This window comes from Dendrobates tinctorius, unplaced genomic scaffold (assembly GCF_039654945.1).
Source record: "Dendrobates tinctorius isolate UK_male_01 unplaced genomic scaffold, ASM3965494v1 ptg000083l, whole genome shotgun sequence".
Taxonomy (NCBI): domain Eukaryota; kingdom Metazoa; phylum Chordata; class Amphibia; order Anura; family Dendrobatidae; genus Dendrobates; species Dendrobates tinctorius.
In genome coordinates, this window is record NW_027361751.1 from 29,928,519 (window position 1) to 30,000,607 (window position 72,089).

Sequence of the window (72,089 nt, forward strand, 5' to 3'; positions counted from 1 at the left end):
AACTTTTTTTAAAAACTTTTTCACTTTGTGCCAGGATGAGACATCACCTTTCCACTGACTGATCAGTGATCTAATTCTCTTCAATGTTTCTGCATTGCAGGACATTAGATCAGCATCTCACAGACAGGGAGGAGGTGTGTCAGTTCCTTTGTGGGAGAGAGGGCCCCCGCCGAGTGTCGGGGTCGGAACCAAGGGGACCGTCACCTGGGTTCCGGGGGAAACCGTTTCCGGGGGACAGAGTTCAGGGACGGACTGGTAAGACTGACAGATGGGCTGGGGGAGGAGCCGGTATAAAAGGGTCGGGGAATGAGAGTCACAGTGAGTCAGCAGAACGGGACAGAAGGAGCAGGAGACCATGGGAGCAACTGAGAGCCAGAGCGACTCACCGGAGCCAGGAAGGAGGCCAGAGACAGGAGAGACACTCCCCCTGGACATCAGTGGGATGGCGCCGAGACGACCGTCCGAGAACCGCTGCCCCGCATCGACCAGCGGCCGCGGCCGCCTTACTCCAGCCCACGGCTGCGGCCTGCCTGCGGTCACCAGCAGCTGCGCCGCCTTACTCTAGCCCGCGGCTGCGGCCTGCCCGCGGTCACCAGCGGCCGATGCCACCTTACTCCAGCCCGTGGCTGCGGCCTGCCCACGGTCACCAGCAGCCGCTGCCGCCTCACTCCCACCCGTGGCTGCGGCCTGCCCGTGGTCACTCGCGGCCGTTGCCGCCTCACGTCAGCCCGCGGCCGGGGCCTGTTCCCCGCCGCCGGCAGCCGCCCCGCTTCTACCCGTGGCTGCGGCTAGTTCAGTGCCGTCGGCGGCCACCACTGTCCCGCCCCAGTCTGCGGAAAGGACCGGGCTGGTGCTCGCCGCGGGTCCTCTGTTGCAGTTGCTGGCTGCGCAGGTGGCCTGCCAGCCGCCACCCCTCATCACCGCTGTTTGTCCCGATCCGGGGGCTGCGGTCCATCTGTCTAAGGACTCTTCCAGGGCCTGTCATGCCCCTGCCTCACCGGAGTGTCGGAACGTTCGAAGTCTGCGACAGATCTTCAGCGGCTGGGCCCAGCGGCTGCTACGCCGAAGAACCAACGTCCAGGATGCCGAGGGATGTCGAGCCGGTTAAGTGACACTATATAGTTAAGGACCCGTAGTCGGCCATACCGCGGCCCTATAATGACCGGCTTTGCCGGACGTAGCCATGTTCTTATATTTCCGTGTTTGCTTGTATTGAGTCCTGTTATCTTGTTTGGTTGCTTAGACTATCCCTGCGGATAGTTACCTATAAACTAATAAAAGTTGTTACCAAAAGCACAAGACCGTCTCGCGTCTCATCACTGCATCCTGCGTACCTGCTACTACCACACCTTCTTTGAGCAGGAGCTTACAGGCAGGGCTGGTTTTAGACAAATTGGGGTCCTAGACAAAATTCAAAGTGGGGCTCCCATGTCCATATAAAACACATACATGTTACACCGATATCAGTGTCACGAGTGTTTTCAATCAGTGTGCCGTCCATGTGCCATCCGTGTTTTTCCGGTGTGGATAATGGAAATGAAATTGCAAAGCTTCTCATATACTTTCTATGTTAAACACGGACGGCACATGTACGGCCAAGGCAGCCACTAGGAATTTCGGGGCCCCATACTGGAAAAAATTTTCGGGGCCCCCTTGAGACTCCACCCAGGCTGCACCCCATCCCTGCTTCCACCCCCTGAACTGTTCACGGCCCCACCGCACTCTCTTGGAAAAACTCCACTTCTCACCAATCACACATTAACAATTCCCATCACCAGATCACACATATAACCAGCAGCCTTTGATTTGGCTTAAAGATTTTTTTAAGCCACCACCACGACACGGTGGACTCTTTTGGCCGGGCCCTACTCTACTCTAACTTATTAAACATTTGTTAAAATATGCAATACAATTTAGGTATATTTTTAAACTTTTAAAATGACCAATAATATCACACACAAGGGACAAATATCACCGTACTATGACCAGACACCATATTACCACCACATATGACCTATAATACCACATATAAAGAACAAATACCGCCACACCATGACCAGACCACATATTAAAACCACAGTGACCGAATAATATCACATACAAGGGACAAATACTGCCACACCATGACAAGACCACATATTACCACCACATGGTGACTAAGGATGAGCGGGCATATTCGTGGGTACTCGTTACTTGGCGAGTAATGCGGTACTCACGGTACTCAGAAAATATCGAGTATTTCACTACATGCCTCGCTATTCGGTTCTCCCGAGCAGCAGTTGCCAATCACAGTAATGCCGCATCCTTCTTGGTTGTGGGCGGCAATACTATGATTGGCTGGCCGCCCAGCGTCCTATGAGTCATCATAGCCTGGCACGAAGCCCTGCTGCCGCCGCCATTTTCTACACACTGCAAGCAGAACACAGCTAGTGTAGGGAGAGTGTGAGCAGCTGCTAGGGAGAGTTGTGTTTTTTGGTTCAAATCTGCCAGAAATCCTCTGGGAAAGCCAAAAGCTCTTTTCAGAGCTGAAAGTATAAGGTCAGGGTGGGACTGAGTAGTGACCGTTTTCCCATCCTTTTTTTTAGGTCACATTTACCCCTGCAGGGCAAGTTTTTTGGCAGTTGCGGTGCTGTGTTCACAGCGAATAGGACGCACGCACGGTACTGCACAGCTGACACACAGCCAGCACTGCTGTCTTGTGTGGTGTCTGGGCTGCGTATTCTTGCCTTACACCTCAGGGTAGTTTTTTTGTGCTGTTGCGGTGTTGTGTTCACATAATCACAGCGAATAGCACGCACGGTACTGCACAACTGACACGTAGCCAGCACCGCTGTCTTGTGTGGTGTCTGAGCTGCGTATTCTTGCTTTACACCTCAGGGCAGTTTTTTTGTGCTGTTGTGGTGCTGTGTTCATATAATCACAGCGAATAGTACGCACGCACGGTACTGCACAGCTGACACACAGCCAGCACCACTGTCTTGTGTGGTGTCTGGGCTGCGTATTCTTGCCTTAAACCTCAGGGCAGTTTTTTGTGCTGTTGCGGTGCTGTGTTCACATAATCACAGTGAATAGTACGCATGCACGGTACTGCACAACTGACACTTAGCCAGCACTGCTGTCTTGTGTGGTGTCTGGGCTGCGTATTCTTGCCTTAAACCTCTGGGCAATTTTTTAGTGGCAGCACCGCTGTCTTATGTGGTTTCTGGGGTGCGTAATCTCACCTTAAACCTCAGGGTAATTTTTTCTGCTGCTGCAGTGCTGTTTGTAAAACACAAAGCATACTAGGCTGTAGTGCTACCTTCCACAAAGCACTAACTGCTCCTTGTTCCCCAATATCTGCATCTGAACATCTGCAACTATGGCAGAAAAATCCAAATTTCCTATAAAGGCTGTGGTGAAGGGACAGCGACGTGGACGTGGGGTCGTTGTTACCCAACAAGGCATAGAGTCTGGGAGATTGAAGAAGGTTGATGCATCTAGGTTCCTGGTGAAATTTCCCGGTCTGGAACATAAACGGGCCTGGAAGCCAGAAGAACAAGAGGAGATACTGTCTTGGATGGCTAATAAGGCCTTAACGAAATGTTCTCGCAGCACCCAATCATCCATGACAAAACAGTCTACTGTCCATACAGATAACGTTGGGTCATGGGTCATCCTATTCTCAACCTATTCCTAGTTCATCACTCGATCAGGAAACATTTGACCCCAACCTTGGTCACTCCGACTATCTGTTTGATCCATTTCCTTGCATTGCCTCTGGCCTCTCACAGTGCGACATTGAAGAGGAACGTGAGGGGGTATCGTCTGTTGAAGATGGCCAAATATTTGAAACCCCACGTCCAGAAGAAAGCCACTTTCATCCACGTGATATACCGGGTGAAGAGGTGGAGGCTGATGGTAATGAAACACAGTTACCATCTGGCCAGTCGCCAATATCAACACAGAAGGAGAATGACATGGACGACGAGGTGGTTGATGAAGAGACCACCGATCCGACCTGGGCCGTTGGCACGCATAGCCAGCACAGCAGCACAGAGGATGCAGGTGGATACGTAGCACCAAAAAAGTGCAGCAGAGTGCGAACTGTGTCAACTGTTGCCAAGAGCAATCCCTCTGTGCCCAAAGTCAAGGCAAGAGTGCGTTCAGCCGCTGTCTGGAAATTTTTTTCCAATAGTCCTTCTGAACCAAATGTTGTCATCTGTAGCATCTGCCATAGGAAGCTGAGCAGAGGCCAGCGCAAAGGCAACCAAAGCACCACCAGTATGCAGAAACACATGGCAGCCAAGCACCCTAGTCGGTGGGCTGAACAACAGGGTACCAAATCAGTGTCTGCGACTGCGGGTCAAACCACTGCCATGTCGCCTGTGATACGTCCTTTCCAATCTGCTGGGCAGGAAGCAGGTTATCAACTTATCATCATACCTCTTGCTCACAAGCTGTGGTTGCACAGACACAGGCCACAGCAAGCTCATCCACTTGTTTGTCCCAGGAAAGCGTCCAATTGTCCGTGCCCCAGATGTATGAAAGGACGCCTAAATACCAAGCCACACACCCACAAGCACAAATGCTGAACGCACACATTGCCAAGTTGCTAGCCGTTGAGATGTTGCTGTTTAGGCTTGTGGGGACACAATATTTCCGTGATCTTTTGGCTGTGGCTTCCCCACGATATTCGGTTCCCAGCCGGCACTATTTTTCCCGGTGTGCCGTCCCCGCGTTACACCAGCACATCTTAAAAAGTCTAAAGCGGGCTCTCACCAATGCCGTAACCGGGAAGGTCCATCTTACAACGGACACGTGGACAAGTACTTGTGGCCAGGGACGATACATCTCTGTCACGGCACACTGGCTCAACTTGGTGGAGGGTGGGACAAAGTCTCAAACTGGACCATCAACACAGATCCTACCCACGCCACGAATAGCGGGTCCAACCTCAATCAGGGTTTCTGCCTCATCATATACATCCTATGCTGAATTACCCTCCACATCACTCCCAAGTTGGGAGTGCATCGGCAAAGCGGGAAAACGCTCTGCTGAAGCTGATCTGCTTAGGTGAAACACCACACACTGCAGCAGAGCTGTGGTAAGGAATAAAACAACAGACCGATCAGTGGCTCTCCCCACTGCAACTCCAACCTGGTCTGGTTGTCTGCGACAATGGGCGTAACCTGGTGGTGGCTTTAAAGCTCGGGAAGCTGGTACACATGCCATGCATGGCTCACGTGCTTAACCTAGTGGTGCAGAAATTTATAAAAATATACCCTGACTTGCCATACCTACTTGAGAAGGTGCGCCATATTTGCGCCCATTTGCGCCACTCCTCAACCGCTGTTGCCGGTCTTGCAGCGCTTCAAAAGCAATTGAATTTGTCAAACCAGAGACTCATTTGCGACATGCCAACATGGTGAAACTCAACATATCATATGTTGGCAAGGTTAAGTGAGCAGCAGAGGGCACTTTCTGAATACCAGCTTAAACATGCCCATCATACTGAGACTCAACCAAGACACATAACAACTGTTGAGTGGGTGTGAATCGCTGATATTTGTGAGGTGCTTGATAACTTTGAGTACTGCACCAAGCTTGTGAGTGGTGATCAGGTTATTATCAGCGTAACCATCCCTATGCTATGTCTGCTGAAAAAATCGCTGCAGAATCAAAAAATGGATCTTTGCGTGTCCAGCAGCTGGGTATGGAGCAAGATTTCACAATGGGTGATCCTACCCAGCCCAGCCAATATCATCAGGTAACATTGGGGGATGAAGATGATGATGAAAATGAGGAGGGAGAGGACTTCTTTTTCATTGGTACCGAGGGGACACCTCATGCTACAGAGGGGAATCCCAACCCCAGCTTCATGTCTGTCCAGCATGGGTGGGCTGAAGAGGAGGAGGTGGAGGAGGTGAGTCAGTGTGAGGAGAGGATGGGTATTGTTCCTCCTTCAGGGGTCACAGAACATTTGCCTCTTTGCGGCTTGGTACACATGGCAGACTTTATATCTGACTGTGCCAAGACCCTCACGTAATCCACATTTTCAATAGCAACCTATACTTGGTTGGCCACCTTTCTAGACCCACGGTACAAGGACAAATTTCCTTCGCTACTGTTGCAGTCACCAAGGGGTTTCACAATGGAATCCTTCAAGAAGGCCATTGTCGATCATTCAACACCACTGCTAGTAGAGATACCAGCTCTTTGCAACAGCATGCATTAATGGGGAGAGATACACTAAGCAGGTCCAAAAGAGGTGGTGGTAAAATGTCCACAAACTGGGCTATCTTCAATAAACTGGCTCATCACCAAGAACTAGCTGGAACAGTAGCAATGTCAAGGAGGGAGAAGTTGAACAATATGGTCAACGACTATCTAAGTGACCATACCTGCGTCCTTCCTGACGCTTCTGTACCGTTTACTTACTGGGTATCCAAGCTGCATAGCTGACCTGACCTCTCCTTCTATGCCTTGGAGGTGCTGGCCTGCCCTGCTGCTAGTGTGATGTCAGAGTGTGTTTTCAGTGCCACTGGGGTAATCATCACAGATACATGCACATGGTTGACAACAGAGAATGCAAACAGGCTGACTCTGATAAAATTTAACAAGGACTGGATTTTGCAACAGTATTTAAGCCTTCCAGATGACAGTATCCCAACCTAAAGTCACCCAACACATGTTAAGCCGACGCTTCAGACAGATCCTCTGGGACAGATGGTGTGGTGCAGCAGCGATGTTATAGCCCTCCACAGGCAGGGCTGTAGTCCCAGGGCAGAGTAGGTGATGTGACACTTAGATGGTGTAGTGTCAGGCGCAAGGAATGTAGCAGTGCTGGGCGGGTGGATGCAGGAATGAATGGAGGACACCACGGCATGTAGTTCCAAAGCTTTACTCAGAGTCTGTTGTGGCACAAGAGCCCGCCTCCTTGCCGTGTCCTCCGGGTCAGGAGCTCAGCCAACTTCCAGGCAAGATGAAGTACTCCTTTTCAACACTCCGCCAACATATGTGCCTTTTCTGAATGTCTCCCTTTGTGCCTAAAGTGAAGTACTCTCAGTACTGAGATACACTGGAGTTCCTCCTTTCCGATGTTCTTATGAACTCTACTTGTACGGCAGACAGCTGTAGCCTGCTTCGGGGACTCCTTGCTACCAAGTCCCGGCTCACTATCGTTGCTGTTGTGCCCCCAAGTCTTGTGTGGGAATAGCGCATTTACAGCTACCTATTCCTCCGGTGTCTGCTGCAGGACCATTAGTATCCGTACAACCTCGGGGACCGGACCCCGGCCTTGCGCTGTGAACTTGAGAAGGGTTCTGCTCCAACCCTAATCCTTAGTCCTCCTCTCTTTACGTTCCATGCTAATCCTTCTTTCTAATGGAGAATCAGGCTTCCTTAAATGTCTCTTTCCTGTGCCAGCAGACCCAGGTCACTGAGGCCTGCTGCAGCACTTCCATCAATCCATCCCTCTCCCAGGGATCTCTCAACTCAACTCCCAATCCTATCTTCTTCCCTCTCTCTTCAGTGCAGTCTAAGCTCCACCCACCTCCCAGTACGTTTCATGTTCCAAGCAGGGAGCTACCAAGGTGCTTTGCTAAACTCCAAGCAGGGAGCCACCAAAGGTGCTTTGCTACACTACTTTGTGGTGTGGGGTGCATGTGTTGGAGTGTGGTCAGGTGTCTCCACCTTACCTGGATAGTGGGGTACCACACCTCAGGAGGAGGTGCAGTACCTCTGTGGCGACTGAACCCTCAGGGACGCCACACTAGTAGTCCTAGCTTCATCATAATTGTTTGGCCCTTCAGACCTGTCTTGCTTCCTTCATCAAATATGATACAGCCCCTTGGGCTAATTTTTGGAGACTCTATGGCTATGCCTGGACACTGGGCACGGCCACCTCTATGCTAGTAGTCCTGGCTTTATCATAATTGTTTGGCCCTTCAGACCTGCCTTGCTTCCTTAATCAACCATGATACAGCCCCTTGGGCTAATTTTGGGAGACACTATTGCTATGCCTGGACACTGGGCACGGCCACCTCTATGCTAGTAGTCTGGCTTTATTAGAATTGTTTGGCCCTTTATGCCTGCCTTGCTTCCTTCATCAACCATGATACAGCCCTTAGGGCTAATGTTTTGAAGACACTATATCTATGCCTACACATTGGGCAGTGGCACAACAAGGACAGTAGTCCAAGATTTATAATTGTGAATCCCTTGTGGTGATGATGATGATGATGGGTGGCTTCTTCCTGCGTTAACCATAACACAGCCCCTAGGGCAGATTGCTCTCCTTACACCACTTACACACTTAGCTGTCAGAAGATCGCCTCCATCATCAGTCGTTCTTACAGCACTTCTGATATATCACTGGCACTGCGTAAGTGGCGTGCGAGTCCCGATCTTCCGGCAAAAAACCACAGGACTTCAAATAGTGTTTGTACATTCTAGTGAAGCAGTGGTGTAAAAACAATCATGCAGCCCCTGACCAGGTGCCCCCATGTTATATAAATTTGTTTACAGCATACATTTTTTTAACAGTTACACATTTTTTAGCCTTTTCCTCAGCCCCCAGACTGCTTTGTAAGGTTCAGCAGACAATTACTCGCATTTTCCATTGACTTTCATTGGACTCGCTATTCGTACCGAATACCCGAGTATTAGCGTATAATCGGTACGAGTATAGCGAGTCCGAATACTTCAGTACTCGCTCATCCCTAATGGTGACTAATAATACCACATACAAGAAACAAATACCACCACACCATGGCCGGACAACATATTACCACCACTTTGTGACTGAATAATACAATACTGATCAGTAAAAAAAGCCCCCACAATACTAATATCACCAAATGTGCCATTATACACAGGAGATCTGTACTTAGTATGCAGTGTCAGTGTAAAGGTAATACAGTGATCACTGGTGACATTGTACACTGGACCGGTGTATATGTAGGAGGAGGGTCCCCCGCCGAGTGTCCGGGCCGGAACCAAGGGGACCGTCATCTAGGTTCCTAGGAGGTCTGCTTCCGGGGAGCACACTTAGGGGATGGACCGCTGAGACTTCCAGGACGGTTGGGGGAGGAGCCTCTATAAAAGGGGCGGGGAGCGCCAGTCAGAGTGAGTCAGCAGAACGGGAGAGAAGGGGCAGGAGACCGTGGGAGCCAGAACTATGAGCAGCAACCATAGAGGAGGACAGCGACAGGAGGGAGACTCTCGGTGGACCCCAGGGAGACGGCGCTGAGCCGACCGACAGAAGACTACCACTTCACTCCAGCCCGCGGCCGTTGCCGCCTCGCTCCAGCCTGCGGCTGCGGCCTGCCCGCAGCCACCCGCGGCTGTTGCCGCCTCACTCCAGCTCGTGGCTGCGGCCTGCCCGCTGCTGCCCGCAGCCGTTGCCGCTCCACTCCCGACCGCGGATGTGGCTTGTCCACTGCCGCCCGCAGCTGCCACCGCCCCGCTCCAGTCCATGGCAGGGGCCGGGCCGTCACCTGAAGCGGGTCCCCTAGTGCAGCCACTGACTGCACCGGTGGCCTACCAACCGCCACTCAGCACCACCGCTGCCCGCCCATGTCCGGCGGCTGCGGCCTCCACTCTCCCACTCCCAGGCGGTATCCCGCTACCACTGCTGGGGGACACTCTGCCAAAGAACCCTTTGAGGGCCTGTTGTGCCCCTGCTTCGCCTGGGTGTTGGAACGCCCGAAGACTACGCCAGATCCTCAGCAGCTGGACCCAGCGGCTGCGACGCCGAAGCACCGTCGAACAGGACGCTGAGGGATGTCAGGACGGATAAGTGACACATCATAACTAAGGACCCGTAGTCGGCCATATCGCGACCCTATAGTGACCGGCCTTTGCCGGAATAGTCATGTTCTCATAATCAGTGTTTGCTTGTATTTGGTCCCTGCGAGGACAATTTCTGCTATCTTGTTTGGTTGCTTAGGATAGCCCTACCAGCATCTATCTATAAAAGTTACTACCTAAAGTTCAATCCGTCTCGCGTCTCGTCACTGCATCACGCGTACCTGCCATTACCACATTTGGCGTAGTCGGCAGGATGCAGTCTCCGAGCGTGGACAACGGCACCCCAGACCAGAGCGGGGCTGTAGACTCAGCAAATAACCAGGGCCCCCGGTCCAGCATTTCTTTGGGGACTATGCTAAGCAACCTGCCTAGGTTCTCCGGCTCCAACACCATGCTGTGGAGCTGGATAGAGCGAATGCAGAGACTCTTCCGAATGCATCCGATGACCCCTGACCTGGAAGCTGAGGTAGCTCTCATGGCATTAGATGGGGAGGCCCGGGATTCGGTAATGATGAGGCCCCCAGGACACCGCAACACCTTTGCTAAGGTCTTGCGGATTCTGGAAGAGACCCATGGGGATCCAACAAATGTGGAAAAGTTGAGGACCCGGTTGTTCAATTGGATGCAGGGAGAGGTGTTATGATTGAGTCACCGTAGGAGGCAAAAATAGAAATGCTAGCTAAGTCCAGAAAACCAGAGAAGTTGGCAACTATCAGATTGCAGACCCCTGAACCTATCAACACAACTAGCAGTAGCCGTGGGGGGTTCCTACGATGACCTAGACCCCTCGATCACAGCCGGAGAGATACATAGGCCTAAAGAAGGAAAGGGGAAATCTAACTGCCCCAGAGCAGACCCCAAAGCAAAAGGCAGCCCCCCACATATAATGACGGTGAAGCAAGATGAAAACACTTACACAGACAGAAAGACAGGCTGAGCAAAGACGGGGCCCAAAAACTACCTAGATAGGAACGGATAGGAAGGCTGCTGTCTGCAATCAGCCAAAACCCTATCAGAGACAAAAGCCAACAAGCTGATATAAAAATGGCCCTGAAGCAACTAAGCTTCAAAAACTAAATCAGCACTCAGGTACTTTCAGAAGACAGAGCTAACGGAACACTGCACACTCCAGCTGGGAGTGGCAGAATCCAAAAAGCAAGAAAAACAAAAACAAATCTTAAATGCAAAAAGGCAAAACAGAAAACTTAGCTTTAGGAGAGCAGGAATCAGACTGGTGTCCAAGAGTCCACAGAGAAATCACCCGCAGGGCAGAAAGGGCGTAGGCTGCCTTAAATCCAGTCAGTGACTCCACTCAGCCAATCGTCTTCATTAGTCCCAGGTGCCTGATAATCAGGCTCACTACCTTCCTTCACTAGAATAGGGAGTTCACCAGGCCTCAGTGACAGAGGGGAAAATGAACTCACAACAGTACCCCCTCCTTGAGGAGGGGTCACCGAACCCTCAACAACGCTACCAGGGCGATCAGGGTGAGCCTGATGAAAGGCACGCACCAATCTTTTGGCATGAATATCAGAGGCAGAGACCCAGGAATTATCCTCCTGACCATAACCCTTCCACCTAACCAAATACTGGAGTCTCCGTCTAGCCAGACGGGAATCCAGAATTTTCTCTACCTCATATTCCAAGTTACCTTCAACCAATACAGGGTCCGGAGGTGCCACCTCAGGCACAACTGGCTCAACAAACCTCTTCAACAAGGACTTATGGAACACATTATGGATCTTAAATGTGACAGGAAGAGCCAAACGAAAAGAGACCGGATTAATAATCTCCAAAATCTTGTAAGGTCCAATAAATCTAGGCTTAAACTTAGGAGAAGCCACCTTCATAGCAATATTTTTTGATGATAACCACACCATATCACCAATCTTAAACTGGGGACCAATGGTCCTATGTCGATTGGAAAACCGCTGGGCCTTTTCCTGGGAGAGAGATAACTTATCCACCACTTGGTCCCAGATCTGGTGCATTCTCTCCACCACAGTGTCAACACCTGGGCAGGCAGAGGGCTCCACTTGCCCTGAAGAAAATCGAGGATGAAACCCAAAGTTAGAAAAAAAAGGTGACATCAAAGTGGCAGAACTAGCTCTATTATTTAAAGCAAATTCGGCCAAGGGCAAAAATGAAACCCAATCATCCTGATCAGCGGAAATAAAACATCTCAAATACGACTCCAAGGTCTGGTTTGTTCTCTCTGTCTGCCCATTGGTCTGAGGGTGAAAAGCAGAGGAGAAGGACAACTGAATTCCCAACTTGGAACAGAACGTCCTCCAAAATTTAGACACAAATTGAACTCCTCTGTCAGATACAATGTTCTCAGGAATCCCGTGCAAGCGAACCACCTGTTGCAAAAACAGGGGCACCAACTCAGAGGAAGATGGCAACTTAGGGAGTGGTACAAGATGAACCATCTTAGAGAACCTATCACAAATCACCCAAATAACAGTCATTCTTTGAGAGACCGGCATATCAGAGATGAAATCCATTGAAATATGGGTCCATGGCCTCCTGGGGACCGGCAAAGGCATCAACAACCCACTAGAGCGAGAACAAGATTTAGACCGGGAGCAAGTCCCACAGGACTGCACAAAATTCCTGACATCATGAGACAAGGTGGGCCACCAAAAAGAGCGACTCACCAGATCTCTAGTACCAAAAATACCCGGATGACCAGCCAATGCAGAGCAATGAACTTCAGACATCACTCTCTTCTTCCACTGGTCAGGAACATACAACTTTCCACTGGGGCAACGCTCAGGTTTGTCCTCCTGGAACTCTTGCAGAGCAAGTCTCAAATTGGGCGAGATGGCAGAAAGAACTACCCCTTCGCCTAAGATGGTAGCAGGCTTGGTCACCACAGGAGAATCAGCAAAGAAACTCCTAGAGAGGGCGTCTGCCTTGACATTCTTAGTTCCAGGAAGGAAAGAGACCACAAAATCAAAACGTGTAAAAAACAAGGCCCACCTAGCCTGTCTAGGGTTCAAGCGTTTAGCCGACTCTAGGTAAATCAAATTTTTGTGGTCAGTGAGGACCACAACTTGATGTTTGGCTCCCTCCAACCAATGTCTCCACTCCTCAAATGCCCATTTCATGGCCAATAGTTCCCGATTCCCCACATCATAGTTACGTTCAGATGGAGAGAACTTTCGGGAAAAGCACAGGGATTCATTTTAGATGTTACCGGATCCTTTTGGGAAACACTGCTCCTGCACCAATCTCAGAAGCATCCACCTCTACCTGAAACGGGAGTGAGACATCAGGTTGCCGCAGAACCGGGGCGGAGGTAAATCTACGCTTCAGCTCCTGAAAGGAAGCAACTGCCTCCGGAGACCAATTCAACACATCCGCACCCTTCCTGGTCAGGTCAGTCAATGGTTTGGCAATACTAGAAAATTTTGCTATAAATTTCCGATAAAAATTAGCAAAACCCAAAAACTTCTGGAGGGCCTTCAAAGAAGTGGGCTGAACCCAATCATAAATGGCCTGTACCTTGGCCGGGTCCATTTCAATAGTTGACGGAGACAAAATAAATCCCAAAAAAGAAATCCTCTGTACTCCAAAAAGGCATTTTGATCCTTTGACATACAGAGAATTCTCTCTCAAGATCCGGAACACAGTCCGAATATGTTCCACATGAGCATCCCAATCCTTGGAGAAGATCAAAATATCGTCCAGATAGATAATCAAAAATTTATCGACAAAGTCTCGGAAAATATCGTTCATGAAGCACTGGAAGACAGAAGGGGCATTAGTGAGCCCAAAAGGCATCACCAGGTACTCAAAATGTCCCTCCGGAGTATTAAACGCCGTCTTCCATTCATCCCCCTGCTTAATGCGGATAAGATTATACGCCCCCCTGAGGTCAAGCTTGGTAAACCAGCAAGCACCTCTGACTCTAGAGAATAGATCCGAAATCAGGGGTAACGGATAACTAGAGGCGGAAGACCTGTGAAGACTCAGACGTCAAGGTTAGATTTCAGAAAGGCAGATTTTAAGGGATTCAGAAAGAGAATTGGAGGGATCCAATGGCTGGATATCCTTAAAGACAAAAATGTCCAGGAAGGATGGGAAATCTTGAAAAATGAAATTCTCAAAGCACAGTTGTTAACAATTCCGAAAAGAGGGAAGAATAGGAAGCATTTAAGGAAACCAGGATGGATGAACACAGAACTTAAGCACATGCTAAAAAGGAAGCAAAAAATGTTTATAAAATGGAAAGAAGGAGGCATATCTAAAGAAGAATATAATGCTGTCTGCAGAACCTGCAAGGCACAAATCAGATTAGCTAAAGCTGAAAATGAATTGAGGCTTGCAAGAGATGTCAAAAGCAATAATAAAGGATTTTGGGGATATGTCAAAAGTAAAAGAAAAGTCAAAGATGCTATAGGATTTTTACAGGATGAAAATGATGAAATGGTAAGACAGGATGTTGAGAAGGCTGAACTTTTAAATTCCTATTTTGCATCTGTTTTCTCTCAGAAAGGAAATGTAACATCAACTGCTATTCACTGTCCTATTAAGGGAATAGAAGAATCCAGGATATCTATAAACAGAAAGATAGTGAGGAAACACTTAGCTAACCTAAATGTATTCAAGTCTCCAGGTCCAGATGAATTACACCCCAGAGTACTGAAGGAGATAGCAGAAGATATTTTTGAACCCCTCTCCATAATCTTTGAAAATTCTTGGAGAACAGGAGAAGTGCCAGAAGACTGGAGAAGAGCAAATGTTGTTCCTATCTTCAAAAAGGGGAAGAAGGTGGACCCAGGCAACTATAGGCCGGTGAGTCTGACTTCTATACCAGGAAAGATCTTTGAACAAATTATTAAACAACATGTATGTCAATACCTGGATAAGAATGAAGTGATTAAACAGAGTCAGCATGGGTTTGTAACTAATAAGTCATGTCAGACTAATTTAATTTCCTTCTATGATGGTATTACTGATTGGGTGGATCAAGGAAATGCTGTAGATATAGTATATCTTGACTTCAGCAAAGCATTTGACAAAGTCTCTCATACAATCCTTATTGAAAAAATGACTAAGTATGGAATGGACAAGGCAACTGTTAGGTGGATTCATAACTGGCTTAGTGATCGGACCCAAAGAGTGGTCGTAAATGGCTGCACATCCAGTTGGAAGAATGTCTCAAGTGGGGTACCACAGGGCTCTGTCCTGGGCCCTGTATTGTTCAACATCTTTATCAACGATTTAGATGAAGGAATTGAGGGTAAACTGATTAAATTTGCTGATGACACAAAGCTAGGAGGGATAGCTAATACTAGAGAAGAGAGAGAGAGGATTCAAAAAGATTTAAATAAACTGGAGAAGTGGGCAGCAACTAACAGAATGGTTTTTAACAGGGAGAAATGCAAAGTACTACATCTGGGCAATAAAAATGAAAAAAGCATATATAGAATGGGAGGAATAGGGCTAAGTGACAGCACATGTGAAAAAGACTTGGGTATACTAATAGATCGCAGACTGAATATGAGTCAACAGTGTGATGCAGCAGCAAAAAAGGCAAATGCAATTCTAGGATGTATTAACAGAAGCATACAGTCTAGATCACGTGAAGTAATTATTTCCCTCTACTCCTCTTTGGTCAGACCTCATCTGGAATATTGTGTCCAATTTTGGGCACCACATTTTAAAAAAGACATCAACAAACTGGAGCAAGTTCAGAAAAGAGCGACCAGAATGGTGACCGGTCTGCAAACCCTGTCTTATGAGGAAAGGTTGCAGGATTTGGGAATGTTTAGTTTGCAAAAGAGAAGACTGAGAGGAGACTTAATAGCTGTCTACAAATATCTAAAGGGCTGTCACATTGTAGAAGGATCAACTTTATTCTCATTTGCAAAAGGAAAGACTAGAAGCAATGGGATGAAGCTGAATGGGAGGAGACACAGATTAGATATTAGAAAAAACTTTTTGACAGTTAGAGTGATCAATGAGTGGAACAGGCTGCCACGAGAAGTGGTGAGTTCTCCTTCAATGGAAGTCTTCAAACAGAGGCTGGACAGACATCTAACTGGGATGATTTAGCGAATCCTGCTTTGAGCAGGGGGTTGGACCAGATGGCCCAGGAGGTCCCTTCCAACTCTACGATTCTATGATTCTATGATATTTAATAGTAATTTTATTGAGGGCACGATAATCAATACAAGGCCTTAAAGAACCATCCTTCTTGGCCACAAAAAAAAACCGGCACCTAAGGGTGAAGAGGATGGTCTAATATGACCCTTCTCCAACGCCTCCTTAATATAGGACCGCATAGCCTCGTGCTCGGGTACAGATAAATTGAAGAGCCGACCCTTAGGAAATTTACACCCCGGGCTTAGTTCAATTGCACAGTCATAACTCCTATGAGGAGGCAAGGACGCAGACTCATTCTCACTAAATACATCATAGAAGTCCGCCAAATAGTCAGGAACCTCATGCGACTGAGGAGAGGTGGAAAAAACCGGAGCCTCACTAAAGGTACACCGGCAACCCCAACTCACCACAGACACAGACTTCCAATCCAAAACTGGATTATGAATCTGCAACCAGGGAAACCCCAGAACAACGGCATCATGCAGACCATGCAACACCAAAAATCTGCAATTTTCTTGGTGGTCTGGGGCGACCCGCATGACCAACTGGGTCCAAAACTGAGGTTTATTTTTAGCCATAGGGGTAGCATCAATCCCCCTCAAAGGGATAGGCGTCTGCAGAGGTGTCAACGGAAATCCACAACGTTTAGCAAAATCCAAGTCCATTAGGTTTAGCGCTGCTCCCGAATCCACAAAAGCCTTGGCGGAAAATGTGGACAGGGAACAGATCAGAGTAATCGCCAAAAGAAACTTAGGCTGAACCCCACCAACAGAAAACGTGTGTGCAAAGCGTTTCTCACGTTTAGGACAAACAGAAATAATATGTGAGGCATCTCCACAGAAAAAACACAGCTTATTGCGCCTTCTGAATTCCTGACGTTGCGCCTTAGACAAAACTCTATCACATTGCATAGGTTCAGACGTCTGTTCAACCGGTGGCAACACCTCTCGTGTAATCCTTCGTTCACGTAAACGCCGATCAACCTGAATGGCTAAAGACATAGACTCATCCAGACCAGAGGGAACAGGAAATCCCACCATAGTATCTTTTACGGCTTCTGACAAACCCTTCCGAAAGAGAGCAGCCAAGGCACTATCATTCCAGGTAGTAAGGACCGCCCACTTTCGGAACTTTTGACAGTACAACTCTGCAGATTCTCGACCCTGGTTCAATGCTAACAGGGTCTTTTCAGCCTGATCAATAGCATTAGGTTCGTCGTACAGCAACCCCAAGGCTTGAAAAAATGCGTTCACATTAGTCAGAATAGGGTCATCTGGTTTCAAAGAAAACGCCCAATCCTGGGGATCGCCGCGCAGCAAAGAGATGACAATTTTATCCTGCTGCGCGGGGCTCCCTGACGAGTTAGGCTTCAAAGCAAAAAATAATTTACAATTATTTTTGAAACTCAAAAATTTAGATCGATCCCCAAAAAATACATCAGGTGTGGGGATCTTTGGTTCAACAGCATGTGAACGAGCAAGATAGGCGCGGAAATTCCTCGCACTTCAGCAGCGAGCTGCTCCACACGATCAGACACTTGCTTTATCTCCATTGAGAGAAGAAAAAAAATTCCCCCTACGGCTTCAGAGATATAGAGGAAAGAATATACACACTCCTTTTTTTTTTTTTTTTTTTAAACACAATTCTTTCCTGCTATTGAGTACCCCAGGATCTGCGGTTTGGGCGGGTGATTCTGTTATGATTGAGTCACCGTAGGAGGCAAAAATAGAAATGCTAGCTAAGTCCAGAAAACCAGAGAAGTTGGCAACTATCAGATTGCAGACCCCTGAACCTGTCAACACAACTAGCAGTAGCCGTGGGGGGTTCCTACGATGACCTAGACCCCTCGATCACAGCCGGAGAGATACATAGGCCTAAAGAAGGAAAGGGGAAATCTAACTGCCCCAGAGCAGACCCCAAAGCAAAAGGCAGCCCCCCACATATAATGACGGTGAAGCAAGATGAAAACACTTACACAGACAGAAAGACAGGCTGAGCAAAGACGGGGCCCAAAAACTACCTAGATAGGAACGGATAGGAAGGCTGCTGTCTGCAATCTGCCAAAACCCTATCAGAGACAAAAGCCAACAAGCTGATATAAATATGGCCCTGAAGCAACTAAGCTTCAAAAACTAAATCAGCACTCAGGTACTTTCAGAAGACAGAGCTAACGGAACACTGCACACTCCAGCAGGGAGTGGCAGAATCCAAAAAGCAAGAAAAACAAAAACAAATCTTAAATGCAAAAAGGCAAAACAGAAAACTTAGCTTTAGGAGAGCAGGAATCAGACTGGTGTCCAAGAGTCCACAGAGAAATCACCCGCAGGGCAGAAAGGGCGTAGGCTGCCTTAAATCCAGTCAGTGACTCCACTCAGCCAATCGTCTTCATTAGTCCCAGGTGCCTGATAATCAGGCTCACTACCTTCCTTCACTAGAATAGGGAGTTCACCAGGCCTCAGTGACGGAGGGGAAAATGAACTCACAACAGAGAGGGGGAGACCATCACCCAGTATATGAATGTCCTCCAGGAGTTATACACTGCCATCGAGCGGAAGGACGGCATAGGGGTAGGACCCATTGACATTACCCTACGCGACCTGTTAATGACTGGACTCCGAGACCCGTTAATAAAGCAGGCATTACGGGAGCAGGTCCGAGTGAACCCACGTACGGCTTTCTCGGAGGTGGGGAGTCAGGCACGTGCTCGAGAGCAGGAGCAGGGAATGATGGTCCCCGTGGGGAAGGTCCGGAGTGTGGAGGCCTCCGTGAATGCTGTCAGAGAGCCCCAATGGATAGAAGAGATGAAACAAGAGCTGAAGAACATCAGGGGTGAGTTGGCCGAAGTGAAAAGGACTGAAGTCACGACTGGGCAGCCTAGTTTCAATCCCGGGCCCTGGGGCCCTCGCAGCCCTGGTGCTATGAGTGCGGGGAGCTGAGCCACTTCGCATGAGAGTGTCCGCGGCGAGGGAGATGCCCACCCCGGTGGCCATTAAACTAGAGGACTCCGGGCTGGGGGGACGCCGCTTGAAGCCAGAAGCCACGACATGTGGTGGTGGAAGTCCCGAAGATCTGGTCGCAAAATGTCCAGTGGAATGGGCAGAGGTCGAGGGCCGTGCCGTACGGTGCCTAGTGGACATGGGGTCGCAAGTAACGACCATGCCTGCAACTTACTTTCGGCAGCATTTTCCCAAGGCAGCGAGACCCCAGTGGGGGTCCATGATAAGACTGGTAGCCGCCAATCAACTACCCTGTTGCCGGAGTTGTTTGGATGCAGATGACCCTGTGTGGCAAATCCCTTGGCCACCGGGGGGGTGATCCTGACCCAAGGGGAAACCAATAACAAACATCCAGTCATCCTGGGTATGAACATACTGCGGGAGTTTGGCAACTCTCTCCTCAATGACCCCACGCAAGAGACCCTGAACCAGTGGGATTCTCACACGCCCCAAGGGCAGGTTGTTATGAGCTCATTTTCTGCTCCTCCAGTTGTGAGTTCTCCTTCCGTTCTCCCTCTGGTGGTGACAGGAGTTAGTGAGGTTGGTTTAAGTGGTAGTGATCTGCCACCTGATGAGAAGGATAACGATTGGATCTCTGGAGTATCAGACTGGATAAAAGACAGCTGTCGCCCTATCCTGCTGCTGGTGATTCAGTCTGCTGCTCAGGTCTTGGACTTCAGCTTTCTTCCAGTCTTCTTAAGTTAAGTTTGTTTTTTGCTAATGTTCACACTTGCGCTTGTTGGTCAGTTCAGTTTCTTGTGTGGTCAGCTTGTCCCTGCTGGGGCTATGCTGAACTTCCACTCCTATTTATCTGTATTTGCCAATTTGCCTTTTTGACCCTTATTAGATTGGCCTCTTTTTGCTCTGTTTCAGAATATTTCAGAGTGCTGATATAGTGGGAGAAGTCTAGTGACTTCAGGGTTAATTTTGCTATCAGACGTGTTGGACATTATTTTTGGTAGGGTTTTTTGGCAGATTGCAGACAGTGGCTTTCCTTTCCTGTCGTTTCTAGTTAGTCGGGCCACATCGTTTGCTCAGCCTATTTTCCTGCCTGTGTATGTGTTTTCCTCTTGCTTCACCGTCAATACATTTGTGGGGGGCTGTCTTTTCCTTTGGGGTCTGCTCTGGGGCAGTTAGGTTTCCCTTTTCTTTCTTTAGGTTTATGTAGTCCTCCGGCTGTGACGAGGCGTCTAGGAACAATGTAGGAATGCTCCACTGCTACTATTAGTTGTGTGGTTAAGATCAGGGATCTGCAATCTGCATAGTGACCAACCTCTCTGGTTTTCTGGGACTTAGCTTTTTGTTGTTCTTCCTCGGTGACCCATTCATAACAGCAGGTCTTCCAGCAGTTGGTGTGGGAGGCGTGAGTTCTCCAGGACTGCCAGGAGGGCAAGGCACTGGGCAAAGTCATCGCGCCAGCAGCTCCCCTACTCATGCTGCCCTCGGGCAGACAGTAGTAGCTCTGCCTATCCAGGTCCCAGTGCCTTTGGAGGGCGTGGAGATGCAGGTGGAGCCGTGCTACTTGGAACACCTGCACTCTGGCATACTGGAGGCCTGACCACTGTGCGGAGAGAGACCGTCCTGGTGCCCTGTGTCAACCTAGAAGACCAAAACATCGTCTTAAAGCCTTGGGCCGAAATGGCCAAGCTGGTGAGGCCTTTGGAAGAGTTGCTGCCAGCCCCTACGGTCCAATTAAAGGTGCAACCCAAGAACATTTGGGCAGTGACTATTCGAACTCTGCAGACTGCCGAGTCCTCGACCCAGGAAAAGGGCCAAAACACCCTGGAAAGAATGCGGGCCGAATTCTCCAGCATGACTCCAGCCCAACTTCTCCAGGTAGAAACACTACTAGGACAGTACCACGAGGTATTCGCCAGCCACGAGGATGATTTTGGATGCACCACAGCCATCATGCATGGATCGCATGGAATTCCGGGAATAGTTTTCCCTTTTCTTTCTTTAGGTTTATGTAGTCCTCCGGTGGTGACGAGGCGTCTAGGAACAACGTAGGAACGCTCCACTGCTACTATTAGTTGTGTGGTTAAGATCAGGGATCTGCAATCTGCATAGTGACCAACCTCTCTGGTTTTCTGGGACTTAGCTTTTTGTTGTTCCTCCTTGGTGACCCACTCATAACAGAATCACCAGCACAACTGCAGATTCTAGGGTACTCAAAAGCAGGGAAAGATTGTTTAAAGGAAAAGAAAAAAAAAAGTGTCAGAAATTTTTTTTTTTTTTTTGGTATATTTTTTCCTCTTTTTTTTTCTGGAGCCGTAGGAGGATTTTTTTTTTTCTAACGGAGATTAAGCAATTGTCTGATCGTGTGGAGCAACTTGCTGATGAAGTGCAGGGAATTTCCACCTACCTCATTCAGTCACATGCTGCTGAACCTAAGATTCCTACTCCTGATGTGTTTTCTGGGGATCGGTCTAAATTTCTGAATTTTAAGAATAATTGTAAATTATTTCTTGCCTTGAAGCCTAATTCATCGGGGAGCTCTGTGCAGCAGGTTAAAATTGTCATCTCCTTGCTGCACGGCGATCCCCAGGATTGGGCTTTTTCTCTGACACCTGAAAATCCTATTTTGATTAATGTGGATGCATTTTTTCAAGCCTTGGGGTTGTTGTATGATGAACCTAATGCTGTTGATCAAGCTGAGAGAACCCTGTTGGCATTAGACCAGGGTCAGGATCCTGCAGAGTTGTACTGTCAAAAATTCTGAAAGTGGGCGGTCCTTACTACATGGAATGATAGTGCATTGGCGGCTCTCTTTTGGAAAGGTTTGTCAGAGACCGTAAAAGATGTTATGGTGGGATTTCCTGTTCCTTCTGGTCTGGATGGCTTTATGTCATTAGCCATTCAAGTTGCTCGGCGTTTACGTGAACGAAAAACTACACGGGAGGCGCTGGGACCTTTTGAACAAATGTCTGAACCTATCAACTGTGATGGGGTTTTGCCTAGGACGCAACGTCGGGAGTTTAGAAGGTGTAATAAGCTGTGTTTTTTCTGTGGAGACGCCTCTCATACTATTTCTGTCTGCCCTAAATGAGAGAAACGTTTTGCACACACATTTGCTGTGGGCAGTATACAACCTAAGTTCCTTTTGGCAATTACTCTGATCTACTCCTTGTCCACATTTTCCACTAAGGCTTTTGTGGATTCAGGAGCAGCTCTGAATCTGATGGATTTGGACTTTGCTAAACGTTGTGGTTTGTCCATGACGCCTCTGCAGACACCTATTCCTTTGAGGGGTATTGATGCAACTCCTTTGGCGGAGAATAAACCTCAGTTTTGGACCCAGGTGATAATGAGAGTTGCCCCAGACCACCAAGAAAATTGTAAATTTTTGGTGCTGCATAATTTGCATGATACTATTGTTCTGGGGTTCCCCTGGTTGCAAACTCATAACCCAGTTTTGGATTGGAAATCTGTCTCTGTGGTGAGTTGGGGTAGTCAGTGTGTTCTTAGGGACGCTCCTGTTTTCTCCACCTCTCCTCAGTCTCATGATTTTTCTAATTATCTGGCTGATTTCTCTGATGTATTTAGTGAGAGTAAGTCTGCGTCTTTGCCTCCTCATAGGAGTTATGACTGTGCAATTGAGTTAATGCCCGGGTGTAAATTTCCCAAGGGTCGGCTTTTCAACTTATCTGTACCCGAACATGATGCTATGCGATCCTATATTAAGGAGTCATTGGAGAAGGGTCATATTAGACCATCCTCGTCAGTCACCTTTAGGTGCTGGTTTTTTTTTTGTGGCCAAGAAAGATGGCTCATTAAGACCGTGTATTGATTATCGTTCCCTTAACAAGATGACGGTTAAATATCAGTACCTGTTACCTCTGATGTCTGATTTATTCTCCAGAGTTAAGAGTACCTGCTGGTTTACTAAGCTTGACCTCAGGGGACGTATAATCTTATTCGCATCAAGCACGGGGATGAATGAAAGACGGCGTTTAATACTCCGGAGGGACATTTTGAGTACCTGGTGATGCCTTTTGGGCTCTCTAATGCCCCTTCTGTCTTCCAGTCCTTTATGAATGATATTTTCCGAGACTTTGTGGATAAGTTTTTGATCATGTATCTAGATGATATTTTGATCTTTTCTAGTGATTGGGATTCCCATGTTTAACATGTCCGGACTGTGTTCCGGATTTTGAGGGAGAATTCCCTGTTTGTTAAGGGATCGAAGTGACTCTTTGGTGTACAGAGGATTTCATTTTTGGGATTTATCTTGTCTCTATCGACTATTAAAATGGACCCGGCCAAGCTACAGGCCATTTATGATTGGGTTCAGCCTACTTCTTTGAAGGCTCTCCAGAAGTTTTTGGGTTTTTCTAATTTCTATCGTAAAATTTATAGGTAATTTTTCTAGTATTGTCAAACCACTGACTGATCTGACCAAGAAGGGAGCTGATGTGCTGAATTGGTCTCCTAAGGCTGTCTCAGCATTTCAGGAGCTTAAGCGGAGATTTATTTCAGCTCCAGTTTTACGGCAACCTGATGTCTCACTTCCATTTCAAGTGGAGGTAGACGCTTCTGAGATTGGTGCAGGAGCTGTTTTGTCCCAAAAAGACCCTGTGACTTCTAAGATGAATCCCTGTGCCTTCTTTTCTCGAAAGTTTTCCTCATCTGAACGCAACTATGACGTGGGGAATCGGGAATTGTTGGCCATGAAATGGGCATTTGAGGAGTGGAGACATTGGTTGGAGGGAGCTAGACATCAATTTGTGGTCCTCACCGATCACAAGAATCTGGTTTATCTGGAGTTGGCCAAACGCTTGAATCCTAGACAGGCTAGATGGGCCTTGTTTTTCACGCGTTTTAATTTTGTGGTCTCTTTTCTTCCGGGCATTAAGAATGTTAAGGCAGACGCCCTTTCTAGGAGTTTCTTTGCTGATTCTCTTAATGTGACCGAGCCTACTACTATCCTAGGTGAGGGGGTAGTTCTTTCTGCCATTTCCCCCGATTTGAGATGCGCCCTGGAGGAATTTCAGGAGCATAAACCTGAGCATTGCACTATGGGAAGATTGTATGTTCCTGACCAGTGGAGAAAGAGAGTGATGTCTGAAGTCCATTGCTCCGCATTGGCTGGTCATTCGGGTATTTTTGGTACCAGAGATTTGGTGACCTGCCTTATCTCGTGATGTCAGGAATTTTGTACAGTCCTGTGGGACTTGTTCTCGGTCTAAACCCTGTTCTCGTTCTAGAGGGTTGCTGATGCCCCTGCTGGTGCCCAAGAGGCCATGGACCCATATCTCAATGGATTTTATTTCTGATCTTCCTGTCTCTCAGAGAATTACTGATATCTGGGTGATTTGTGATAGATTTTCGAAGATGGTCCATCTTGTACCACTCCCAAAGTTGCCATCTTCCGCCGAGTTGGTACCCTTGTTTTTACAACAGGTGGTTCGGTTACATGGGATTCCTGAGAACATTGTGTCCGATAGAGGGGTCCAGTTTGTTTCCAGATTCTGGAAAGCCTTTTGTTCCAATCTGGGAATTCAGTTATCCTTCTCCTCCGCGTTTCATCCCCAGACCAATGGGCAGACTGAGAGAACAAACCAGACCCTGGAGTCTAATTTAAGATGTTTTATATCTGCTGATCAAGATGATTGGGTCTCATTTTTGCCCTTGGCCGAATTTGCGCTGAACAATAGAGCTAGTTCTGCCACTTTGATGTCACTCTTTTTCTGTAATTTTGGGTTTCATCCTCGATTCTCTTCAGGGCAAGTGGAATCTTCGTCCTGCCCAGGTGTGGACACTGTGGTTGTGAGAATGCAGCAGATATGGGACCTAATACGTATTGCATTGCATGAGAACTGACAGTTTTAGGCTGGCGCATTGGATGCGACATGCTAATGACTATTGGCTCCTGATGTGCTGTGAGCTGGAGCGGAGTGTCATGCTACTGTGCTCCGATCCTCTCGCATCAGAGAGAATCACAGCACTGGTGCGGAGGAGATGAAAAAGTTAATTTCTAAACCTCCTCTGCTGCCGGCGTCGACAGGAATCGCTTTGCACTCGGGTGATATGCAGGGTGATGTTTCACTAGCACCCATAGACTTGTATGGGTGTGTGCGATCCGATATTAGCAGGAAAAAAAATGCCACTGAGAACAGAAGCATAGGATTAAATTGGTACGAATGCAAGATGATCAATTATTTATTTAGTTGCCCAATAATTCTGCACACAGGAAGACTAATCTTCACATTTACTTTCTTAAATATTCAGGTTTATTAACCTTTTGGATTGACCGACAGCAGTGCAGTTGTTATATAGTAAAATTAATTATCAACAATACAAATTGCTTAATAATTGTGCACACAGCGTATATTGTTGTGAACTCATTTTCTGGTCTACCTCTGGTTTCTGGTGAGGGAACTGTTTGTGTAGACAGAGTGATTGTGAGTTCTCTTTCCGGGCTCCCTCTGGTGGTGGCAGGAGGTAATGAAGCTGATTTAATTAACAGAGACCTGCCACCTGATAATGAGGACGATGATTGGACATCTGAAGTCTCAGACTGGATTTAAGACAGCCGACTCCCTATTCCCATGCTGGTGATTTTTTCTGCCTCCTGAGGTCTTGGTTTCCAGCTCAGTTCCTGTCTTCTCAAGCTAAGTTTTTCTCTGCTAATGTTCACATTTGTTTTGGTTTTGTCTATTCAGTTTTTGTGTGGTCAGCCAGCCCCGGCTGGGGCTGTGCTGAATTTCCACTCTTATGTTACTGTATTTGCCAGTTTGCTTTTTGTCCCTTATTAGATTGGCCTATTTTTGCTCTGTTCTCAGAATATGCCAGAGTGTTGATATAGTGGGTGAAGTTTAGTGACTTCAGGGTTTCTTTTGCTATCAGAAGTGTTGGACATATTTTGCAGGGTTTTTTGGCGTGATTGCAGACAGTATCTTTCCTTTCCTGTCCTGTCTAGTTAGTGTGGGACCCATCGTTTGTTCAGCCTATTTTCTTACCTGCGTTTGTGTTTTCATCTTGTCTCACCGTCAATACTTGTGTGGGGGCTGTCTATTCCTTTGGGGTCTGCTCTGGGGCAGTTTAGATTTCCCCTTTTCTTGCTTTAGGCTTATTTAGTCCTCCGGCTGTGACGAGGCGTCTAGAATCATCGTAGGTACGCTCCACGGCTGCTGTTAGTTGTGTGGTTAGGATCAGGGGTCTGCAATCCGCGTAGTTACCAACCTCTCTGGTTTTCTGTGACTTAGCTTGGTTTTGTTTTCCTCCTCGGTGACCCAATCATAACAGTATATCATTACATGACACACACACGGGGTCTCATCTCAGGTAGGGGCCGCCACGAGGCTTACTCTGCTGCACTTGGATGCTCACTTTCACAGACAAAAACAGCGGATATAATCCTTCCATTCAAGATACAGAGAAAGGATGAGTCAGAAAATGCCTTCAACTACTCTAATAAACTGTCCAAGGATAAATGGACTATTTTCTTGAAACTTCTACAGCTATTCTGTATATTTCTGCAAAAACTACTTTATGAAGACAATCCAATAAACCGCTATGGTTTTCTTTTTAATAGGAATTATTGTGACATCCTCTTTGGTGTTTAATAAGTCCTGCAATTTGTCAGTTGGTTTTTGCTATGTACAGTTGTGAACATGAAGGACTATTTGAAATCCCATATGTAAATTCGACCAATGTCCACTTTAATTGTTTTAGATTTACATACCCCGGCAGAATTTTTGCTTTCTTTGCCTTTTTTCAGAGAATATGAATGTTAACACCAAAACTTTTTCTCCACTCACGGTTAGTTGTTGGGTGAAGTCATTTATTGTCAAACTGCTGTGTTTTCTCTTTTTAAATCATAATGACTACCCAAAACATCCAAATGACCCTGATCAAAAGTTTACATACCCTGGTGATTCTGGCCTGATAACATGAACAGAAGTTGCCACAAATGGGGTTGAATGGCTACTAAAGGTAACATCCTCACCTGTGAACTGTTTGCTTGTAATCAGAATGTGTGCACAAAAGCTGAGTGAGTTTCTGGGATCCAGACAGACTCTTGCATCTTTCATCCAGCCACTGACGTTTCTGGATTGTAAGTCATGGGGAAAGGAAAAGAATTGTCAAGGGATCTAAGGGAAAAGGTAGTTGAACTTTATAAAACAGGAAAGGGATATAAAAAGATATCCAAGGAATTCATAACGCCAGTCAGCAGTGGTCAAACTGTGATTAACAAATGGAAAATCTGAGGCTCTGTAAAAACAAAACTACAGTCAGGCAGACCAACAAGAATGTCATCCACAACTGCCAGGAAAATTGTTTGGGATGCAAAGAAAAACCCACAAATAACATCAGCTGAAATACTGTACTCTCTGAAAGCTAGCGGTGTGGCTGTTTCAATATGCACAATAAGAAGGCACTTGAAGAAAAATGGGCTGCATGGTCGAGTCACCAGAAGAAAGCCATTACTGCTCAAATGCCACAAAATACAATACGCAAACAGCACACAGACAAGCCTCAAAACTTCTGGAACAAGGTAATTAGGAGTGATGAGACCAAAATTGAACTTTTTGGCCACAACCATAAACGTTACATTGGGAGAGCGGTTAACAAGGCCTATGATGAAAGGAATACCATTTATACTGTAAAGCACGGAGGTGGATCACTGATGTTTTGGGGATGTGTGAGCTACAAAGGCACAGGAAACTTGGTCAAAGTTGAAGGAAAGATGAATGCAGCATGTTATCAGCAAATACTGGAGTCAAATTTGCAATCATCAGCCCGGAAGCTGCGCCTGGGACGTATTTGGATGTTCTAACATGATAATGATCCAAAACACAAGGCCAAGCTGACCTGTCATTGGCTACAGCAGATCAAAGTGAAGGTTCTGGAGTGGCTATCTCATTCTCCTGACCTCAATATCATTGAGCCACTCTGGGGAGATCTCAAACGCACAATTCATGCTAGACAGCCCAGGAATTTACAGGAACTGGACGTTTTTTGCCTAGAAGAGTGGGCAGCTTTACCATCTGAGAAAATAAAGAACCTCATTCTCAACTACCACAAAAGACTTCAAGCTGTCATTGATGTTAGAGGGGGCAATACAGGGTATTAAGAAATGGGGTATGTGAACTTTTGATCAGGGTCATTTGGATATTTTGGGTTGTCATTATGATTTAAGAAGAGAAAACACAGTAGTTTGACATTAAATGGCTTCACCCAACCACTAACCATGAGTGGAGAAAAAGTTTTGGTGTAATCATTCATATACCTCTAAAAAAAGCCAAGAAAGTAAAAGTTCTGCCTGGTTATGTAAACTTTGTGGGAGCATAGTCCATGATTACAGTGATGCGTCACTAACGGGGCTGGGTATTGCTCTTTCAATGCAACCAGTATTTTACCAGCAGGAGATGATCATTAAAGGACAATGTGGCATGTGCAGGGTAGTCCAACCAAGACCCCCAGCACTGATTAGCAGCTCTCTCACTATACAATGTGCACAGAAAGATGCCAGTCAGTGGTGTGAGCGGGGTTATACACAGCTCAGCAACTCAGGTCTGCTAGATATGCAGCTGAAAAACTGTGACTCTATGATAACAGCTGCACCCAGTAAACTAAATGACACATCACTGGAATCAGGCTGCCCTACCTCATGATGCTGTCAGACTACATAGCAAAACCTGCTGACAGATTCTCTTTAAATAAGTCCCATAATGAAATTGATATTTACCAGTTTTGATTGAATAACTCTTTTATTAAAACTATCAGACGTCAGTAGACCTTAGTGAACTTCCGTTTTAAGTGGAAAATATGAATCTGATTTTTTTAATTTTAGCTGATTATTACATTCCCACCTCAACTACAAGGAAATAGAATTCTAGACTCCAAACTGATCTGAGGATAGGATGTAGTGCCACCATTTGATTAAACCTGCAGTTGCACATGCTGCAGTGCCACTATGGTCTATAGGGACGCCGCAGACTCGGTTATCCTATTGACTTTGTATGAAACTGCACTGAGCATGAGCAATAGCCACTAAATGGACCCCACTGTTATGATCAATGGGGATTTCAGAGGTCCTATGTATAGGTGGTAAGTTTTGGTGGTAAGGTTTGATGGTAAAAAATAGCCATTAGCCAGTATGGAGAGCAACTACAATGAGCATCTTTTGTCTGGAGGACCAGGCACATCTTTTCATTTCATGGATATTCCTTTGACTTCATTAGAAGTTTTGTAATGCTTGATGTCACCTTTGGTGCCGCTATAGAAATAGGATTCTTATTGCTGATATACCCCACCAATTACAAATTATCACTAGGGGTCACAGTAGTGGAACAACCAACTCATCATAACAAGTATTCACTAAACTGTAAAGCCCCTTTACTACAGCACAAGAAAAGTAACCTAAAGCATTTATAAAGATATTATTGAGATTATGTGAATTATTATTTTCAAGCAATTATTATTTTTTTTAAATAAAAAAAAAAATCATTTTTTATCAGTGGTGATATATCCACAGTAAATGAAATCTTCTGAGATTGACATGGTTAACCTGAGAATATTTTCATTACAATAATAAGATATTCTTCAGTTAGCATGTATTATAACAAATCTTTTTTATTCCCATTTATTGCAAAATTCACAGAAACTGGGATAAATACTTTTGCTCATTTTAGATAGAATATTTAGTGCAGCACCGGTAACTTCCCTAATATGTAATTAGCGATCACTCACAATTATAGAGATGTCAGGTTTACTTTACTTTACATCAGATACAATGAAATTACTTCTATGACAGTTGTAAAAGTCATTTCACTTTTATTTCTACTTTTTTTTTATTGAGTTAAAAGTGGGCAAATGATAAAGGGATTTTCCATGTGGTTATCTACATATTGTGCAAATTGTGTATGTGTATGCACATATATACATAAATTATATTAGAGATGAGGAAATATTTTGAAATTCTAAATTTTCAGCCTCACAAATTTTCTCCCAAAAATTTGGTTTGCAGCAAATCAACTAGCTGAGTGCTGCAAGAAAATCATGTATGGCATTCTGGGGTCTCCTAGGACTGTATCCAACCCCTTTCAATGCAAATGAAAACATAGTAATATCAAAAATGGGTATCCTTAAAATGGATGGCTATGTGTAAACAGATATTGACTGTTATTCACAGCTGTGTTGTCACACATTGTATGTACAGTTTCTCCAGTGTTTTATAGCTTTCTTTCCCTATAGCCATACATCCATTGCTAAACTGTAAGCCATGCCTTCTCTCACTATCCGGATTCACCCCAAAATGGCTGCTGCATCCAGTGGTGCAACTACACAAACTAGAGTCTGTTGGGCCCCAGTGCAAGATTTGGACAAGGCCTCAACCCCCTTCAGAATAGCATGTGTGTGTATATATCTATATACAGCTCTTGCAAAAATTAAGAGGCCACTGCACACTTTTATAAAAATCAGCTTCTCTGCATGTCTGACAGCCATTCCATTCCAGTGTCAGTTGAATTCCAACCAGAGTACACCTCATTCTACTTAATGTGCCTCTGATCACTGATCTCCTGAACCAAATCTTATATAACAAAGGAAAGTATAAACAACCCTGCTGTGGTGTTCACAATCCTCTTGCAATAGGACAAGCTGGATGGCAAAACAAGTGCTAGTAGTATCCCAAAAGTAATAGGAATGAAAAAATAACTTTTAACCATGCCAAAGGTGTTGAAAAGAAAAGTCTTGAGTGAGGAAAAGAAGGGCTCAATTCTGGCTTTACTAGCAGAGGGATACAGTGAGCGTCATGTTGCTTCCGCCCTTAAAATTTCTAAGATGGCAGTACATTACAACAAGGTCAAGCAGCAGACATTGGGGACAAAAGCTACAGACCGGCAGAGGGCGAAAACGACTCTCCACTGACCGGGATGACCGTATATTTTATTCGAATGTCACTCAGCAACCGCAAGATGACATCAAGTGACAAACAAAAGGAATGGCAAATGGCAGCTGGGGTGAAGTGAACGGCAAGAACAGTTCGTAACAGGCTCCTAATGGCAGGGCTCAAGTTATGTAAAGCTAGAAAAAAGCCTTTCATTAATGAGAAGCAAAGGAGAGCCAGGCTGAAGTTTGCCAAAGACCATAAGGATTGGACCACAGAGGTCTGGAGTAAGGTAATCTTCTCTGATGAGTTTAATTTTCAGCTTTGCCCAACACCTGGTCATCTAATGGTTAGACGGAGACCTGGAGAGGAGTACAAGCCACAGTGTCTTGCATCCACTGTGAAATTTGGTGGAGGATCGGTGATTATCTGGGGATGCTTCAGCAAGTCTGGAATTGGGCAGGTTAATCTTTGTGAAAATAAATACAAAATTTAGTGCTTGGAAACTCAGTGACATGTTGTCAGTAGTTTATAGAATAAAAGAGCAATTCACATTTTACTCAAAATACCTATAAAGAGAAAAATCAGACAAACTGAAAATTTTGCAGTGGTCTCTTACTTTTTGCCACAGTTGTATATACACATACATACTGTATATAGCTCCAATTATTGCACATGCGGCATGTACATACATATACTGAAAAAGATAAATTTCAGCTCACCTCTTGTAGGTTCGTAAGAACTATTGAAAAGCTCTGAGCGCGGACACGTCTCTGCCAGGACGTATAATGACTCCAAGAGAAGGAAGAAAGGTCCAGCTCCAGAAATTTAAAATCCAGGATTTTTATTGTATCATATTTAAAATACATTCATGGCTACTTGTGATCAAGTAACGGCAACAAAGTTCACCGCATGGGGATATTCTCCAGGTCTCAGGTCTGAGAGACCTGGAGAATATCCCCATGCGGTGAACTTTGTTGCCGTTACTTGATCACAAGCAGCCATGAATGTATTTTAAATATGATACAATAAAAATCCTGGATTTTAAATTTCTGGAGCTGGACCTTTCTTCCTTTTCTTGGACATACATATACTGCATAGACCATAATGCACACTAGTACGTAACTGGTGATAATATTCCGGAATAACTTTTCTCATTTCATTAAACTGTATTTGCATGTTAAACAGAAAATACTGTTAATTTTCAGATAAGAAACCAAAATCCAAAATTAAAGTGAGTCTCTCAGGAGTGTTGCTAAGGTCTTTAAAGGTCCAAGCCCAAAAGCCCAAGCCCCAGAGGATGTCACCCCCACACACCCATCCCCCACCACATAACTATATAGACGTATATAATTTTATTTAATATCTAGTAACACTGTTGCTGCTGTACCAGTACTAAATATTAATCACATGCTGGTTTGAACAAAACACACTATACAGAGACCATTATTAACAATAACACCAGTACACTAGACTTCTTCATCAGGTTAATACCACATCAGGTTGGATCCTGATGAAGAAGTCTGAAGATTTAACGTTTTGATGATAAAACCGCATCAAAACTACTTTGCATCCTGGATCATTCTTCCAGATTTCCATCAGCAGCAAAGATGACCCACCTATTGTTTCTCTCCTGGCACTCTAGTAATAACGTCTCCTTCCGTAATCATGACCTCTCCTTCACCAAGAATGCCCCCTTCAGTAATAATACTCTCTACAACTACTCCTTTCAGTAATAATACCCCAACAGTGTTGTCTTCAGTAATAAGCCCTATGTGCCACACCCTTCAACAATATGAGGTTTACGCTCACCAAATCAGATCCCTTGATGCACCCAGACCTCTTCTGCCCTACACTGAAGAGTAGGCTGGTACAGGCAGTACAATGCAGTGACATCCAGTTCTGGGATGCTGACATCTTGTAGACTGCAGGCTTACAGCAGTCTGCTGGCAACAAGAGAGTCATAGAATCATAGAATCGTAGAGTTGGAAGAGACCTCCTGGGTCATCTGGTCCAACCCCTTGCTCAAAGCAGGATTCACTAAATCATCCCAGAAAGATGTCTGTCCAGCCTCTGTTTGAAGACTTCTATTGAAGGGGAACTCACCACCTCTTGTGGCAGCCTATTCCACTCATTGATCACTCTAACTGTCAAAAAGTTTTTTCTAATATCTAATCTGTGTCTCCTCCCATTCAGTTTCATCCCATTGCTTCTAGTCATTCCTTGTGCAAATGAGAATAAAGATGATCCTTCTATAATGTGACAGCCTTTGAGATATTTGTAGACAGCTATTAAGTCTCCTCTCAGTCTTCTCTTTTGCAAGCTAAACATTCCCAAATCCTGCAACCTTTCCTCATAAGACAGGGTTTGCAGACCGGTCACCATTCTGGTGGCTCTTCTCTGAACTTGCTCCTGTATGTTGATGTCTTTTTTAAAATGTGGCACCCAAAACTGCTCACTGTATTCCAGATGAGGTCTGACCAAAGAGGAGTAGAGGGCAATAATGACTTCATGTGATCTAGACTGTATGCTTCTGTTAATGCATGCTAAAACTTTATTTGCCTTTTTTGCTGCTGAATCACACTGTTGACTCATATTCAGTCTGTGATCTATTAGTATACCCAAGTCTTTTTCACATGTGCTGTTGCTTAGCCCTAGTCCTCCCATTCTGTATATGCTTTTTTCATTTTTATTGCCCAGATGTAGTACTTTGCATTTTTCCCTGTTAAAAACCTTTCTGTTAGTTGCTGCCTACTGCTTCAGTTTATTTATATCTTTTTGAATCCTCTCTCTCTTCTCTAGTATTAGCAATCCCTTCTAGCTTTGTGTCATCAGCAAATTTAATCAGTTTACCCTCAAGTCCTGTACCTATGCCCCGGATCTTTGGTGCTAGCAACTCCACTGCTGTCAGGACATAAAGAATATTCAAACCAAACCTGATACACCCTTAGTGTAGCCTGCTTAGTGCAATAGTCACTTCTGCTGATATTTCTTCCACGATTCCATTGCAACCACATCACACCAATGCAACCGCTGCAGCCAATTACAGGTTTATCGTTTGCAAGTGCATGGATAATTTACATGTGCCCAATATACATATCAGGCACGAACATCTTTACGATCAGTATGGTACCATTGTCCATCGTGTGGTTATTGGACTGGCACGTTTAGGAAATACTTTTACGGATTACGATTATCAGTGCTGCAGATATTAAAGGACGGTATTAGTTTGGGAATAGCAACAAAGACTCTCATTATGCATAATGGTGATGTTGGCAGAGCGTACCAAATGGTTCCATCTAATGTAGCATACAGTTTCATTAAGGCACTACAAAATGAATCTCTTTTCTCCCACCAGGAGGTTTAAACAAAACCAACAGGGAAGAGGTTGTATGAAAAAAAAAAAAATCAATTCATTAATGAAATGAAGACATGTAAAATAATTAGGCTTATAACAATATATTCAGGAACTGCATTAACTCCTTGAGGTGAGATATCAAACAGAAGGACCATCAAAATAAAAATATGAAGCGCTATGATGTGGAATGGTGTTTCTAGGTGTAAAGAAGATGTTTCAATTAAAATATTATAATGTGCCCTTATTGAGACTGTTTGTATGGATGTTCTCTGAACCTACGTGAAATTTAATGATAAATACATCTAATATCAACAGAATAACAGTTTTTTTTCGAGAGAGAGAAGAAAAAAAGTTAATACGGGACTGTGTGAGGAATATCTATCTCCAAGGAGCTAATTTAAAGCACCAGTGACATTAATATTTCCTTTGCACACACAATTATGGCAGTAAAAAGGAAGAGAGAATGCATACCTGCAGTGCTCTACCGAGAATACATCGCAATAGCAGAAATATTCATTAAAAAGGGAAGTTTTAATGGCTTCAAATAAAGATGTTTCCTTTGTCTGTGGGATTATTAGGCAAATATATTTTGATAACAATGTTATTTGCTTCTTGGATGTCCTAAGGTGCATAGTGTATTTCTGATAATACACAAAGGTAGCAACTAAAAGACTTAGACACCATTGGGCGAGTTTTTTATATTTCTTAAAGGGAATCTGTCACAAGGTTTTTGCCACCTCATCTGAGAGCAGCAAAATAAAGGCAGAGAAAAGCTGAATCCATCGATGTATCACTTAGTTTACCAGGTGCAACGATTCTATAACAATCAGAGCTTTTACTTATAGAGCGAAGCAGAGCTGAGAAAGCTAACCCCGCCCACACCAGGCTCTCCTTGTACAAAGTCCATTAACAGTGAGGTGCTTATAACAGGGGGGTGCATTGCAGGACCAATGTAGTCCATCAATGTTAATCTCTTAGTGCTAAATCCTTCATAGTTAGTAAACAACAGCAAGCACTTTGTCAAGTGACACATCCCTGAATTCTGTGTTTCAGCCTCTATATCCTGCTGTCATCTGATGAAATAGCAAAAACCTGTTTTCAGATATTCTTCAAGTGCATGTATTTTCAGATAAAAGTCATTTTTGCTATTGGATTTCATTAAAAAAATTTCCCCGCTTTGCTTTTACAGGCTGTGCCCACCGTTTGCTGCAGAATGAATTAAAAGAATATCCATCAATCCTCTGATCAGGGAATCGGTCAGCAGGATTTCACACCTAAAATTGTTTCTATGTGTATGGAGCTCTTTCAAAGACAAGTCCAGCAATACCTTTACATGGCCAATCTGTTCCTCCATTACTGAGAAATTAGTGTTTGAATTGATGTGCAAAGGAAGCTGAAAGGCTATTTGTAGATCTGAAGCTTCTGTCACTCTGGCTCTGTTTTCCACCCAGCTCTGCCTACTCCTGCTTGGCTGATGGCTCCTTTGCCTGAAGTCACAGATCATAGTCTGTCAGTCAAGTAGGAAAATGAGGCGCTGGGAGGAGAATAGGGCTGAAGTGACATTTGCTTCAGATCTGCCATAGCCCTTGAGCCTCATTTGCATATCAATTCAAAATTTGGGGTAGGAAATCCTGCTGACAGATTCCCTTTATGCTTATCCTGTGTGAACAGGACATGTGCTTCCAAGAATAATGACCATTTATCATATTACTGATCATTTTGTGTGCATCAGAATCATAGAATCATAGAATGGTAGAGTTGGAAGGGACCTACAGGGTCATCTGGTCCAACCCCCTGCTCAAAGCAGGATTCACTAAATCATCCCAGACAGATGTCTGTCCAGCCTCTGTTTGAAGACTTCCATGGAAGGAGAACTCACCATCTTTCATGGCAGCCTGTTCCACTCATTGATCACCCTCACCGTCAAAAAGCTTTTCTAATTTCTAATCTGTGTCTCCTCCCATTCAGTTTCATCCCATTGCTTCTAGTCTTTCCTTGTGCTAATGAGAATAAAGTTGATCCTTCTACAATGTGACAGCCCTTGAGATATTTGTAGACAGCTATTAAGTCTCCTGTCAGTCTTCTCTTCTGCAAGCTAAACATTCCCAAATCCTGTAACCGTTCCTCATAGGACATGGTTTGCAGACCGGTCACCATTCTGGTGGCTCTTCTCTGAACTTGCTCCAGTTTGTTGATGTCTTTTTTAAAATGTGGTGCCCAAAACTGGACACAGTATTCCAGATGAGGTCTGACCAAAAAGGAGTAGAGGGGGGATAATGACTTCACGTGATCTAAACTGTATGCTTCTGTTAAAATATCCCAGAATTGCTTTGGCTTTTTGCTGCTGCATCACACTGTTGACTCATTTTCAGTTTGTGATCTATTAGTGTACCCATCTTTTTCACATGTGCTGTTGCTTAGCCCTATTCCTCCCATTCTGTATATGCGTTTTTCATTTTTAATGCCCAGATGTAGTACTTTGCATTTTTCCCTGTTAAAAACCATTCTGTTAGTTGCTGCCCACTGCTCCAGTGCTGTTGGTCTGTCCAAACAGACTTTTCAAGGATGAACGATCAACTTCTACCTGCCAGAGTAAATACACTCTATGTTTAGGTTGTTTACAAATTAGACAAAATTAGTAAATCTGCCCCAATTTTTTTTATACAGTAAATCTACCAAGTTGCTCAATATAGTTACAATGGTGGTATGAAACTAACATTTAATTTAATCCTAAATAACTGTCTATTTAATGTGATAATCTAATCTATTTTCTAATCCTATTATTTCCTCACTGTGCTATCTTTATTGTGTTTAACCTGCTTCCTGTTTGCTGACTCTTTGGCGACATCACTTGGGGAGTCTCTGTTTGCTGGGTTTTCTCCTTACAACACGCACTGACAGTGCACTCTCTTGTAAGCAATTCACTTCTCATTAGAGTTGATAAGGGAGCGCACTGTCACTGTGCATTAAAAAGAATTGTGCACAGAGACAAGATCTTACTGAGCATACATTAGAATTGACGTATGCTCAGTACATCAGGGACTAGCTCAGCCCATGAAATAAAAGTCACTGATGACACTTCATTTCATGGTCACTGCAGCAGCCTCTGCCCCCTGAAGCACTGACCGTTCTCAAAAAAAGCACTTAGATTACTGAGGAAACGATAGGGACATTTTAATTAAAGTATATTAAAAAAAAGATTTGATTATTACATTAAATAGACAGACATTTAGGATTAACAGGAAGCTCATCTGCATATTTCCGGTGCATTCTGGGAAGAGGAGAAGAGTCGACTTAAGCTGATCGATCGCTGGGACTTGCCGGGTCTCGTTGTTTGAGGACATCGCAAAACCAGGGATTGGAGAAGCAGGAAGCTCATCTGCATATTTCCGGTGCAATCTGGGAAGAGGAGAAGAGTCGCCTTAAGCTGATCGGTCGCTGGGACTTGCTGGGTCTCGCTGTTTGAGGACATTGCAAAACCGTTTGAGTTTCCACCCATCATAGCCTGCATCAGCCATATGGAAGAGAAGAAAATCCACATGGTCACCTGTAACACATGCTACATGTTTACGGATCTTCCGGCCCAAAAACTCAACTTTACCTGTCAGAAGTGCAAACTTGTTGCCCTCTTAGAGGAAAAGGTGCAGGGACTGGAAGAAAGAATAGCAACATTGAAGGTAATTAAAGAACATGAGGACTTCTTGGATGAAGCAGAAGCAACCATTCAGGATTTGGAAAGTGAGAAAAGCTTCAGAGCACATACAGAGGCTGAAAAGTTGAGCCATGTGACAAAAAGAAGCAAACGGATCAAGTGGTCTTCACCACCCACACAGCTTAGCAACCAATATGAAGCCATCATGCTGGAGAACGAAAATGGCACAGCTCAGGATGATACCGTATCTACAAGAGAAGACACACTATCAACAAAAGTTACTCTGTCAACAAAAGCGGAAACAAATGACACTCAAAAACACTCACGAGCAACAAGCGGTGCGTCCGGAAAGAAAAGAAGAGTGGTAGTTGTGGGCGACTCACTACTAAGAGGCACGGAGGCAACTATCTGCAGGCCGGACATAACCGCATGAGAAGTATGCTGCCTCCCAGGAGTAAAAATCAAGGATGTGGCCAACAGGATACCAACTATCCTCAAATCCAAGGACGACTACCCTTTCCTACTGATACATGTAGGCACAAACTACACGGCAAGACATGACCTACCAACTAACTGCGAAGACTTTGAAATTCTGGGGAAGAAAATAAAGGAACGGAGCGTACAGGTTGTTTCCTCATGAATCCTCCCAGTCGATGGCCATGGCATCAGAAGATGGAATAGGATACTAGAGATAAACAACTGGCTACGATGGTGGTGCAAGCAGCAAGGATTTGGATTCTTGGACCATGGCGTGAATTACCTCTGCGATGGACTTCTCGCAAGAGATGGGATACACCTCACAAAACCTGGGAAACACACATTTGCCAGAAGACTTGCCACACTCATCAGGAGGGCTTTAAACTAGAAGAAGAGGGGATGGGAGGAAAAACAGCAGACAAGAACATGCAGCAGAAGGACAAACTAATCAAGGATACTAGATGTGGTAAAGAGGACCCAAGTCAGGGCACTCAGAAGGAAGCTAAGAAAAAGGAAGCAAAACTTCTTTCCTGCATGCTGACCAATGCAAGAAGCCTGACCAATAAGATTGAAGATCTGGAGTTGGTAATGTATGAGGAAAAATACGACATAGTAGGAATAACTGAGACATGGTTAGATGACAGCTATGACTGGGCGGCTTACTTGCAAGGATATGATTTGTTTAGGAGGGATCGTAAAAAAAAAGGAAACGGGGTGGAGTCTGTCTATATATAAAGTCCACTTTAAAGCCCACACTAAGAGAAGATATACAAGAGGGAAATGAAGAGGTGGAGTCTTTATGGGAGGAGATACAAGGAGAGAAAAGTAATAAAATCCTCATAGGGGTTTGTTATAAGCCACCAAATATAACAGAAACCACTGAAAATGTATTATTGAAACAAATAGACAAAGCAGCAAATCACAATGAGGTGATTATTATGGGGGACTTCAACTACCCCGACATAGACTGGGAAACTGAAACCTGCGTATCTCAGAAAGGAAACCAATTTCTGTCAGTGACCAAGGATAATTATCTGTCACAACTTGTGCAGGGCCCAACTAGAGGGACAGCCCTTCTGGACTTAATTTTAAGCAACAGGCCAGATAGAATAACAGAAGTACGAGTCGATGGGCACCTAGGGAACAGTGACCACAATATAATACAATTCCACTTGTCCTTCAGTAAGGTGCCCTGGAAGGGGGTTACAAAAACGCTGAATTTCAGGAAAGCAAAGTATGATCAGCTTAGAGAGGACCTTTGCTGAATTGATTGGGACAATGTCCTCAAAAAGAGGAGCACAGAAAATAAATGGGAAATATTTAAATCAGTTTTACACACCCACTGCGAGCTAGCCATACCGTACAGAAATAAAAGGGCTAGGAACAGGAGAACACCAACGTGGCTAAATAAGAATGTAAAAAGGGCAATAAATAACAAGAACAAGGCATTTAGGAAACTAAAACAAGAAGGCAATGAAGAAGCATTAAAAAGTTATAGAGAAAAAAATAAAATGTGTAAAAAACAAATACATTTGGCAAAAGTGGAAACTGAGAGACTCATTGCTAAGGAAAGTAAAACAAACCCCAAACTATTCTTTAATTATATAAACAGTAAAAAGATTAAAATTGATGGTGTCGGCCCTTTAAAGAACAATGAGGGTGAAATCATAGAGAGCGATGTGGGAAAAGCAAATGTTTTAAATACTTTTTTCTCAACAGTGTTCACACAGGAAAAGGATTTGCCAGGGGAAATGCAGAGTGATAATGTAAACTCCCCATTAAGTATTACCTGCCTAACCTAGGAAGAAGTGCAGAACCGCCTTAGTAAGATTAAAATTGACAAATCACCAGGCCCTGATGGCATTCACCCTCGGGTATTAAGGGAGTTAAGTAATGTGATAGACAGGCCTCTATTCCTTATATTTAAAGACTATATAGAAACAGGGTCTGTTCCTTTTGATTGGCGGCAAGCAAATGTGGTACCAATATTCAAAAAGGGGTGTAAAAGGGAACCTGGAAACTATAGGCCGGTAAGCTTAAAATCTATTGTGGGTAAAATTTTTGAAGGGTTTCTAAGGGATACCATTATGGAATATCTCAATGTTAATAAATGTTTAACTCTATATGAACATGGATTTATGAAGGATCGCTCCTGTCAAACTAACCTGATCAGCTTCTATGAGGATGTAAGCTCTCAAATGGACCAAGGAGAATCATTGGATGTCATTTATCTCGACTTCTCTAAAGCATTTGACACTGTACCACATAAAAGATTGGTAAGTAAGATGAGAAAGCTTGGGCTAGGGGAAAATGTGTGTAGATGGGTAGGTAGCTGGCTTAGTGATAGAAAACAAAGTGTGGTTATTAATGGTGCATACTCAGATTGGGCCAGGGTTACTAGTGGGGTACCACAGGGTTCTGTATTGGGCCCCCTACTATTTAATATATTTATTAATGATCTAGTGGATGGCTTACATAGTAAAATATCAGTATTTGCAGATGATACAAAACTATGTAAGGTAGTTAACACAAAGGAGGACAGTTTGCAACTACAGACAGATTTGAGTAAATTGGAGAATTGGGCTGAAAAATGGCAAATGAGGTTTAACACAGATAAGTGTAAGGTTATGCACATGGGAAGGAGAAACAGATGCTACAATTACTTACTAAATGGGAAACTACTGGGGAAATCAGGCATGGAAAAAGACTTAGGCATCTAAGTCAATAAGAAGCTAAATTGGAGTGCCCAGTGTCAGGCAGCTGACACCAAAGCAAATAGGGTCATGGGATGCTTTAGAAGAGGTCTGGGGACACGAGATGAAAACATAATTCTCCATCTGTACAAATCACTCGTCAGACCACACTTGGAGTATTGTGTGCAATTTTGGACGCTGGTGCTCAAGAAAAACATTACTGAACTTGAAAGGGTTCAAAGGCGGGCTACTAAAATGATAAATGGAGTTGGTTCACTACAATACCCAGAAAGGTTATCAAAATTAGGTCTATTTACTCTAGAAAAGAGAAGACTTAGGGGAGACTTAATATATATGTACAAGTATATCAGAGGGCAATACAGAGATCTCTCCAATGAACTGTTTGTACCAAGGACTGTGACAAGAACAAGGGGGCATTCTCTTCGTTTGGAGGAAAGACAATTTCTGCACCAGCATAGAAGAGGGTTCTTCACGGTAAGATCAGTGAGGCTCTGGAATTCTCTTCCTGAGGAAGTGGTGATGGCCAACTCACTGAATGAATTTAAGAAACGAATGGATGCTTTTCTTGTGAGTAACAGTATAGAAGGTTACGAATAACAGAATATTATAGGTAGATGGTTGACCCAGCTTAGGGGAAGGAATTTTTTTCCCTATGGAGAAAATTGGCTTCTACTCTGTGGGTTTTTTGCCTTCCCCAGGATCAACAATGCAGAACAGCTGCACTAAAAATAGGCTGAACTAGATGGACATATGTTCTTCCTTCAGCCTTCAAAACTATGTTACTATGTTACTATGTTGGTTTCAGACTGCCTCTTTAATATCATTGTTATATTTCGATTAATATGATCACTTTGTAAACTATATTTTCTTCCAATGCATAGATAGTTACCTCAGAGGCGCATACAATATAATTTACCCGTCACAGACACACATTTACTGCAACAAGGCCAATTTACATAAATTAAAGTTGTCTTAATGGACATTTAATTAACCTTCCATTACGTATTTGGACCTTGGGGAAGGAAAATTGGAGAACACACAAAACTCCCTGTTGGCTGAAATTGAACTTCATTGTTACCAACGGTAATCAGTTTACCAGTTTACCGCCACACTACCACTTAACTAATTGGTGGTGGCACTTGCTATGGTAGGTTCTAGTCTGGTCAATAGATGCCAGTAAGATTTAGCTAACTATTTTATGAAATAATATAGCTACTTGCAAAATAAAATATATTAGAAACTAATTTAATGTAGCGCAGTGCAAATAATGTTGTATTTTTTTACATCCTCTACATGATACAATAAGATATGAGATGCAATTCTTTGTTATCAATGCATAACTACAAACTGTGGCATATCTGACACAAAAACCGTAAGTAAAACATGCAGGTTTGATGTGGAATTTGCATTAAAATCTGCAACAGATTTGTGTCTATTCCGTGTCAGTACACTGAGTGCAACCAGACTCGGCTTCTCTGATGAGAGTTGTAGTCACTACCCGGCACCCGTGAATAGCGGTCACTTTACTGCTGTTCACAGACGCCGGAGACAGAATCGTGGAACGTGTACTACATCGGACCTGCATGACAATATTTTGGGTAATAAATTGGTGAACGAGGGAATATCTATTGTCTTTATTTCTGTCTTTTTATGTCTTTCAGGTATCCTTTTCTGGACTACTTTAGATTCGTTGCATTACTTCGGACCTACATGAGTTTTTTTTTCAATAAATTAGTGAGCCACGGATAGTGTGGGGGAAGTCGTTATTGAAATAAAGTGTTTTGTTCTGTGTGCGTTTTTATTTTTTTTATTACCGGCTTAGTAATGGGGATGTCTGATAGACACCTCTCCATTACTAACCCCAGGGATTGATAGCAGCTGTGCTTTTTGACAAATCCCAATGGTCATCAACCCCAACTACCATTACCTTTATCCCAATTGCCACCACACTAGAGGAATAGGAAGAGCAGGGCAAAAGCGCCAGAATTGGTGCATTTAATGTGAGGCACCAATTCTGGGGTGGCTGTGAGCCTTTACTTTTAGGCTCGGAATGACCCAATAACCATGGACTTTCCCAACCTGATAATATAAGCCCGCAGCTGTCTGCTTTACCTTGGCTGGTTATGAATAATAGGAGGAACCCCACTTCATTTTTATTAAATTATTTATTAAAACCAGGCTAAAAACACCTGCGTAAATGCAATAAGGCAATAAACCCTGCCTATATGCCTCTAATCCAAAATTATCCCTCCTACACCAGCTATCCCTAAACTAAATGCAGGTAACAATGGTTTTACTAGAGAAAGGACAGTATGTAGCCCTGAAAAGGACTTTTGTTTTATTGGTGCAGCAGCGTTATACTAGTACCGCAATAGCAATTAAACACTGCCTATATGCCTGCTCTTATTCAAGCTCTCCCTCCTAGATCAACTCTCCCTGAACTGCTTCCAAAATACAATGTGCCGAGCAATGCATCACTGGTCTCTTATACAAGACCCAATGACGCTATGTGACTGGCCAATAACAGTAATGCCAGCAAACAACGTGGCTACAGCATTCCTATGTATGGCAGGCAATCCCCGCATGTTTTTTGGCTGTCTAACAGCCACGAAACATGGGGGACGGGGATTTGAGCATGGAACTCGAACACCTGCGATACTCGAATGCGTAACAAGCATATCCGAGCACCTCGATGCTCAATGGAGTATCAAGCAGTGGTGAGCACTCTTGCTTATCACTAGTGCTTAGCGATACCTTCCGATATCGGGAAATATCGGATCGGATTGGATCGGACCGATACCCCAAAAATATCGGATATCGCCGATTCCGATACTGGAAACCAATGCAAGTCAATGGGACACAAATATCGGAATGAAAATAAACCCTTACTTTCCTTGTAGGCTAATTCTACATGACGGAAAACAACTAAGAATAATGTAGAATGTATTGGGGGAGGTGGAGGAGACATTAAAGACATAGAGGTTTAGCCCAATCAAATGGAATAGCAGTAATTTTTTTTTTTTTAAGACGTTCGGAGTTACAAAGATATTGACTATGTTAAGCTTTTTTTATATTTTGTCAGATATTTATGTTTCACTACTTCCATGCTCTTCACCTTCTTTTTTACTTCTCCCACACTTTCTCCTTCATCATCCTCTTCAGGGTCATCTACTTGGTCTTCTTCGGGGTGGTCTTCAGGGTCGTTGTCTTTAGAGTCGTCATCAGGGAGATCCAGAGTGATTACCAAAAACCATTTCAAAAAGCTTGAATTTGGAAATGTAGCAGAAGGTACAAGAAGGCTGAGGAACTGCTGAGAACCAGCTGACGGTACTGGAACCTGGATGGGTAGCTGAAGGTACAAGAGCCAATGGAATTACCGATGACCAGCTGATGGTACTGGAACCCGGTTATTAAGCAGGAGGTACCTGTGCCAGAAAGCACTACCAAGGACCAGCAGACGTTGGTGGAACTCGGATACCGAGAAGGAGGCACCTAAGCCAAAGGCTCTGCCTGGAACCAGCTGACATTACTGGAACCCAGGGGGACATATTCAAGATTGACTTCCAAAGAACCAGCTAATGGTACTGGAACTGAGATAGGCAGCAGAAGGTACACATGAAAATAAAAGTTGCAAGGCCGCGAGCCGGCCGGAGTTACCGAAACCCACAGTCCTACAGGGGGAGCTTGTCCTATTGGCATTACGGAACCAGCCTTCATTGCCAGATCCCGCAGCCCACATAGGAAGCACCTAAACTGCAGGCACCATAGAGTCGGCTAACCTGACCGCAACACAACAGGACAATGTATTGGAGGCAAAGTGACGTTGACACTACCCGGAAACAGCTGGCGTGCTGGAACCAGGCTGGGCAGGAGGGAGTACCTGTGCCAGAGACACTTCTGAACAGCAACTGGTGGTGTTGGAGCCCAGGGATTACAGGAGAAACAGTGTGTAGCCAGAGGCCTAATTGGAGCAAGTTTAAAATCTGTAGTAGTGTGAATGTGGTCGGAGCAGGAGAAATTGCCGGAAACACAGCAGGGGATCAGCTGACGTTACTGAACCCCAATAACACAGGAGCAAGTGTTGACTGTGCAGACGGCACTTCTGAGCAGCAACTGGCGGTGTTGGAGCCCAGGGATTACAGTACAGGTGGTAGAAACATGAACACAACAGGAGACCTGGTTACTGTTGCCAACCAATTTTTTAATCTGGAAGAGGACTGGCAAATTCCTGCGAGATCCAGGCCTTGTTCATTTTCAGAAAAGTAAGCCGGTCAACGTTATCGGTGGATAGTTGCATGCGACGGTCTGTTAGTACACCACCTGCGGCACTAAAGACGCGTTCCGATAATACACTAGCAGCAGGGCAAGCCAGCACCTCCAATGCATACTGGCTAAGCTCTGGCCATGTATCCAGCTTAGAGACCCAAAACTTGAAGGGGGAAGAGCCGTGTGGGAGAAAACTGAGAGGGCAAGACATGTAGTCTGTCACCATCTGACGGAAATGTTGCCTCCTGCTGACTGGAGCCGTCTGTGATGGTGTAGACATTTGTGGCGGGGACACAAAACTTTGCCACATTTGGGCCATACTGGTCTAGCCTTGTGCTGAGGTGCTGCTTCTGCTCCCTCTTTGTGCTGAGCTTCCTCCACTGCCTCGACGCACTGAGCTGCTTTGTAAAGCACTAGCAGCACTGCTCTCGGGTGGAATGGAGAACATGATGGAATGCACCAGTATGTCTTGGTACTCCTGCATTTTACGCTCCTGGTTCAACGGTGTTATGAGGCTTTGTAAGTTGTCCCGGTAGCGAGGATCTAGGAGGGTGTACACCCAATAATCAGCCGTGTTGAGAATGTGGGCGATGCGGCGGTCGTTTCTCAGGCACTGCAGCATGAAATCAGCCATGTGCTGCAGACTGCCAACTGGCCAAGAAACGCTGTCCCCTGCTTGAGGCGTCATCTCTGCCTGCTCTGCATCACCCCACCCTCGCTCTACATACTGACTACTAGAGTATTGTGTACCTCCCTCCTCTGGACAGATGTCTTCCTCCTCCATTGACTCCTCCTCATCCTCCTCACAAAGTGTCCCCTGCCTAGGCCTTTGTGAGGAACCACGTTGCGCAGACTGTCCAGAAGCAGATGGCATTTGTGACTCCTCATCTTCCACCTCTTCCACATCCTCCTCCCTTAGTGCTTGCAGTGTTTTTTCAAGCAGGCAGATAAGGGGGATAGTCATGCTGACTAGTGCATCATCTGCACTCACCATCCACGTGGAATCATCGAAGGCATGCAAAACATGGCAGATGTCCTTCATAGAGTCCCACTCAGTGGTGGTGAAGTGTGAACGGCGCGCAGTGCGACTTGTTTGCGCCTGATGCAGCTGGTACTCCATTACTGCTGCCTGCTGCTCACACAACCTCTCCAACATATGTAACGTTGAATTCCACCTGGTGGGTAGGTCACATATGATGCGATGTTCCGGAAGGCGGAATCGGCGCTGCAGAGCTGCAATGCGCGATCTTGCCATGCTGGAACGCCGCAAGTGAGCGCACTCTATGCGGACCTTGTGCAGCAGTGCATCAAGATCCGGATAGTCCCTCAAAAAACTCTGCACGACCAAGTTGAGCACATGTGCCAGACATGAGATGTGAGTGAGGTTGCCTAGGCCCAGAGCTGCCACCAGATTTCGGCCATTGTCACACACTACCATGCCTGGCTGGAGATTTGCTGGCACAAACCACACGTCGCTCTCCTGCTTGATGGCATTCCAGAGCTCCTGCGCTGTGTGGCTTCGATTCCCCAAAGAAATTAATTTCAATACGGCCTGTTGATGTTTGGCTACGGCTGTGCTCATATCGGTCATAACAGGTAAGCGTTGATGGGTCCATGTGGAGGTGGACTGTGACGGCTCCTGCAGCGCTGATTCAGAGGAACTGGAGTATGAGGAGGAGTCAATGTGTACAGACTGGATTCCTGTAATCCTTGGAGTTGGCAGAACTCCACTCTCAAGATCTGTACCCGGCTCCACAACATTTACCCAATGAGCAGTGAGGGAAAGATATCGTCCCTGTCCATGGTTACTGGTCCACGCATCAGTGGTCAGGTGGACCTTGCTACTGACGGCGTTTAGTAGCGCATGTTTAATTTTTCAAACCACATGCTTTTGCAGGGCAGGGACGGCGTGCCTGCTGAAATAAAAGCGGCTGGGCACGGTGTATTGTGGGACTGCCAATGCCATGAAGTTACGGAAGGTGTCAAACTCCACCAGTCTGAATGAGAGCATTTCAAGGGACAGTAGTTTTGCAATGCCGGCATTCAGAGCCTGTGCTCGGGGGTGGTTTGCCGAGTATGGGCGCCTTTTCTCCCATGCCTGTGCTACCGATGGCTGTAGACTGGCCTGGGAGTGTGAGGATGACAGGGAACGTGGTGCTGTGGGTGGAATGACACTGTGTCTCTTTACAACAGTGCCAGAGGTTCTTCCATGGTGATCCTGTGAGGAAGCCGAACCAGCTGTGTGTGAGCTGGAGGAAGAGGCTACAACACAAGCTGAAGAGGTGGTAGGTGGCACTGTAGGTTGGCCTAGGTCTTCAGTGTGTCTTTGTAACTCCACCACGTGCTTGGTCCGCACATGTTTCCACATAATTTGTGGTATTGAGGTTGCTGACACTTTTCCCTCTTTTCACTTTCTGATTACACAGCTTGCATTTGACAAAGCAAATGTCATCTGCAACTGTGTCAAAAAAGGACCAGGCACTGCAAGTCTTGGGAGCGCCCGTTTTGGGTTTTGGAAGAGGCATGTTCCTAATGGGTGCCGAAGTGGAGGCTACAGGCAACCGAGTCTGCCCCCTCACTCTCCCTCCTTTTTTGGCCGTTCGGGGAATCTCTTCCTCAGAGCTGCTCCCACCACGTTCCTGTTCCTCACGCCATGATGGGTCAAGGACCTCATCATCTACCCGCGCCCTCCGTTCTGCTGATGACCTGAGGTTAGCATCCTCAATAATCAGAACCTCCCACTCCCGTCTCCAAGACTATACACGTGCTGCGCCAATTCTTTGGAATGCACTTCACAGGTCAATATGATTAGTCCCCAATCCCCACAATTTTAAGCGTGCCCTGAAAACGCATTTATTCAGACTGGCCTATCACCTCAACACATTAACCTAATCTATCCCTGTGTGGCACAGCCAAAAGTTTTACCATAACCAGGTTCCCCGCATCATGTTCCCACATGCTTTATGCATCTATTAGCCCTCTGTGTCTGTACTGTTACACACTTAACATTATGGCTGGTCCATACAATCAGGGCAACTGTTACCACCCACCTTTCATGTCTACCTCTTTCCTCATAGACTGTAAGCTTGCGAGCAGGGCCCTCATTCCTCTTGGTATTTTTTATAATCTATGTGATTATTGTTATGCTGTAATGTCTATTGTCTGTACAAATCCCCTCTGAAATGTAAAGTGCTACGGAATATGTCGGCGCTATAGAAATAAAATTTATTATTATTGTTATTTATTACACTACCCTCTTCAAACAACTGCTTCTCCTGGGTAGTCTCAACAGCACAGTACGCACCAAAAAGTGGCACCTGAGTCTCATTATCAGATGCGTACTGAGGTGTGCTGACCATAGGCACTGGCCCACCCGCCTCTTCAGATTCAGAGAGACAAAGCTGTGGCGCATCACTGCATACTACCTCTTCTTCAAATTCTCGAATGCCGCTTGGCTGGCCCCCTCTTTCCAAGCCAACAGATTCAGAGAACAGAAGTAGAGATGGCTCCTGTCCAGGGCTCTCTGACTGCCTGGGCAATTTGGCAGGTGGTGAAGAGACAGATGGGTGCTCTTCAGTGCTCTGGACCTGAGAGGATCTGGAACTAATTTAAGTCGATGCAATAGCTGCCATCCACCCGACAACAGCTTCAATTTGTTCGTCCTGCAGCAGTGGGGTACGGCGAGCTCCTACAAAGCTGCGCATAAAGGACTGTTCTCTGGTAAAACTAGGGGATGCTGAGTCACTGGTGCCTGCAGCAGGCACAGAATCCCCACGTCCCCTCCCTGCAGAAACTCCACGCCCACGACCACGTGCCTTACTCCCTGCCTTCTTCATCTTGGTAGACTGATGAAGATAGTCAGAAAAGTACTAAGGGCTTAGTGTGCTTATTCCTGAACAGCTGCTAACAGGTATAAGAAACACTAATTTTATAAAGTGTGGACTAGACTTTAATATGAGCTAATGTGGCCTATACAACTGTAAAGTGGAGTGTTTGGTGAACTTTATTAACTTTTTTTTTCACAAAAAGACACTGGATGTGCCCAAAGATGTAAAAGCGATAGTATCACAAACTTTTTGTAGCTATTACAATGCAGGAAGGTAACCTACAATGCAATAGATGAGGCTCCAAAAAATAGGCTAATACTAATCTGGCTGGGGCTGCAGGGCACAAGCCAGCAGAAAGGCTCCTCTATCTTCTCCTATATAGTGTTTGCAAATATTCTAGCTGGATACGGATGGAACCACACTAATAGGAGAAATCTGGAAAAATGAGCAGCACTAATGCAAAAAAGGACAATGTATGAGGCCGTGACGCACGCTGAGTGGACTACAACCAGAGGTGGCTGGCTGCAGAACACACTACAGCGTGAGCTGCACTCACACATAGAGACCTCGCAGACAGCCGTGAACAGCGCTGCAAGGCAAAAGAAAGCTACAGCGGTTGATAAAGTAGCCTGCGTAAAGCACTATATAGCAAATCGCTAGGTCACACTGTCCCTCAGAACAGCAGCATCCTATCCCTAACTTAATTCACAGCAGAGTGAACCCAAAATGGCGGCGGCGGCTTTTATAGTGCATCATGACATCATTTCAGCAGCCAATCACAGCCATGCCAGTAGTTACATGCCTAACATGCTCTAACAGGATGTGCCCACACTTCTTAGGATCCTCATTGGCTGAATAAAATCAAACTGGCTCATTGCATTATGGGAACTTCCGATTCCGGTATTCGATATACTAAAAGTATCGGAACTCAGTATCAGAATTCCGATACCGCGAATATCGGCCGATACCCGATATTGCAGTATCGGAATGCTCAACACTACTTATCACTAATCAGCACACAATGATTAATATATACATGAACTCCACTATTGCTGTAAATATTAAAATCGTAAGGTACTTAGCGTTTTTTGATCAAAGAGCACAAAAGTGGTAAAGGTAATAATAATTTACTAATAGCTAAATCTAATGGTGACAACTCTCTTCTCCTGATTCTCTCAGCAGCATTTCACACTATGGACCACCAACTCCCACACACTATTCTCTGCTCTCTCTGTTGGTTCTTCTCTTACCTCTCTAACCACTCTTTCAGTGTTACTTTTGCAAACTTATCTTCCTTATTTTTTACCCTTATTGTCAGGATTCCTCCATCCTAGGCCTTCTCCTCTTTTCTTTATACACTGACCTTCCGGAGTCTTCTTCTCTAACAGCCTAACTGAACCTGATATTTCCATCTCCATGTGTGGTTCTACCATAACTCCCAAGAAGCATGTCTGCTGTCTTGGGGTTATATTTGACTCAGATCTTTCCTTCATTGCCTACATCCAAACACTCGCTGGTTCATGTCACCTCCACCTCATATACTGTACGTCTCCAGAATCCACTCTTTTCTTACCTTCTGAAGCTGCATAAACTCTTTCTGTCACTCTTGTTCATTCTCATCTACACTATTGTAACTCTTTACAAACTGGTGTTCGACTCACTAAACTATCCACTCTCCAATCTAAAATCCAATCCACTCTACAATATAAACTTATCTCTCTCACCTACAAAGCTCTCCACATTTCTGCATCACCCTTCATCTCCTCACTCATTTATGTCTGCTACTTTACCCATGCTACTCGTTTCACCAATCATTTGAGACTAACATTCTACATAATCCAAACCTCACTATCCCATCTACAAGACTTCTCTTGTGCTGCACCAGTTCTCTGGAATGCACTATCCCAGACAATCAGGTTAATTTCCAGTCTCCACAGTTTTACATGTGCTCTAAGAACATATCTCGTTAGAGATGCCTATCACTTTACCTCATTAATCTAGCCTCTGCTCTGCATTCATAAATTTTCCTCAGAATATCTTCCCTTCTATGACCCGTTTCCTCATTCTCCATGCATTCAATAGCACTTGGAATCTGGACAGATACACATCCAGGTTGATGACAGGTTCATGCATCATTACTTGAATAGTCTTATTTATTAAGATGCCTGAACTTTTTACCTTTGGTGACTCCCCTATTTTAGATTATAAGCTTGTGAGCAGTGCCATCATTCCTTTTCTGTAAATTATTGAATTACGTATTACTCTTAGCCTTTGTGTCTGTTTTTGCCTAGTTTTGCGTGTTTTGCTCCTTATTTATGTTTGCACCCAGTTAATTATTCTATTCTATTTTATTCTATTTTATGCCTTTTTGAAGTCTGTTATAGGTGTTTTTTTTTTGCGGTATTTTATCAATTTTGGCACAATAAATTTCAATGAATATCACAAGACAAAAGAAAATAATTGGCATAAAAAACACAAATATTGAATTGGGGCATTAATGTCTAATATTGTTTGCACCTGTACCCTCTAAATTGTAAAGTGCAGCCAATTATGTTTGTGCTATATAAACAATTTGTTATGATTAGTGCTGAAAACCATCATAGACTTTGAGACACTTTTATTGGAGCAGTGTTATTCTTGACTAAATTATCTTTGTGTGTGTTTGTGTTACTTTTAGAGATGAGCAGATCATTTGAATTTCAAATTCGCCGGCTTCGCTGGATTTTCCCCAAAAATTTGATTTGCATCGAATAAATTTGAGGCTAGCGCAGAAATGCAAAATGATTTTAGCTGCTTCAGTGATGTCGGAATGGTGCCGGGCAAGTTTTTTTTGTGAAAACCACTAATCGAATCATAAAATGTTCGAATTTGTGTGATTCCCCAAATTCCAGGATATTTGACTCGAACTTGATCCTCCGCGGATCAGTCTGCTCATCTCTAGTTACTTGATGCTCCTTCAATCATTACTTGGCCAGAACTTCCTGGACCTTGAGTTTTCTTTTTAGAATCAGTTGACAAGGTCTCTAGTATCATATACTGAGAATGGACCCGTTGAAGTGTCAGTCAGACGCAAAATGGCCGTAGTCCGTGTTCCTCCCCTTGTTTTTACCTGCATGCCTCTAGGAAGATGTTCACAAGAATGCAGTAAAGGACTTTTAGCCTAAGCATATGGGTGAGTGCTGCTTTTCTGTTGATACTTTATGAATATCTAGTATCATATATATCTGTCTGAAAATAATGTTACAGATTATGAATTCAGTTAATGCCGAATAGCTATAATTTACTCTAGGCTGTGGAGTCTTCTTCAATATTTAGAGATTTCTAACACCTACAGAATTTAACAAGGTTTTCCAGGTGGGAATATATTTGGCGTTCGTTGTGTTTTTTTGTTGTTTTTATTTTTTGGCATTTCTTCTCTTATGCCAACTTTATTTTGATCTTGTAATAGGTTCTCAATTACTGCACATTAAGCTCAAAGAAAATAGGGTAGACTTTTTTTGACAGGTTAGTCCAAGAAAAACCTATGGGGGGCATGAGTAGCTCTTCAATAATTAAACACATAGTGAAACCTAGATTGAGAACCTTGTAATATGCAGGTGTGTATTGTGTCATGTACTAGGATAACTTTTAAGCATTTTCTGTCCCCATTTAATGAAGCTTTGCTGAGCATCTCTATCTTAGCAACCAGAAGCAGAACTCTAATTCTTTAAACTCTGCATGTAGGCAGATAATTTATTTAACGCTCTGAAGAAAATTAATTAAAAAGCAAAGTTCACTTATAGTTCTATTTGCATATTTATTGAAATGTCACCATTAATCCACTTAACAATTATTTTTAGATGCATATTTTTGTAATAATTGACTGCACTCATTTGTTAACTTTGTCCATATAGTGTATATATAGTGAACGCAACGCCCACGATCTGTCCAGAACAGGTGCAGCGCCTCTGACCATGGTATAACTATAAAGAGTTCCAAGGCGGCATTGGCACATGGGCTTTGGATCCTTAGAGGGTCTCAAAGAAGACAGTGGTAGTTAGGTGGTTCTCAAGGTAGGTGGAAGACCCCCTGACAGATTTTGTATTAGGTCCTAATAGCTTGAGGATACACCTTTACTTCTGACCTGTAAGAAAAAAAAGTTTTGTCACATAACTTTAATTTTAAGTTTTTTTTAAAACTTTAGACAAATAAACAGGGTGCCATCGATGTCTGATAGGTGAAGTCCCACTTTTGTGATCTAATTCTCTTGGGAAAATGGAGGCTGGTAATTTCTGTAATTTCCACACTTTTATTCATGACTTTTATTCAGACTAAAATGGATATACATGGCCTTAAAAAAGTATTCATACCCCGTGAACTTTTCCACATTTTTTCATGTGACACCCACAAACGTAAATGTATTTTATTGTGATTTTATGTGCTATACAAACACAAAATGGTATTTGTGAAATGTGAAGGAAGTTATACATGGTTTTCTAAATAATTTAAAAATATAAATCTGAAAATTGTGTCTTGCATTTGTATTCTGTTCTCTACCATGAAAATGGGAGGGTAAATTAATGCCAAAAATTAGATAGAGACCAGCATTTTTCTTTAATACAATTATGTCAGATACCAGACAGTGATACATGACCCCTCATTGTATGTTATGTTATGCAGTGAAAAAATGTTTATACCACCACAAACTGTATAGTAATCATGATACTTATATTACCTAATCTCATATAGGATGTTAGATAAGCTCTTTGGGGTGTGCTTGATTTAATTGTGCTCATGAATTTTGTGTGAATAATGTTTTTAACATGGATAGAACAGGGAACATAATATACAGTGGCTGCAGATAAATGATAGTACGTTTGCAAAACAGCCCAGATTATTTTATATTTTATCTTATATTGTACATGATTAGGTATATACATAATATACATATTTTTTTCTTCCATTACTTTCAGTTTTCCTCTTCACTACATTCCAAGTTTACTGTTTTTAATTTCCTGTGCTGCCCTTGAGGTGGCTCCGAATTAGACTCAGAAGAAAAACAATCAACAGGGTCGCTCTCCCAGATCAGGAAATATCACAGATGGTTAATGACTGAACTATTGGTGGTTGTACTGGTAGATGTTGCATATGCTCAGCCAATGACTTTGCTGAGAATGCAGGAAAAAGCAGGTACTAAAGATGAGCGAATAATTTCAAGTGGAATTGAATTCTACAAAAATCTGTATTCACTAAAATGCAGATTGTTTGTAATTCACTTCCTCATGGATCGGACTTGTTGTCCGCTCTTTTCCTGAAAAATAATTGGCCATCAAAAGGTTTAAAAAAATCTTTATACTCACCTCACCTAGTCAGTCTTTCCGTTATTCAGTGACACCTGTCCGGTCTTTGCCATATCTTCTGATCCACCAGAGCTCGTGTTAGAATCTTCAGCCTCTCATACTGTGCAGACTTCTGGGTGTCATGGCTAACTGGAGGGGTTTGTGCAAGCGTGCTGGAGGTCACGGAGCATGCTGTTGACATCCTGTGCCTGTGTCATGATATCCAGAAGTTCGACATAGTGTAAGATGCCAACCTGAGTGGAAAAGGATCAGAAGATGTGAAGAGGACCAGATGGGTGGCAGTGAATAGTGCAGGTATCGGAGAGGTGAGTGGAATGTGAGTATAATGATTGTTTGTATTTTTCACATATTATGTTTTTTATTCTCAAGTGTCAGGGGAAACACCCATCATAGTAAGAGACAGTAAATTTTTGAAGAATAACTTTTCCTAAAATAACATTTTCATGGAAATACTGTTAAAACAGGAAAATTAGAAATTTTGCCTGATTTGCTAATATCTAGGAAACATAACTTTGCGTATAATGCTAAGAATAACGTAATAAAATGATTATCTTGCACTGGGCAATAAATTAAAGGTGATTGTCTTGGTTGATATTATTATTATTATTATGCATTTATATAGCGCCATTTATTCCATGGCGCTTTACATGTGAAAAGGGGAAATATAGACAAGTATAATAAACATGTGTAAGACAAGGGACACACAAGTACATAAGGAGAGGGGACCCTGCCCGCGAGGACTCACAGTCTACAGGGATGGGTGAGGATACAGTAGGAGAGGGTAGAGCAGGTCGTGCGGTGGTTCAGTAGACCGAGGATTATTGCAGGCTGTAGGCTTGTCAGAACAGGTGGGTCTTCAGGTTCTTCTTGAAGGTTTCCGTTGATGGTGAGAGTCTGATGTGTTGCAGCAGAGAGTTCCAGAGTATGGGGGAAGCATGGGAGAAGTCTTGTATGCGGTTGTGGGAAGAAGAGATAAGGGGGGAGTAGAGAAGGAGATCTTGAGATGATCGAAGGTTGCGTGCAGGTAGGTACCTAGAGGCCATGTCACAGATGTATGGAGGAGACAGGTTGTGGATGGCTTTGTATGTCATGGTTAGGGTTTTGAATTGGAGCCTCTGGGCAATAGGAAGCCAGTGAAGGGCCTGGCATAGGGGGGAGGCTGGGGAATAGCGGGGAGACAGGTGGATTAGTCGGGCAGCAGAGTACAGGATGGACTGGAGTGGTGCCAGAGTGCTAGAGGGGAGGCCAGAGAGTAGGAGGTTGCAGTAGTGGAGGCGGGAGATGATAAGAGCATGCACTAGTGTTTTTGTGGTTTCATGGTTGAGGAATGAGCGGATCTGGAAAATATTTTTGCGTTTGAGGCAGCAGGAGGAGACGAGGGCTTGGATATGTGGTTTGAAAGAGAGAGCAGAGTCGAGGATCACCCCAAGGCACCGAGCGTGCGGGACTGGGGAAAGAGAGCAGCTATTGACATTGATGGATAGGTCTGGTGGAGGGGTTGAGGGAGATGGGGGAAAGATGATGAATTCTGTTTTGTCCATGTTCAGTTTGAGAAAGCGAGCAGAGAAGAAGGCTGAGATAGCAGACAGACATTGTGGGATTTCAGTCAGTAAGGAGGCGAGGTTGGGTCCAATAGGTAGATCTGCGTGTCAATGGCATAGAGGTGATACTGCACCGTGGGATTCTATGAGCTGTCCAAAGCCGAAGGTGTAGATGGAGAATAGTAGGGATCCTAAGACAGAGCCATGAGGAACACCGACAGACAAGGGGCAAGGTGAGGAGGTGGTGTGTGAGAGGGAGACACTAAATGTTCGGTCTGTTAGGTACGATGAGATCCAGGATAGGGCCAAGTCTGTGATGCCAAGAGATGAGAGTCTGTAGCAGGAGGGAATGGTCTACGGTGTCGAAGGCAGAGGACAGGTCCAGGAGAAGGAGGACAGAGTAGTGTCGCTTGTTCTTGGCGGTTAGTAAGTCGTTAGCGACTTTAATTAGGGCAGTTTCAGTTGAGTGATGCGGTCGGAAGCCAGATTGTAACTGGTCAAAGAGGGAACAGGAGGAGAGGTGGGAGGACAGTTCAAGATATACATGCTGTTCCAATAGTTTTGAGGCGTAAGGGAGAAGAGATATTGGGTGATAGTTAGACACAGAGGATGGGTCAAGGGAGGGCTTTTTGAGGATGGGTGTGATTGAGGCATGTTTGAAGGATGAGGGAAAGACACCATTTGTAAGTGAAAGGTTGAAGAGGTGTGTTAGAGATGGGTTAAAGACTGTGGCCAAGTTAGGGATGAGGTGCGACAGGAGTGGGTCGAGGTCACAAGTGGTGAGGTGTGATCTTGACAGAAGGGTGGAGAGCTGATCTGTCATGGTGGGGCAGCTGGCTTTTGCAGAACAAGGCTGAGCGGCTAAGAAGGGCATTGGGGGCTGCAGGACAAAGTTTTGTCTGATCGTGTCGATCTTCAGCTTAAAGAAGGAGGCAAAGTCTTCAGCAGAAATGAGAGGAGGGGGAGGAGGTGCTGTGGGATGGAGTAGAGAATTGAAAGTGTTGAAGAGCTGTTTAGGGTTGTGAGACAAGGAGGATATGAGGGATGCGAAGTAAGTTTGTTTTGCGGCAGAGAGCATGGACTTAAAGCTGGCAAGGGACTACTTGTATGTGCTGAAGTGCTCAGTAGAATAAGTTCTCTTCCATCTCCGCTCAACGGCCCTGGAAACCTGTCTCAGTTCTTTGGGCAGGCTGGTCAGCCCGGGCTTCCTGTTGATTGTTTGAGTTTTGCTCTGCGTGAGGGGGGCAGCCGAATCAAGTGTTGCTGTTATTGTGGTGTTATAGAAAGTGGCAGCAGCATCTGTGTCATGAAGGGAAGCTATGTCTGTAAGAGGGAGAAGGGACTCAGAGAGTGATTGTAAATTGAGGTGTTTGCGATTCCTGCGAGGGTGAGCGAGTTTATGGAGCTGGGGTTGCACAGTAGGAGAGGAGAGGGAAGAGAATGTCAGTAGGTTGTGGTCAGACAGGGGGAGGGGTGAGTTATTGAGATTAGTGAGGGAACAGAGATGGGTGAAGATAAGGTCCAGCATGTGACTATCTTTGTGAGTGGCCGCAGAGGACCATTTAGTGAGGCCGAGGGAAGCCGTGAGCGATAGAAGTTTAGAGGCAGCAGGGGTGGAAGTGTCAATGGGGATGTTGAAGTCGCCAATGATGATGGTGGGGGTGTCAGCAGAAAGGAAATGGAGTAGCCAGGTGGTGAAGTGGTTGAGAAAGATGGAGATGGCTAGTTCTGAGGGGGTAGATGACAGCCAGTTGGAGGTTGGAGGGGGAATAGATGCGGATGGAGTGCACCTCGAATGAGGGAAGAGTAGCGGAGGGTGGCTGAGGAATTGGGGTAAAGGAGCAGGTGTCAAACAGGAGCAAGCCAAAGGATTGTATGTGGAGGAACAGTTGTGACGAAGAGGTGAGATGGCTGGGAAGGATGGAGGGGGAAATGACTAGTTCCTTACTGGGTGGAGGGATTGCAGGAGTTAGGGAGAAATAGAGTAGTATGGGGGTGATAGTGAAAAGAAGGTGAAACATTGTTGTGGTGTTATAGTCTGTTACCTTAAAGTCAATTCCAGTCCAATTCTAGTCTAATTCAGAGTATTGTACTTAGAAATCTGTACTTTGAAATATGGATTTTGAAATAGATGGAGCCGACTATGTCTGGAGCAGACCCATGGTGCTGAATATATGTGCAGCTAAAGACTATCATGTGTGAGTGAAAGTGGGGTGTGACTGCCCAGGCCAAATGCACAGAGTTAAGCAGAGGTCATAAAAGGGGGAAAGGGTTATACAGACCACTTAGATGTGTGGCAAAGATAACAAGAATGGAGTACAATTAGGGATACAAGAAGATGGGTAAGCAATGCATACCATATAAAATACAATGCAGTTCACATGGGGCATTCAGGAGCATGGGAGAGAGAGGTGGAATTCAGCAATACATACCTGTGGGAACAGAAGAACATCTCGGTCAGATGGTGATGATGACAATACTGTAGGAGTCATGAGTGGCCAAATGCATTCTAGAATTCTAGTCTAATTCAGAGTATTGTACTTAGAAATCTGTACTTTGAAATATGAATTTTGAAATAGATGGAGCCGACTACGTCTGGAGCAGACCCATGGTGCTGAATATATGTGCAGCTAAAGACAATCAGGCCCTTTAAGAAGTTTTAACAATGATTTCCTCTAAGCAATCCACTTTTTTCCCATATTTTCATTATACTAATTTTCTGTGTAATTATCCCTGCGAGGCATAACGCAGAGCGTCCAAGCTATAAAAGGACCTCCCCTACTATTTCACATATTGATGCCCTATGGGCCAAATCAGTCACCAGGACCATAGTGTGACTGCTAAATTTTACCCCCTATAGACATGTCGCTTTGTCTCCAACATTTGTGACTGACTGAGGTCGGGAAATGGAGGCTCCATGGCGTGAAAAACAGTAGCGTTATCTATAATCGCCAATGAGATTACAATTCCTTTCTGTGCAAAGGGTACCACTACCTAGACGTCAAATTGGCCATGGAGTATCCTTCACTAGAGACTTTTTTTGATTAGCTGTAATTGTAAGGGGGTGCTCAATACCCTAATATTGTGACTACAGAATAATTCCATCATTTAAATCAAAATGAATGGGATATCAGTGTAATACAAGGACATTTTGGGTTCTCTAACGGGACGCGCACTTTGTAGATGCTTTGCCCTTTTATGTACACAAAAATCTCTATAATAGGTTTTCTAACTTAGATAACCAGTTTAAAATTTCCCATATAAGGGTCTTCTCTCCATACAGTATTTGTGGACAATGTTACAAAGTTGAATATCTCTAGCTTTCATCTTGTGTAGCTTTTTTTTTATTCTAGTTTGTATTTTATGCCCAGCTGTATCTGTTGAGATTTATGTCTTTTATACTTGTACCTGCTTTTCAGCTGGCTAATGTCACTCTCCTTCTCACTGCAATTTCTGTTCACTCTTCCCAAAGTAATGATCTGTGAAATAAACTGTCCAGCTGAACAGCCACTTTCGACACTGAAGAAAAAAAAAAGATATAATTTTTGCTAAAGTCAAAAGAATCTTTAAAAATAATTGAAAATCCCTAAATGGATTGTAATTTATTATCTTAAGCTTGTTAGATTGGCTTCAACTCTACTGAGAAACCATGATTTGTTGTGACCGCTAAAGGATATGTTAGGGTGGCCAGGCTGACATTTGGTTTATTCTAGATTGTGTGTTTGTTTTGTTTCAGCCACAACAACAAAAATCCCTTTGGATAAAGATGAGTGACGAGAATGATATAACAGAACTATGCACTGCTTCCTACGACTCCAGAAAAGAGTCACCTCTAACCAAGTGACCTTCGAAATCAAGGAGCAGCTTGAGATTTCTTTTGAGTAAGACATATATTTTAATTATACATATAGGTTTCCAGACAGATCTCTGCTGGTTGCCAGACAGATTCAGCTAGTTGCCACTGGAAACAGTCAAAACGACTGTCAAAGAGTGTAGCCATAACAATTTAGTTGAACGCGTCATTAATGAAGTGGGATATTTAGTTCTTTCTACACTACGTAAAAATTGTACAGTGTTCAGATTAATAATTATTAATTCAGGTTGCAAATCACAAGATTGAACCCTGTGTAGTCAATAACTTGTTTTTTTTTGCAGGGCATATTTTATATTTTTTAGTAAAATTTTTAGGTTCATATGACTTGCTGATCTCTTTTTATTAATTTATTTATTTTTGAGACGTGAATTGACCTCAAGACAGAGATTCAGTGCTGCAAACTGCAGCTCAGCTGTAAGAGGATGAGCCGAAACAGAGTCAGCGGTATCAGGTGCCCTTTGAGGCCGGAACTATCCGGATTGTCACCACTGTTGCAGTGGGAGGGTTCTTCTGGGAGGGAAAGACCTTCCCGCTGGATGGCAGGGGGCGTGGGAATGTAAAAAGGACTGAGCGTAGGAACAGGTCACACTTGGCGGGAAAGCTGCAGGAGAAGGTTGACGCCCTCTCTGCTGCTCCAGCTGACAACTCCACACCATCCTTCCCACAGAGTGCTGACCCCATGATTGACTTTTACGCTATTGAGTTATCGTCTGACCATGTTCTTGTGGACATGTAAGTGAGGGACAGGACTGTAGTTGTGACCTGAATAACTGCAATATCTAGGTCCAATCCTTCCCCTACAGAAAGTTGTATTCTTCTTTCTGACATACCTGCATCTCCAGATTCAGCTTACTCTGGGCACTTCCCAGGCAACGACGGTCCCTCTTTCAGGTGACCCCCCAGCAATGGAGACACAGCCCAAGTTAACTAACACTTTCTTTACTGAGTACTTTACACGTTACATCCACAGTTGGTACGTTGTGACATTTACTTGTTTCCTCATCTTTCCCTTTCTGGCTGTCGATACTGTGCAGTACATACCCAGACCGAACTGCCCTACACCGCTCCCCAGTTCCTTCCTGGCCTGACTTTGCCATGATGACAATTCATTCTGCCTGTTTCGCCCCAGACTCGAAATCATCAGTCACCAGGGTTAGTTGCCTCTGGTAAAGCATCCGGCCCGTCTGTACCGATCTCGTCGAAGCTCCAACTTCCTTTATCTCAGCTGTCCAACCGATTCCTGCCCTAAAAGCATCTGCCCAGGCGATAAGTCACCACATACTTCCTTTCCTGCACTGGCCCACTGCTATGACACACAGTGGCCATGGGTAATGTGGGCTGCAGCGCTTAAATGTACTGGACTGCTAAGCTGTCCAGGCCTATGGTCCATATGGACACTAGGGCACCCTGGCCCCATCTGACCTAACTTCCTACAAGGTCCCTGCTTACCACCTGGCAGGCTCTCCTACAATTAACCCTCTATGAACATCCTATCCGCTATACCAATATGGCCCACTAGTATGCCACCCATCTAGTGGCCCGCAACAGAACTACACTTACCCATAACTATGTAAACTATATATTAAAGTGCCCTCCTCTAATGTCCCCAAAAGGATGTACTTACTTATCCTAACTGTACATGCACAACAGACACATTATATTATGCAATAATATAATACAGGATCACAAGACAATATATTACAGCTTTCTACAAAATTGTAACACATACATATGGCAATACCATTAAACATGAGCGATAATACATATTTATATGTAGCAGTACCGCAGGCATTTGTCATAAACATTATCAATTAGCAAAATATACATAATAACATACAAAGAGGCAATCCGAGGAAGGGAAGCAAGAAAGACATCATATCTCATTCCCTTACAGACAGTCCAGTCTTGCCTGTGGTGACTGATAAGCTGACTTGAAAATTCAGGGGGAACTGGCTCAGGTGAAAGAGAAAGTCGAGGCTGGCCAGTGTGCCGCAAGGAAGCCTAGGCGCAGCCAATGTCCAGAATGAGGCCCAGAGGGTCTTTTGCTTGTTATAACTGTGGAGAGATAGGACATATGGCTAGGGAATGTCTGCGATGGCCGGCTCCCGCCTACTCCACCCGTTAAACTAGAAAGCTCCGAGCCTGGAGGACATCACCCGGAGCCAGAATGAAAAGGAACGAGTAGTGAAAGTGCCATGAATCTGGTGTCTATATGCCCGCTGCTCTGGGCTGAGTTCAATGGCTGGGCCGTGCGTTGCCTGGTGGATACCGGGTCTCAGGTGACCACGATGCTGGAAGCGTATTTCTGTCGGCACTTCCCAGAGACTCTCCGGCTGGAGTGTGCCCCGGTAGTAAAACTGATGGCGGCAAATCACCTGCCCATCCCAGTCGCATGGGTGGTGTGGATGCAGGTCTCCTTGAGCGGGAATGATCTTGGATGGAGGGGTATCGCGCTGACCCAAGGAGAGGCTGGCCACGGTCATATTGTTACACTGGGGATGAATATCTTGAAAGAATTCAGAAGACTGTTGAGTGATGAGCCATCCCACTTGTCCTTAAACCAGTGGAGTCCGCAAACCCCCCCAGCGGGGGGGTTTCCAACAGCTAATCTGCACAGCTCGGGTGCAGGAAGTCTCTAATCAAGGGGAGGTGCTGATGCGCACTAATATCAACCTATTAGCGCATCTGGAAAATGCCAAGTTAGGGGCCTTGGAGCAACGCTGGGTGGCCTGGAAGGTGAAGTTCTGATACAGAATCACTTATAAAAGGGAAAAGAGAGCACCCACGCTGATGCCTTATCCAGGGCAAGACATGCACTGCCAGGAAAGAATAAGGATGAGATGTTAGAGGAAGAGGAGGTTCCCCGATTCTGAAAGACCGTTCGGACGGTGGAGGCTATGCTGGATCAAGTACAAGCCCTCCATCATGAAGGAATGTTGGGAAAATCTCGGGACGAGTGGGTTCGGTTGCAGCAGGAGGATCGTGAACTTGCTCTGTTCGGACAGTGGGTGACACTGAAGAAGCTGCCTAATCAAGAACAGTGGAGTGCTCTGACTCCAGAAGCATTGAAGATGCTCCAGCAGTGGGAGCGTCTCCAGATGAGAAATGGGCTGTTATATTGGAAAGTCCAACTACAGAAGGAACTTGGGGCTTCCTGGCATGTAACTAACAAGTATAATGTGAACAAGGGTTACCTATAACCGACTAACTGAAAAAAACCCTATCAAAATATAACTTTTATTAAGTACAAAAATAACAATATAAAATTGCACAGATGTCCCCTATTATAAAGCCTAGTAAAAAAACAGCTATTGTATTGCTGGAAAGAGATAAGGTATAGCAGTGAAACCAAATCTAACCAGCTGAATCTGCCAATCCAATCATGTTGTAAGAAAAACCTGAATCATAGCACTTAAAAACTGCACAATACTATTATAGCCCAAAAACCTCAAAAAATGGAAAAAAAGGGGAAATGGACATAAAGAAGATGTATAAAAATTGATAATACGTGCTACCATCTGATAACAATTTCACTCAGCCGATGTGAAGAAAAGAGTGACCTGACCCTATACAAAATGACTATCTGAACACCTACCTAGGTGCGGAGGTTGGCACCCTAAGAAATACGAGAATGGCGCCCCCGCTCGTGCGATGGCTATCCCTAATCTCCTATATCATCCTATAAGACGACAGATTAGAAACAGAGGGCCAGATGGCCTGTATACATTTGCTTAGAATATCTTCATGAATGCAGTAAAGTAGATTTAAACAATCATATATGCATGTGAGGAAAGGTAGAAAGTCCAAACAGTCTGAATAGATGCATAATACTCACACACAGTAGAACCAGCTACATATAAATTTGTAGCAAATTATGCCCTTTCCCAAAATCACTATGTTATGTATATGAAGTATATATAAAAATTGTCACATCACGTACCCAGATAAAAAACTGCCTATTAGACACAATGATGAATCAATGGTAGGTAAACAGGAACGGCTTATCTGATAACAAATTGTCAGAAATCATGAAAGCAAACAAAGACACCACTGAATGTACCAGATTTTCAAGTCTCAGTGTAAATTAGTAGGGGTGCTACAGCCACTCCAGATATCAGATATATATCGTACCCCTAGTTTAAATCACCAGATACTGACAACAATAAGCCCATTCATGGGGGAAAAAAAACAAGAAAGCAAAACAAAACAGTACTTATCTGTGAATATATACTCCTTCATAATGATATCCATAAGGTCCATGATAACATCATTCCTCAGATATAGTCCGCACACTCTCAATGCGTTTCCCCCTACTGCGGGTTCATCAGGAGAGATGCATATTGGTCAGAGCCGTCTGGCAGTGGAGACTAATCCAATTGATGAGGCTGCCAAGGCAAGTAATGATTCCAGAGACGGTGCTGTCTGCCGTGGCCACCGAAGCTCACAAAAAAGGGGCCCACTTCGGTCTTGAAAAAACGTTCCAGTGGTTACAGCAGTTTGTTTACCATTCTCGGCTAAGAGCAGCGGTTGAGAAGGCTTGTAGGCTCTGTCGGGCCTGTGAGTTGGCCAAATCCCCAGAACAAAGAGCTCCTACTCAGACGATAGTAACCTCTGGTCCGCTGGAACTGTTGACAATCGACTACTTGACCATCAGGCCAGCCCACCAAGGATACGACCACTGTCTAGTGATGGTAGATCACTTCACGAAATTTGCGGTAGTGACACCCACCTGGGACCAAACAGCAGAATCTGCTGCGCACGCCATTTATAAATTTTTTATTCAGGTGTATGGATGCCCACAGTGGATCCATTCGGATCAAGGAGCTTGTTTCTTGGGAGAAGAAATGGATGAGTTACAGCGGATCAATCAGTTCGACAGGTCGCACACCACACCGTACCATCCTCAGGGAAACGGGGCCTGTGAGTGGTTTAACCGTACTCTATTATAGATGCTGAGGACCCTGGATGACAACAGGAAGGCTAGGTGGCCAGAGTATGTCTCTGAACTCGTGTGGATCTATAACAATCGGGTCCATCAAACCACCGGCTACACATCTTACTCCTTGTTGTTCGGGTGAACGGTAAAAGAAGTTACGGAGCTCGAGCTGGATCCAGGAGAAGCCTACCCACGAACGGGGGTGTCTACCTGGGTCTGAGAACATTGCCACCGTCAACAGACCTTACATTGTCTAGTTCAGACATGACTCTGGGAGTTGGAGCACCCTGAGAATCTTCCTCTGTGGGGGACAGATCTTCAGGTTGGTGATGGAGTGTTAGTACGGGAGAAGAGTCACCGTGACAAGCTGGAAAATCGATGATAGAGTAGGCCATACAGAGTGAAGCGTTGGGTCGCTACCGAAGGGCCCGTGTTATGAATAGGTCACCGAGGAGGATGGCAGGAATAGGCTAGGCCACCAGGAAACCAGAAAGGTTGGTAACTTAGTGGATTGCAGACCACTAATCCTAACAACACAACTAGCTGTAGCCATGGGGCATACCTACGATGCCCTAGACGCCTCGGCACAGCCGGAGAAGTAACTAAGCTTAAAGCAAGAAAGGTGAAATCTAAACTGCCCCAGAGTAGAACCCCAAAGAAATAGCCCCCAAACTTATATTGTCGGTGAGACAAGATGACGCACAAACACAGGCAGAAAACAGACTGAGCAAATGATGGGGCCCAAACTGTCTAGATAGGGTAGGAAAGGAAAGACACTGTCTGCAATCATGCAAAAACCCTAAAAAATCCAACACATCTGATGTACAAAAAACACAGAGGTCTCACGACCTCTCCCCCACTATATCAGCATTCTGGTGTGAACTGGCAGCAAAGCAAAAGAGACTAAAATAACAGGGGACTGAACAGACTGGCACAAGCTGTAACATATGGAGCGGGGTCCAGCAAAGCCCCAGCAGGGCGCACGCTGAACCCTCACAGCAAAGCAGAAAGAGGCAAAACCAGATCAGATGCAAAGGATTAGCAAATGAACAACTTAACTGAAAAATGCAGGATCAGGCAGGAGACAGCAGACCTCAAAATGCACAGGAAGAAACTAATCACCAGCAGCAACTGAGGGAAGCCTGCTCACTTATATCCTCCCAGTCAGTAACCCCTGATTTCCAATCATCGTCGTCAGGTGGCAGACTTTTGCCAACCCGGCCAGCTCCACTACCCACAGTAACCACCAGAGGGAACCCCAACTCAGAAGTCAGATCAAGAGAATTCACAACAATACCCCCCCTTGAGAAGGGGTCACCGAACCCTCATCCACACAACCAGGCTGATCAGGATGGGCTCGGTGAAAAGCACGAACCAATCTCTAAGCATGAATGTCAGAAGCAGAGACCCAAGAATTATCCTCCTGGCCATAACCTTTCCACTTGACCAAGTACTGGAGTCTCCATCTAGCCAGATGAGAATCCAATATCTTATCTACCTCATACTCCAAATTACCCTTAACCAATACAGGGTCAGGGGGCGCCGCCATGGGAACTACTGGCTCCACAAACCTTTTCAACAAAGATTTATGAAAAATGTAATGAATCTTAAACGTAACTGGAAGAGCCAAACAGAAAGAAACGGAGTTAAGGATTTTGAAAATCTTATAAGGTCCAATGAACCTTGGCTTGAATTTTGGAGACGCAACCTTCATAGGAATATTTTTTCAGGACAACCAAACCATATCACCCACTTTAAACCGAGGACCAATGGTTCTATGCCAGTTGGAAAACCGTTGGGCCTTTTCCTGAGAGTGGGACAACTTATCCACTACCTGGTCCTAATTTTGCTGCATTCTCTCTATCACAGAATCCACACTTGGGCAGGCCAAAGCTTCCACCTGCCCAGAAGAAAATCGAGGATGAAACCCAAAGTTACAGAAAAAAGGAGACATCAAAGTGGCAGAACTAGCCCTATTGTTTAGCACAAATTTAGCCAAAGGCAAAAATGAGACCCAGTCATCTTGATCAGCAGATATGAAACATCTCAAATAGGATTCCAAAGTCTGGTTTGTTCTCACAGTCTGCCCATTGGTCTGAGGATGAAATGCAGAGGAGAAAGATAACTGAATTCCCAGATTGGAACAAAAAGCTCTCCAAAATCTGGAAACAAACTGGACTCCTCTGTCCGACACAATGTTCTCAGGAATCCCGTGCAAACGAACCACCTGTTGTAAAAACAAGGGCACCAACTCAGAAGAAGATGGCAACTTTGGGAGTGGTACAAGATGGACCATCTTAGAAAATCTATCACAGATCACCCAGATAACAGTCATTCTCTGGGAGGCAGGGAGATCAGAAATAAAATCCATTGAGATATGGGTCCATGGCCTCCTGGGCACCGGCAGGAGCATCAACAAACCACTAGAACGAGAACAGGGCTTGGACCGAGAACAAGTCCCACAGGACTGCACAAAATTCTTGACATCACGAGATAAGGCAGGCCACGAAAAAGACTGACTCACCAATTCTCTGGTACCAAAAATACCTGGATGACCAGCTAACTCGGAGCAATGAATTTAGACATTACTCTTCTCCTCCACTGGTCAGGGACATACAATTTTCCCATAGGGCATCGTTCAGGTTTGTCCTCCTGAAATTCCTCCAGGGCACGTCTCAAATCGGGTGAGATGGCGGAAAGAACTACACCCTCATTTAGAATGGTAGTAGGCTCGGTCACATCAAGAGAATCCGCAAAGAAACCCCTAAAAAGGGCGTCCGCCTTAAAATTCTTAGTGCCCAGAAGAAAGGAGACTGCAAAATTAAAACGCGTAAAAAACAAGGCCCACATAGCCTGTCTAGGATTCAAGCGCTTGGCTGATTCAAGATAAATCAAATTCTTGTGGTCGGTGAGGACAACAACTTGATGTCTAGCTCCCTCCAACCAATGGCTCCACTCTTCAAGTGCCCACTTCATGGCCAACAATTCCTGATTCCCCACATCAAAATTACGTTCAGATGTGGAAAATTTTTGAGAAAAGAAGGCACAGGGATTCATCTTGGAGGTTACCGGATCTCTTTGAGACAAAAAGGCTCCTTCACCAATCTCAGATGCATCTATCTCCACCTGAAATGGGAGTGAAACATCAGGTTACCGTAGAACTGGAGCAGAAGTGAAGCTTCGCTTAAGCTCCTGAAATGCCGAGACAGCCTCTGGAGACCAATTCACCACATCAGTGCCTTTTTTTGGTCAAATCCGTCAGTGGTTTAACAATACCAGAAAAAATACTTATAAATTTACGGTAGAAATTAGCAAAACCCAAAAACTTCTGGAGAGCCTTCAGAGAAGTAGGTGAACCCAATCATAAATGGCCTGTACCTTGGCCGGGTCTATTTCAATAGCAGACGGGGACAAAATTAATCCCAAAAACGAAATTCTCTGTACACCAAAGAGACATTTCGATCCCTTAACATACAGAGTATTTTCTCTCAAAATCCGGAACACAGTCCGGACATGTTCCACATGAGAATCCCAATCACTGGAAAAGATAAAAATATCATTCAGATAAATGATCAAAAACTTATCCACAAAGTCCCGGCAAATATTGTTCATAAAAGATTGGAAGATGCAAGGGGTATTAGTGAGCCCAAAAGGCATCACCAGGTACTCAAAATGTCCCTCCGGAGTATTAAACGCCATCTTCCATTCATCCCCGTGCTTGATGCGAATAAGATTATACGCCCCTGAGGTCAAGTTTGGTAAACCAACAGGCACTTTTAATTCTGGAAAATAAATCAGAAATCAGGGGTAATGGATACTGATATTTAACAGTGATTTTGTTAAGGGAACGATAGTCAATACATGGCCTTAATGAGCCATATTTCTTGGCCACAAAAAAAAAAAACAGCACCTAAAGGTGAAGAGGATGGTCTGATATGACCCTTCTCCAATGACTCCTTGACATAAGATCGTATAGCATCATGTTCAGGTGTTCAGGTACAGATAAGTTGAAAAGCCAACCCTTGGGAAATTTACAACCGGGCATTAACTCAATTGCGCAGTCATAAATCCTATGAGGAGGCAAAGACGCGGACTTACTCTAAATACATCAGAAACATCAGCCAAATAGTCAGGAACATCAATAGACTGGGGAGAGGTGGAGAAAACAGGAGTGCCACTAAGAATACATTGACAAACCCAACTCACCACAGACACAGATTTCCAATCCAAAACAGGATTATGGGTTTGCAACCAAGGAAAACCCAGTATAATAATATCATGTTAATTGTGCAACACCAAAAATTTACAATTTTCTTGGTGGTCCGGGGCGACCCGCATTATCACCTGGGTCCAAAACTGAGGTTTATTCTCCGCCAAAGGGGTAGCATCAATACCCTTCAAAGGAAAAGGGTTCCGCATGGGCACCATGGGAAAACCACATCATTTGGCAAAGTCAAAATCCATCAGATTCAAAGCTGCTCCTGAATCAACAAAAACCTTAGCAGAAAATGTAGGCAAGGAGCAGATCAAGGTAACCGCCAAAAGGAACTTAGGCTGTACACTGCCCACCACAAATGAGTGAGCAAAACATTTTTCTCGTTTAGGGCAGACAGAAATAGTATGAAAGGTGTCCCCACAAAAGAAGCACAACTTATTACGCCTTCTAAACTCTTGACGTTGCACCCTAGAAAAAACCCTATCACATTGCATGGGTTCAGAAGTTTGTTTGAAAGGCTCTCGCGTAATTTTACGTTCACGTAAATATCGATCAATTTGAATGGCTAATGACATAGAGTCAATAAGACCAGAGGGGACAGGAAATCCCACCATAACATCTTTTACGGTTTCTGCCAGACCTTTCCAAAAGAGAGCTGCTAGGGCATCATCATTCCATTTAGTAAGGACCGCCCACTTTTTGGAATTTTTGACAATATAACTCTGCGGCATCCTGACCCTGGTTCAATGCCAATAAGGTTTTCTCAGCTTGATCAATAGCATTAGGTTCATCATACAACAACCCCAGGGCTTGAAAAAACGCATCCACATTAGCCAGAATAGGATCTCCAGGTGTCAGAGACAAAGCCCAGTCCTGGGGATCGACGCGCAGCAAGGAGATGACAATTTTAACCTGCTGCACCGAGCTCCCCGATGAGTTAGGTTTCAAAGCGAAAAATAGTTTACAATTATTCTTAAAATTCAAAAATTTAGACTGATCCCCAGAAAACACATCAGGAGTAGGAATCTTTGGTTCTACAACAGATGATTGAGTGAGATAGGCAGAAATTACCCACACTTCAGCAGCGAACTGCTCAACACAATCAGACAATTGCTTAGTCCCAATTAAAGAAAAAATCCTCCTACGGCCCCAGAGAAAAAGAGGAAAAAATATATAAAAAAAATTTGAACACCTTTTTCTTTTGTACAATTCTTTCCTTCTTTAGAGTACCCTAGAGTCTACAGTTTTGTCTGGTGATTCTGTTATGAATAGGTCACCAAGGAGGATGGAAGGAATAGGCTAGGCCACCAGGAACCAAGAAAGGTTGGTAGCTTAGCGGATTGCATACCCCTAATCCTAACAACACAACTAGCTGTAGCCGTGGGGGTGTACCTACGATGCCCTAGATGCCTCGGCACAGCCGGAGAACTAACTAAGCTTAAAGCAAGAAAGGTGAAATCTAAACTGCCCCGGAGTAGAACCCCAAAGAAATAGCGCCCAAACATATATTGTCGGTGAGACAAGATGAGGCACAAACACAGGCAGAAAATAGACTGAGCAAATGATGGGGCCCAAACTGTCTAGATAGGATAGGAAAGTTAAGACACTGTCTGCAATCACGCAAAAACCCTAAAAAATCCAACACATCTGATGTACAAAAAACACAGAGGTCTCACGACCTCTCCCCCACTATATCAGCATTCTGGTGTGAACTGGCAGCAAAGCAAAAGAGACTAATATTACAGGGGACTGAACAGACTGACACAAGCTGTAACATATGGAGCGGGGTCCAGCACAGCCCCAGCAGGGAGCACTCTGAACTCTCACAGCAAAGCAGAAAGAGGCAAAACCAGATCAGATGCAAAGGATTAGCAAATGAACAACTTAACTGAAAAATGCAGGATCAGGCAGGAGAGAGCAGACCTCAAAAATGCACAGGAAGAACCAAATCACCAGCAGAAACTGAGGGAAGCCTGCTCACTTATATCCTCCCAGTCAGTAACCCCTGATTTCCAATCATCGTCATCAGGTGGCAGACTTCTGTCAACCCGGCCAGCTCCACTACCCAGAGTAACCACCACAGGGAGCCCCGACTCAGAAGTCAGATCAAGAGAATTCACAACAGGCCCGTATATGAGATCTACCCAGAAGACGAAGAGAATGCACCCACCAGAGTGGTCCACAGGAGTATGCTCCGGCCATGCCTCTATGAGGACCCCATGCAAAGGGAAGAAACCCCTGAAGAGGTGCCTCCCATGATTGTAGAAGACGAAGAAGAAAGACCTGAGCAGCCATCTGAAAATATGCCTGTTGGTCCAGGACCTGGGGCCCCGGAAGAAAACATTGCGGCAGATGCAGATCCAACTTTGCCTTCACCAGAAGACTTCACTGTTCCTTCCAATCTACATTGCTCCGAATGAACAAGGGCTGGACAACCCCCCAATCGCTACAATCAGGATCAGTTTATTTGGCGGCAAACCGCTAGTACAGTCAACCAACTCTCTAATGATGTTCTGAATGCCTCGCCCATGGAATGGCGAATGAAAAGAGAGGGGGGTTGTAATAGGATGAGCCGAAACAGAGTCAGAGGTATCCGGTGCCCTTTTAGGCCAGAACTATTAGGACTGTCACCACTGTTGCTGGGGGAGGATTCTTCTGGGAGGGAAGGACTTTCATGCTGGATGGCAGGGGGCATGGGGAATGTAAAGGGGACTGAGCACGGGAATGGATCAGACTTGGCGGGAAAACGACAGGAGGTTGACTCCCTCTCCGCTGCTCCAGCTGACAACTCCACGCCACCCTTCCCACAGAGTGGGACCCCACAATTGACTTTGACGCTATTGAGCTATCATCTGACCCTGTTCTTGTGGACAGTCCAGTCCTGCCTGTGGTGACTGATAAGGCCTGTTTCACACTTCACTTTAGTTTTTTGACGTCAGTCAAAATCCACCAGTTTTAGAAAAAAACGGATCCGACCCTTTTTTGGCAGATCCGTTTTTCCCCCCATAAACTTGCATCAGCGGCGGAATTTGACTGACGGTCGTCCGTTGCATCCGTTTTTGGATGTATCCGTTTGAATTGCAGCAGATCCCGGGCGGAGCAGACGGACTTTGAAACGTTTTTTGTAGCGATGGTCCGCTTTTTGCTTGTG